Source organism: Dipteris shenzhenensis, chromosome 8, assembly GCF_047967505.1.
Source record: "Dipteris shenzhenensis isolate YYH24624 ecotype China chromosome 8, Dip_SZ_1.0, whole genome shotgun sequence".
In the NCBI taxonomy this organism is placed as follows: Eukaryota; Viridiplantae; Streptophyta; class Polypodiopsida; order Gleicheniales; family Dipteridaceae; genus Dipteris; species Dipteris shenzhenensis.
Genome location: NC_141603.1, coordinates 52,213,607 through 52,276,832, shown reverse-complemented (window position 1 = coordinate 52,276,832; position 63,226 = coordinate 52,213,607). Strand labels below are relative to the sequence as shown.

Genomic DNA, 63,226 nt, shown 5'->3' with positions numbered 1-63,226 from the left:
CATGCAAGAATATCTTCTTTTCCTTTTATGATTTTCTTGTTGGTTGCTTGAGGGAGTCACTATTTATAAACCCTACATATCATGTGCTCATATTGTATGATTAAAAAACACCCCTTTTTTATACAAGTCTAACTTTTTCAAAATTATTTTTTGTGGCACCCCTTTGAAACTATATTTTTGTTAAAACTCTAATTTAAAATTCCCTAGTGTTGAACCCATGTGATAGTCACATTTTTTCAATGTGACCCCCCCCCGGCCGCTAGTCCCCTTCCCAACCTGACAATGGGTAGATTCTTACCCTATTCTTACTTTCCCAAGACAAAGCTCCTGAAATTGTATCCACATGTAGATCTTCTAAAATCTACACTACTCAACATTAGTGTATTTAAGAAAATTGAGATATTTTGTCTTGTTATATTTTTGTCAAACGGTCCCATGTATCTTTCAAGTATTTGCTAGCTAAATGTTCCTCAATGTTTGTGTAGACTATTGGTTCTTTGGATATAATGTTGGTTTTTGAAAGAGAACCTCTAAACCAAATGGCTTCACATTGATCCTGTATATTTTATCTCTTTTGATGATAAGGCAATTGTTGGTTTCTTCTTACTTTATCAAGACAAAGTTGTTGAATCAAGGCTAAAATATTATGCACTTGTAACTATCATCTACACTACTCAACACTGGTGTATCTATGAAAATTGAGATATATTATATTGTCATGTTTTAGTCCATAATTCCTTATATTTTCAAGTATTCGCCAAGGACTCTTTTAACTGGTAAGAGATGAGCCTTTTTGGGATAGGGTAGCTAGTTAACTAACTATGGCTAATTGGCTATGGTCAATGCTTATATGCCATTTGTCGTTCATACAATTGTCTTTGCCATGTGAAGCTGAGATACCATGTTGCAAAGTCTCTCTCTCTCTCTCTCTCTCTCTCTCTCTCTCTCTCTCTCACACACACACACACACACACACAATGATCTCTCTCCCTCCCTCTCTGAATGATCTCCCGCCCCCCCCTCTCTCTCTCTCTCAATGATCTCCCTCCCTCCCTGCCCTTGCTGCTGTGTTATATGTTATTCTCCCTAGGATGGTAGGATCTGCTACCCATGAGCTTCCATGCCATCGCCCCTCTCAAAAGCTGCTACTGCTATTATGCCATAAAGAACCAACTCGCCACAACCCCCATGGGCTCTTGCACCACCGTGCGTCCAGCGGGAAACCCTCTAGGCCCCCCACCCACCTCTTGCATACCATGGGGTTGCTCATAGCAACTGTGCTCCATCCTAGCCTCACCGTGGGTCTGTGCGACCCCCAAAATAAAGGAAGGGCGGTCACTTGACCCTCACCTACCTCAATGAAGACCAAGGACTACCCCCCTACCCACCATTTCTCAGCTACCTCCAACCCATCCTGCTCATACATAGCCGACAAGAAAAGGAATCAAGAAAATTGCATGCAAGAGGTACTCACAGGGAATTCAACTCAACAATGGCTCTCTCTGAAGAAGCCTTGGTACCTAGGATCTGATTGCAAGTAATCACACAACAATGTGAGGGGCAAACTATGTGGAGAACCTTGTAAATGGAGGAAAATTAAGGACAAGAGATACCACAATATGACAGGCACATAACAAGGTTAGGGGAGAATATGTTCTACACTCAAAAGCAATAGAGAATCACAGAAATATATGCTAAAATGCCTACATGAGGTTGCATGGAAAACACAAGGGGGAAGCAAGATTTGGAAGTTGCTATAAAGGCCTACACATCAAGAGGAGTGTCCAAGAGTGGGTTCTCGAAGGTGCTCTCTCACTTCCACAAGATTTTCCTTCTTGTATTGGTCGAGAAGGTGGAGGGTTTGGAAGCGACCAATGTGGCATTGTTGATTGAAAGAGCACATGTAGACAAGGCATTGGCTGAGTTCAAGAAACAAAGCGGGTGCTTGCAAGATGAATGGTGGAAGGAAAAGGGCAAGAAAGAGGAGTGGAAGAAGGAAAGAGCAAGATGGGAATAAGAAAAAAACAGCCTCAAAGACCAAACACAAGCCATGGGAGTTGAAATGCACTAGCTAAGAGATGCACATGGAGCTCCGGAAGGAGAAAATAAAAATAATGGAAGAGCTGAAATCTAAGAACAAAAAACTCAAAAAAGGTTTGGCATCCTTGCAGGCCACCATGCAAGGTAAACACGCCGAATTCACACAAAGTATTACAAAAGAAGATGCTGCAATCCCATAATTGAAAGAAGTAGTCAAGAAAGGCATAGCTGCCCCCAAGAAAGAGATTATTTTAGATGCTTTGGAGGAAGATAAAAGGAGGAGTAGCAAAGCACTAAATGTTTTGGTTCGAGGTCTCATAGTGGGAGACACCCTTATGGCAGACGTACGGGTCTTGTTCACCAAATTGGTGTGAACCTTACATGCGAGACAATTTGGAGAGTGGGCAAACCTAGGCACCTACAAGGCCACTAGTGATTAAGTTTCGGATAGCTATGGACAGGAAGACCTTCATGAGCATGAGGGCAACTGTAAAAGGAACTAGAATTTACTCGGATGATGACCTCACTCTGCTACAATAAGAGCACTGGGGGAGGGAGGGAATGGTACGAGTAATGGCAGCAAGAGAAGGAGGGAAATGGGCTACATATAGAGATGGCAAGGTGATCATGCGAGAGACAGGAGACAAGGAGGAGAAGGAAGATTGGGAATTATGATGGTGTCAAACCCATGGGATGAGCACACACATTGGATTGAACATAGCAATGTGGAATTGTAATGGCATGCTATGGTTTGATCCAAGAGGGTCCTTGGAGACATACAATGACAGGGATATGATCTTCTACACTGAGACACATGAGAGCCCAGAGACTACCCATAGTGATAGGATACACATGGGAGTCAACTCATAGGAGGGAATTGAGGAGAGATAACAGAGTACGTGGCTCTCGGGGGTAGCTATCCTCTTCAAATCACACTTGAGACCACTCATATATGTGGTACACAGAGAGAAGCATGCACAACACATGCGGATACGAGTTTAGTTACTGGATGCCTGATCGATCTTTATTGCAGTGTGCTACTTCCCTTCGGACACGTATTCCTATGCATGTCAGGTCACTAGGGAGGGACACAGTCAATATGAGACAATCCATGACGACACATAGAGTTCTCTAGATAGGGAGACACCCTCCTTCTGGGGGACTTCTTCAATGCATGGAAAGGGGACAAGTAGGCGGGCCTACTAGACTTCGCATATGAGAGAGATCCCCACATAGTCCCAATGCTAGATGCAGCTAAGCGCGGGATACGGAGGCACTCTGCGATGCCCCACATGTGACAGTGTATGGGAGACATCTACTTGAGCTAGGGGGAGTCCATGACTTGATCATCTATGATGGTCTTCAAAGATGGTCATCATCTAGAGGACTCACTTGGGACAAGTACAGTGGACTATCGACTAGGCCTGCTAGCCTTTGTCTCGCAGATACACGACTTCGTTGTGCCCCCCCCCCCCTCGAAGCTGACCACTCATACCTGGACTTTCATATCTCTACTATGCCAACCACAGGGAGACCCCCCTGTGCACCTGAACATGTCCAGATTCAATTTGACTGTGCCCTCAACCTAGTGTATGTGAGCCACTTAGGCAAGGAGCTTCCAACCATGCTTATAGATGACATAGCACCCGTGCCTCAGAGACCCTTGTCTCAATGGTACAAGATGCTGCAATGGAGACGAGAAAGCGCACTTGACAAGGGACCGTGCCTTGGGCTATCTGATGTCATCTGAGGTGCAACGGATCTTCCCACACCATAAGAGGTGAACCTTCCTCACACACAAGATGGATGAGATTGTCAAATCTTTTCAAGGAAGAGACCCGACCATCAGGCACTAAACCAACAAGTGGGACGTGAGGTGAACCCCACAGGTGGGGTTTTCTATCAGAGGGAAGCCACATGTTCCCATCACTAACCCAGGTGTATGGCACACATATGCTTGTTCCCTCTATGATGCCCAGATGCAAACACCATCGGACATGTCCTCTATGCCCAGGCCCACCACTGGTCACTTGTTCACCTCCACACATAATGTACGGGCTGCACTTTGTCGGCTACACAATCAGAGAGCACATCTAGAGGCCCTAGAGGTGTTCTACAAAGAGAGACCTGACATTCAACCTCGGGAAACCAAGGTTATGGTCTTCAACACCTCACATGCAGTGCTCCGTCGACTTAGCTTCACCTATCATGGCGAGCCAGTGGATATAGTGTAGTCCTACACATTTGAGAGCAGTATTCACACGACCCCTTTTCATGATGACCCATGTAGCCTAGGCACGACTCACACGGAGGACAGAGTGCTCTAGCCTGATGAGAGAGATAGTGCTTGACACACTTCCAAGATCCACTGATGAAGGGTTGGCTTTTCGATATGCTAGTGCTGACTGTGCCATATATCCAACACCCTTTTAGGGATGTGATCTATCGATGGCAGAGTGGAGGAGATTTGAGTGGCTATAGGTGACTATGGGGTCTAAGATGATTTGGAGTAAGCCATCAGTTCCAAGTACAAGCAGAGTTCGCCATGACACTACTGTAGGTTGATGCCATCTTCGAGATAGTGACATTCATTCACACAGTCTAGGACTTACCTCAATGGATACTATCAAGGCTGGCATCCATTTGACTAGTAGAGAGCGGAGAAGACACATGGTATGCACGTATATCCACATGGTTTGCCAGGCACAGGATTCAAATGGACAGGCTCCCCCCTTTCAGTACAAAATGGATACACCTCTTGATTCTATCCCACGAGATGAGATTATGTATCATCCAGTAGATCTCCTCCATCTCCACACATCTCAAACTTGGGGGGGAGATCAGGATCTCCCCACCAAGACCTAGTTCTATCGCGACCACCTCCTAAGAGTATTGGAGGAGGGATTCATCCATTAGACCCTAGTATCTCAAGGATAGAGGAGTCTCGCATGCATTTAGGATTGCCGTTGGATAGATGCGTGTTTCACCACATCAGTTGAAGATTGAGGCAGGGAGAGCAGCACGCATACCTAGAGAGTAGTGGATCTGCATGCTATGCACACTGGGAGTGATTGAGACAAAGGAGCCTTTTCTCTGTGCATACCTAGCCTACTATGAGATCCAGGGATGATACCACTGCCTCTACTAGGATGGGAGCGGCTTTGGCCCACTATCACGATTGATCCACTTCCATGACCAGGTCTGCATTGGGCTATGATGTACTTGGGATATGCCGACATAGAGAGACTCTACTACGACAGATCAAAGAGCAATAGGAGGCGACCAGACCACAGGATATTGAGGCTGACCATGCACAGCGACGTGTCAAATTTTTATGCATTTGTGTCAGCTCCATGACACGGCAGAGTGGAGGAGGAGGAGGAGCAAGCTGATATGTGGGCAGTCTGGATTACTCAGAGCGAGACGCAGAGGCCACCCGCGACACAGAGAGACACTCTATTGAGGTCCGACCTATCACAGTTTTCCTCAAAGGAGATTGCCCGAGACGAGGGGCCACTCTAAACATAGCCCAACGGGTTCAGAGATCGAGGAGGCCACACCCCCCTCTACCACCACAACGTGAGATAGTCCGATAGATAGACATTTTCACCTCTCACAAACGAGCCACCACAGTGCCGAGTTTCAGTTTTTGAGTCCCAGCTCTCAGCTTATTTCAGTTAGTATATGTTTTGTACTTGATTTCGCTCGAGCTATTGAGCTCCTTATATCAACATAGGTTTCAACAAGGTTCTTAGTGCACCCTTTGTTCTAGCCCATTGACGCTTATATGTACTTTGCGAGGCCTCCTACAGACATTAATACAACTCTCTCTCTCTCTCTCTCTCTCTCTCTCTCTCTCTCTCTCTCATGCTTGGGGACATCCTATCCATGTTCAGGACCGGAGCAAGACGGACAGGGGTCAGACCACAGAAAGCCGCCAAGCCTCTATCTCTGACCTCATGCCAGTACAATCCCACTCACCATCGGGCCCACCATGCTAACCAAACCTGACATTGGATCGGATTTGATCTGACAATGATTATGATGATGATGATGATGATATTCTGACTATGTAGATGATGCTCGTTTAGTAGCTCCACCCTTCAGCTTGTTGTATCAGGTCTCTCTCAGTCTCATAGACCCATCGGTCTTCCAAAGACTTAATAGACACTCTCTCTCTCTCTCTCTCTCTCTCTCTCTCTCTCGACGCACGCACACACACAGCGAAAACGAGTGTGGGCATGCACAAGAAATGTCGAGGACCATGGAGGTGGACCATTGTTGAGGTGAGCATGAAAGGAACTCACAAAAACACTATGCTGAATGTTCAATGAGGAGGCAGCTTAGGTGAAAACTGATGTGGGGTTATGCACCCAAAATGTGCATGCATCTATTGCGGGTGGGAGAGCTTGGAGTGCATTCCCATTTACTCAAAAACCTTGCCCTCATTATTCGAATTTTCTATTTTGAGCCATTGCCACATAAAAAATCATCACCACTCATATAAGAGCATTTTAGGCGACGTTAAGCACGATTGGAAGAGGCCCTGGAATTGCAGTTCCACAAAAGAGAGTGTGATTGGTTGCAGTGTCTCACAACTGCTAGGGGTGGAAGAGGCATGCAAACACAAGGGAATAGCATCCCCGATTTTGGAGGCGTGGTGGGATATGCCTCGCTTTTCGTTGTTGACGTGTTCGCCGCCGTGGAAATGCGTTGCTGGCACTAAACAACCATGCAAGATGTGCGGGGAACCCAAAGTTTCTACTTTGTGCCACACGCTCTACGTTAGGCCAAGTGGCCAATTCACAAGTGTGCCACGTGGCAAGAATGGCAATAATTGTAAAAAAAAGAGAATTTAGAAGCCTTTTGGTCCTTTCCTTCTTCCCAGTTCTTCTTCTTCTATTGATGATGATGAACACGGGAGCAGGCTGAAGATACCCCGATGGCTTCCCTCCACGACAGTGGAGCGGTGGTTTCAGGTACTGCCGTCGCTTGCAACAGTCACGATTTTCTTCCTCTTTACGTGGGTAATTTAGCTGTCATATTTTTTTACCGATTTTGGGAAAAAGATTCATGGCGACGTCTACTCGTGGCGCTTCGCAGGTAGGTTAGGGACCGAGAGCTTATCGAAGGAGTACTTCACGGATCCCTCCCAGTGGTGGGACAGCCGAAAGAGCAAAGTAAGTGTACGAAGAGTCTGGATTGTACAGGTAAATCTGTCGATCGACTAGTCTTACGAGTCTCTTGTGAATCTTAACAACAGAAAATTCCAAGGTATGTAGAGTTCAAGCATAAGATTACCAAGGAGCGGCTACGGATAGGAGGCTGGTACAATCCAGGTTGGGCTAAAAACATGCCAGAGAAGAAGTCCAAATCATCCCCTCGTCTGGCCCAAGATCGTGGCTTGGTGGAGGAGTGTGGCAAGGCTGGATTAAAGGCCAATGCACAAGAACTGCATGGCTGGGAAACGCACAGAATAGAGGAGGCACTCACGTCTATGGAACAAATGCCCCAGCCGCCTTCATTTCAGAACCTTACATGCATCTTGCATAATTGCAGAACAAAGAAAAATGTAGCGTATACCAAGCGCTTGTACGCCTATCTGTGCAAAAATGGTCTCGAAGATCATAGATCTCTTGGGAACTACCTCGTCCCAATGCTGGTGCAAGCTGGAAGCATGGGCGATGCTCAGCAGGTTTTTAACAAGTTGGTTGATCGGAATGAGTATTCTTGGACGTCCCTCATCTCAGGCTATATTGAATTTGGGGATTCAAAGCATGCCCTCAATCTCTACCAGAAAATGCAAGAGGATTCTGTACACCCTAGCAAGTATACCATTGTTGTCGTACTAAAAGCTTGTGCTAGGCTGAAAGAGGCCGAAAGAGGCCGAGAAGTTCATGCAGAGATAGCCAGAATGGGGCTGGAAAAAGATCTTGTTTCTGGTAACACCTTGGTGGATATGTACGCCAAATGTGGCTCACTTGCAGAAGCACGGGAAGCGTTTGACAAGCTGGCAGTTCGAGACGTGGTCTCGTGGAATGCACTAATTACAGGATATGCCCAGCATGGGCTTGGAGAGGAAACACTCAACTGTATCAAACAGATGCAAGTGGAGGGTCTCTCCCCAACTGCTGTCACGTTTGTTTGCAGCTTGAAAGCTTGTGGTAGCATAAGAGCCATGGACAAGGGCCAAGAAATACACGCCGAGATAGCCAGAAAGGGGCTGGAAAGAGATCTTGTTGTTGGTAGCACCTTGGTGGATATGTACGCCAAATGTGGCTCGCTTGTAGAAGCACGGGAAACATTTAACAAGCTCCCAGTTCGAAATGTAGTCTCGTGGACTGCACTAGTGGCAGGATATGCCGAGCATGGGCTTGGTGAGGAAGCACTCAAGTGTGTTGAACAGATGCAAGTGGAGGGTCTCTCTCCAGATGCTGTCACATTTGTCTGCAGCTTGAAAGCTTGTGGCAGCATAGAAGCGATAGACAAGGGCCGAGAAATGCACGCTGAGATAGCCAGGAAAGGGCTGGAAAGAAATCCTATTGTTGGCAACACCTTGGTGGATATGTATGCCAAATGTGGCTTGCTTGCAGAAGCACAGGAAGCATTTGACAAGCTGCCAGTTCGGGATGAGGTCTCGTGGAATGCATTGATTACAGGATATGCTGACCATGGGCTTGGTGAGGAAGCGCTCAACTGTCTTGAACAGATGCAACTGGAGGGTCTCTCAGTAGAAGCTGTTACATATGTTTGCAGCTTGAAAGCTTGTGGCAACATAGGAGCAATAGACAAGGGCCGAGAAGTGCACATGGAGACAGCCAGGAAGGGACTGGAAAAAGATCTCATTGTTGGCAACAGCTTGGTGGATATGTATGCGAATTGTGGCTCACTTGCAGAAGCACAAGAAGTGTTTGATAAGCTGCCAGTTCGAGACGAGGTCTTGTGGACTGTACTGATTGCAGGATATGCCGAGCATGGTCTTGGTGAGGAAGCACTTAACTGTCTTGAACAAATGCAATTGGGGGGTTTCTCTCCAGATGCTATCACGTTTGTTTGCAGCTTGAAAGCTTGTGGCAGCATAGGAGCGATAGAAAGGGGCCGAGAAATGCATTTGGAGATAGTCAAAAGGGGGCTGGAAAGAGATCTTGCTGTTGGCAATGGCTTGCTGGATATGTATGCCAAATGTGGTTCGCTTGCAGAAGCACGAGAAGCGTTTGACAAGCTGCCGGTTCGTACCGTAGTCTCCTGGACTGCACTTGTGGCGGGATATGCAGACTGTGGGCTGGGTGAGGAAGCACTCAACTGCCTCGAACAGATGCAACTGCAGGGTCTGTCTCCAGATGCTATCACATTTGTTTGCAGCTTGAAAGCTTGTGGCTGCATAGGAGTGATAGACAAGGGCCGAGAAATGCATTCGGAAATAGCCAGAATGGGCCTGGAAACAGATCCACTTGTTGGCAACACTTTGGTGAATATGTATGCTAAATGTGGCTCGATTGCAGAAGCATGGGAAGCATTTGACAAGTTGCGAGTTCGAGCTGAGGTCTCATGGAATGCACTGATTGCAGGATGTGCCGAGCATGGAGAAAGTGAAATGGTTTTCCATATACTAAAGAGGATGAGAGAAGAAGGGATACAGCCAAGTGGGATCACATTCTCTATCATTCTCAGTGTATGCAGTCACACAGGTCTAGTGGATAAAGGCCAGAAGTACTTTGAGGCCATGAGCAGAGACTACGGCGTCACTCCATCTATGGAGCACCACATTGGCATGGTTGATCTCTTTGGTCGTGCAGGCCAACTAGACGAGGCAATAGCGACGTTGAAGAAGATGCCTTTCCATCCTGATCTTGTGGCATGGCATATGGTGTTGGGTGCTTGTCGAAAGTGGGGGAATGTAGAGCTCGGAAGACTGGCGTTTGAACATGCAGTGCAATTGGATGAGAAGGATGCTGCATCCTATGTCTTGATGTCCAACATCTATGCAGATGCTCACTTTGAGGAGGAGTAGAAGGTCTGGGCAATGAAAGTGTAAAAACAAGCATGGAAAAAGCCAGGACAGAGTTGGTGGACTGACAATAGTGAGACTGTCCATTTGTTTTGTTAGGGGATACAAGACATGCCAAAAGCAGAAATATAGCAAACGTGGAAGATCGTTTCCTCAAAATGAAGAAAGGTATGGCCCAGATTTGCATCGGCTGTCACAAGAGATTCATTGATGTAAAGCAAGATGGGTAATGTGGGCACGCTGAGAAGCTGGCTCTAATTGATATATCCAAAGGGGGGGGACACCTATGCGTTGTCAAGAATCTCCATTTTTCTAACCAATAGACTGATATCGAAGAGCAGAAAGCCAATGGACCACTATCAAAGAATCTCCGGGTTTGTAATGACTGTCATGTAACCAATGGGCAGATATTGAAAAGCAGAAGACCATTCTTGTCGGAGATGCAAATGGTGATCCATGTCTTCAATAAAGGAAAGAGGTTCTTGTCGGGACTACAGGTGACCTAGTGCATCCAGTGCCCCTCTTAATGTTTGTGCTAGAACCTTCTAGCATTACTGACCGTGCAACCAAAAAATGGAAGACTCCTCTCTTGGTTACCTGCAACAATTCATTCCCACTCTCCGGGGTCCCACTGAAGATACTTTATGGGACTCGTGCATAGAGCCACAACCTCCATGAACCCGAAATAGAGAGATGAGGGTTCAGATCTATATGCCAAGAGTCCTTGCTCTATTCCACATAGCTTATGATCTTGACAGGCTGAAATGGCGTGCCCAAAAGAATACACTTAGGACCACTTTTCTAGTTTAACTCAACCCAAGCCATAACTTGACTCAAGCTTGGTTAACTTAACCAACTAACTTAATCCAAGCAGCAAATTGAATCCTAGTTATGTGAACCAACTGGTCGAACTAAACCTATATAACCTAACCCAGCCCACCTGACTAACCTAACCTTCTATCGTGACTCTAAACTTGGGAATAGAGGCGATGGACAGTGGGCGACGCCATCGCGGCTATGAATTGGGCAGCTGGATGTGTATGTGCACAGTGGTGGCAGGTATCAAGAACTGGTTGATGGCAGGTCAAGGTTGTGAAGTCTTTGGGGACGGATGCAGCTGCCCAACAATGATGAAGATGTTTTGTGTATTCGTCCTTCGTGAAGTCTTGGGGACAGATGCAGCTGCGGGCATACATTTGGAATGGAGATGTGGTGTGTAGGAGGTTGCTCGTCAATTCGTGTCTACAACACATTCGTGGAGAGGAGGTTGTTCGTCGAGTCCTCCCTCCTTGTTTCAACGTGTTATGCAAAAAAGGGGGTAAGGGCAGATAAGAGAAATGGGCTAGAAGAGCGGAGGGGAGAGAGAGAGAGAGAGAGAGAGAAAGAGAGATGTATTACCGTCTTCGGGAGGCCTTGCGGGCCTATGAGACAAAGTACAATCACATAGATAACTCATACAAGCCACTATGGGCTGAAGCAAGGGCCCGCTAAGGCCCTTTGCTGAATACTATGCTAAACTAAACTCAAAATACAAGAGTCAAAACTAGTATTGAGTCTCAGATTCAAAATAAATAATCCCGTGCCAAGGTAACTCTCTTATGAGTTGCGAAAATGTCTCGTATCTGTGTTTGTCCGGTCATTTCTCTTTGCGACGGCGGAGGGCGTGGTCTCCATGATCTCTGTATCCAGTGGACCATGTCAAGAGTGACGCATCTGGTCAATCGATTCCCTTTGAGTATAGATGTGATGGGTTGAATCTCCATCTTTGCGTGTCCTGGTCCGTCTTTGCATCGTGTGTAGCTCCTATATCTTTGGTCGCATCTCTCCTCATCGTCGTCTCATTCCATTGACCCATGCAGTCCTCATATCATCTATCTCCTCCTCTACTCCACTATGTCCAGGGGCAGACTCAAATCTATAAAAATATGTGACATGGCACAGGGCTCAATCTATCACTGTCTCATGTGTCTCCTCCGCTCTCTGATCAGGGCAACAAAGTTTCTCTATGTTGTGGCATCTCCATCAGATAGCGGCCAATGCAAACCTGGTCCTGGAAGTGAATCAGCTGGAAGAGAGGCCCAAAACTGTGTGCCTCCTGAAATAGTATCGTCCTCGGATCTCATAGTAAATAGGGAAAGTACATAGGAAGTCCTCCTTCGTCTCCACCTCCTCCAACATGCATAGTCTATAGATCTGTTGTTCTCTTGGTGTACTTGTGGCTCTCCTTGCCTCAATCCTCTGTTGATGGGACGAGAGAGAGAGAGAGAGAGAGAGAGAGATTTTTAAAATCTTTGAAAGACTGATGGGTCTATGAGATTGAAAGAAACCTGATACAATAAGCTGAAACGGTGGAGCTACTAAATGGGCATCATCACCCATGCTAAGTGCTCAGTACTAAGCTGTTCTCATCATGAAGGATGGCAAAACCTCAAGAGAAGATAGTCTACCTATTGATTTCTACAAAACTTTTTGGGATTGGGTTGGCCCCAAGCTCCTTGAGTTTTGGCAAGAAAGTATATCTACCTCGTCTCTTCCTGAGCATATGAATAGTGGTATAATTAAACTGATTCCCAAAGAAGGCAGGAAGGATGTGATTAAAGATTGGAGACCTCTCACCATGCTTAACTGCAGCTACAAAATCTTTGCCAAAGCATTGGCCCTCAAGATTTAGTACAAGATGGATAGATGGATCTTGCATGAACAGGAGGGATTTATAAAAGGAAGGCACCTTTTGGAGGCTATTGTCAACATCTGGGAGGGTTGTGAACATGCTAGGGAAGTCGAGACAAGATATTTGCTTTATCAAAGTAGATTTCGATAAAGCCTATGATAGGCTTGGGAATTCTTAACCCAATCTATGAGAGACATGGGACTTGGTCCAAATTTAATTTCTTCTATCAAACTTCTACTTTCAAATGCCTTGGCCAAGGTGTGCATCAATGGTGAGATGTCTTCACCCTTTCCTTTGAAGAGATCTATTAGACAAGGCTACTCCTTTGCCCCCCTACTGTATGCTATCGCCAACTACCACTGATGCTTTGGGCTGGTTGCTCATTGACAAAATGCATGATGGTGTGGTCAAAGGAATTGAATTGCCTTTTGGAAAGCAATTTGCGGACGATAATAATCTCACGCCTAGAAACTCCCAAGTTCTTGTAGCGATGGAGTGTTTGGATACCTTCTATACAACATCAGGTTCTTGACAAGAATCTAGCATTAGGAAAAAAGGGAGCTCATTTAGGTGCCAGATCGCATTTTGCTGCAAATCCCACTTTTCGGCCTTTTTTGGCCGTTTCCGGGCCTCCGGATGTCCGATTCTAGCGTTTCCAGTGCCGTTCTTGGGGTTTTGGGCCGTTCCGGACGCGTCTGCAGTGTCAGAATCACCAAATTTTGCACAGAAAAGTGTTGCTCTTATATGAACATTGAATGTAAAGCATGTGAAAGAATATATTTATTCCTTTTCACACTGACATTTCTCACGCAAGTATCCATATTTTCTTGCTTTTGTAGAGAGAGAAAAGAGAAAATAGTGAATTTCTTACAGGGCCCCAAAATGAGCTCCCTTTTTTCCTAATGTTGTTTTCAAGCTACAAAACTACAAAACAAACTTTAAGGGGTTTTGAGGGGATAGCTGCTCAAATAAAATAGCAGCTCACCTTATGGAATAGCAAGAGGGGCTGTTATATATGTTTGCAGAAGCAATACATTGCTCCAGATGATAACCTTGGAGTTAAGCATACTAATGGAAGCAATACCTATATGCAAAGTGATGGAACAAGTCTACATAACATTGACAATGAAGTAGGCCTGACGGATAAAAGGATAGATAATGAGCCAAGCAATGATGAGCAAATATATGATAGACATCAAGATGGAGATGTTGACCAGCAAGATAAGGATTTGGATGCACTTGATACTTCAGGCATGCAAACTTTGAGGACAAAGTCTCCAAGGAGAGGTCAGTATTGAGCATCGTATGGTCTCCATAAAGGGAGAAAATATAGAAGACCACACAGATAATAGCAAAGGATGCCAAAGTAAACATACACACAATGATGAGGAGCAGCTTGTGCAGCAACAAGATATGCATGACACTTTTAATCCTACAGCTGCATCACAACACCTTGAGTATATGTATAAGTTCAGAATGGTGTCATCATGCTACGTACACACAATGATGAGGAGCAGCTTGTGCAGCAAGAACAAGATATGCATGACACTTTTAATCCTGCAGCTACATCACAACACATTGAGTATACGTAGAAGTTTGGAATGGTGTCGTCATGCTGCATACAACACATGATAAATATTGCTACCATGTATTGGCACTTGCAATCTGATGCACGACAATCTCCTCAATAATCCCAAAACTTGATGCAACACATCCAATGTAGTGGGGGACAATAGACTGTGAATGGTAATCAAAAGAATTCCATTGGGCTGTGCATAAGCTTTTTGCATGCTGCTCAAAGCCCTGCATAAGCTGCCCGAAACCAGAGGCATCCTGCTTAAAGAGCCCTGCATAAGCTGCATAAGCTACCCAAAACAAGAGGCATGCTGTTCAAAGCCCTACATAAGTTGCCCAAAATAATAGGCATATTGCCCCATGTTCCCTCCATAAGCATTTGACAGTCCCATGGTATGTAATAAAGCAATGCTGCTATCCAACTATGGCCGAATGCATGCACATTTGCTGGATGGCTGCGAATTCTTGATGGAGAGGCCTTGAAAAAGGTAGCTGAAAACAGCCTTGTAGGGGCTGGTAAAGATGGGTTGGAAAGGCTTGAAATTCTGGTTTCAATCTGATGAATATGGCTACCCCCAAAATTTCAATTGAGAGGCTCAAGATGATGGCCGAAGACGACTCTTTGAAATGGGGCCCAGGTAGGCTCAAATCAGGGTTGGAATATAACCAAAAACAGCCTTGTAAAGGGGTGATGATGCTTCCTTCAAAGAAAGAGGCGCCTCCAAACTATGAAGACCTAGAACTGTGACTACTCCTTATCTTGTATCCTCACATCTGATTCTTGCCTTTATCACTTTGTTATTTGCCTGCATAATGGTTGCAAATAAAATACTTATTTTCAGTGGTCTTACTGTGCCCATCTATTTTCACTAACTTCAAGAAAGGGGATTTTCTTAGCCGCTCTTTTTCTGCGAATGATCTTGAAAGTTTCTTTGATTGGTCTATCCAATTTGCCTGCCCACCATCTTCTGGTATACATTCTAGCTGGGGAGTATTTTATGTGCTCAAGCCTTGCTAGCTTAGTCTTGATAAAATATGTGCTTGAAGATCCCCGTTGTGTGCTTGGGCCTCCAGTTCATCAAATCTCTCTTTGACAGCATCGAGTCTCTTGCGACGAACCTTATCTCTGAGTTTTCTAGCCTATTTTAAGACTTACTGCATTTCTAGCACATTCCTTAACCCAAACTCTGCAACAGTTGTTTCACCAGTGTATCTGGGGGTAGTCCATAGCTCTTTGACTTTGCATTGAATAGTTCCTAGTTTGAAATGGCTGGGGTCAGCCTTAAACTAGGATGAGGACCTGCTTCTTGAGACAAAGTCACAAGTAACTAGTAGAAGCTTGTGGCCAAATTGCAAGAGTAGTAAAAACAGTGCCTCTGGATTTGGAGGTATTTTGGAGGAGATTATGAGAGAAGTAGGCTCTGTCCAGCCTTGATTCTCTCCTTAATTCTCCTATCTATCTGTTAGGCCATGTTAGGTCCCCTGCACAATTCAAGTCCACCAGTTGAAGAGATTCTTTAAGATCACTTCATGTTTGGAGCTCAGAATCTCTAATCACAACAGAGTTACGGGAAACGGGGAAACGGAAATGGGAAACGGAGACGTTTAGGGATTTTTGAGAGGGGGTGAAACGGGGAAACGCCACATCATCAAGGGGGTTTAGAGTAATGCATACATACATTTAGAGTGCTCTACCTTCAAAAAAAGTGCACAATAAGCTATAGCTCTACCTAATATTGATTGTAACTTTGAACTTTGAAGATTGAAGTTTCATTGTTCAACCAATCACACAATGCAAATTTCAATTATGCAAGGTGGGGTAATTTATAAATCCTATGACAAGTTACAAAATGGAAAAATGATTCATGATTCATGATATTTAAGAAACCAATCATGATTCATAAATGGTAATTCAGCTTTCAAAGCACAAATGTCATAGTAACAAAAAGAAAGCTGAAACCCAAAAAAGGCTACATCGAGGATGATATGATCAAATAATAAGCTCATCCTCATCCTGAGACTCAACCTCTACCTCCTCCTCCTCATCATCATCATTCTCCTCTACTAACAAATCATCATCATCAGGTGAGTGGGCATCATCTAGGCTATGAAATCCAATATATTTGTCATGCATATACGTGTGTCTCATCTTGTTAAGCAAACACAAGTTTGCATTAACAAAGACAAGATCATTGGCCCGTTGCGTTTGCAGACGATTTCTCTTCTTTGTGTGCATATGGGCAAAGCTACTCCACAAACGCTCACAAGAAGAGGAGGTGCAAGCTTGGCTTAGAATGCGGATGGCAAGCTTTTGCAACTCGGGGGAATCAACTCCATAATCCTCCCACCATGTAATAGCCCCAACTCGAAATCTGAAATTCCAAAACTCATAAATTTCAGATTTCTAATTTTGTATTAAATAACAAATTACAAGTTCCTAAAATTTGAAAATTAAAATGAGTTAATATTACCTATCATGCTGTGCATCTGGCCATCCATACATGCCTTCCTTATTGCGATAATTGGCAAGCTGGTCTTTTATCCTCCGCTGTCCATCAGGAGTTGGCATCATCTTCTGAAGAGTGAGGTTCCAACCACGAACAACCTCTGCATCACTCTGTTGTGCACTTGCCTTGTGTTGAAACTCCGGGTCCAACACAAAGGCAGCTGCATGCATGGGAGAGTAATATTGATTCCATCTGCTCACAGCCAACTCTTCCAATTCTCTCAACCTTTGGGGATCCTTTTCTATTTCTCTGATATTCTCAATCATCCGATCCATCCCCTCATACACCTTACCAAGAAAAGGCATATCTCCATCAACTCGGTTAAGCAGCTTCACAATAGGCACACATAGATCAACAATGTGAGATGCATCAGTCCAAAATTCATCACTGCCTATGCACAAGTCATAACAATAAATTCCAAGAGCTTGCCTAGAAGTGGGCCATGCATCCCACTCTGCGCTTGCCACAACTTGTTTCAGTGCAGGTCTCATTTCAAGGAGCCTGCGAAGCATCAAAAAGTTGTATGCAAATCTTATCTCTGCATACTTCAAAAGCTCCTTGTAGGTAAATTTACAGTACAAAGCAAGAGAAAAATTATGTCGTGTGATGAAGTTAACCACCTCTTTTCCATTGTCAATAACATTCTTGACCCAATCCAATTTGTCAATGTCTTTCAATAAATTATTCAAGCAATATGCTACACAAGCACTCCACTGGATATGAGGAGGCAAGTGGCCAAAATACCTGCCCTATTGGGGCTCTGTTGGGGTCAGTGAGACCACATTTGTTCAGGGTTAGGAAAGATACGGGTTTACTTACCATGTTTCTTCTGCCCCTTTTTAGCCCTGGGGTTTGTGCTACTTGCATGAGCAGAAGGACCTTTAGCTATAAATAGCCTCCTCTTACTGTGGGCGGTGACTGTTGGTTTTCCTTTGACAACTATATCTTTATCTACTTGAGGTGGTAGAGGCAGATCTTCCTCAGAGTCATCAAAATCCTCAGTCAACATATCATCACACTTGTTGACTTCCTCTTCCAAATCCTTGGCCCATTCCTCTTCCGGAAGGTTTGCTTCAGGAAGCGGCTCTGACAAAGCCTCGAAGGCATTTTTCATGGGAATATCAAGTGCAAGCTTGGACTCAAGCTAAGCACTTTTGTCTCCTTTCGATTTCATCGGACTACTTGAGCACTCAGGAACTTCCGACTGTTGAGGTACCCACTTCTCCTTAGGAACCTGAGTAGGTTCAGCGTTCACTTTGGGTTTGGTTTTCTTAAAAGGATAATTTTTTACAGTATGATAAGAAAGACCACACAGAAAGAAAGAGTTTGGCAGGTTCTTATATAGAACTTTTTGCTCCTTGATCACTCCACCCCTACAGTTGAGGATCACTATAGTTTTAGGGAGACCTTCTGCTAAATCTAGTTGGGCACACAGCTGCGGGTTCCCTCTAGGATTGATAAATTGCTCTCTTTCAATGCTTACCACCTCTCCTAAGCTGCTGCATAGTGACACGTCTTGGTTACATAGAGAAAACAGTAAGTCAAGCAATTATACCCAAACCGAAAGAACAGTGGACCTAGGATTATCCGGGTTGAAGGATGGAGACCATCTATCAAGATACAGAGGTTGATTATGAGTTGTCCATAGTCCATGATGTAAGACTCGACACAAAATTAGCTCTTTCAAAAAGAAAGATCAAGTACCCTCACTGAAGGAAATGGACATTGGTGACTGTGAGACCTCTACGACTCCAGTTGGTACAAAACCAATTCTCAAGGAAACCAATCGGAGGGCAAGGACCATGCAGGTATCCCACTAGTGCATAAGACTCAAGCCAATTGATAGACTCTTCAAGAAGGCCTTCATCTATCCGGACGAAGACAGTTCTACCTGATCCAAAAGGTGCCCTCTCTCCTGAAAGCCCTGAGCTCGCATCTTCAAATTCTCATGAAGCTTTAGGTATTCGTTCTCCAGTAACTGGGCTATCGATGGTCGGGGTGGTTGCCCCCATGGGGGTTCTTGGAGGACGCATCACCATTTTCTTAGGTCGACTTTGCAGGATTGGTCTGGGACCCATGCTTCTCTTTTTGTACTCCCTCTTGTTCGGAAGCTGCTAGAAAGTTTTATCGTTCTCTGAAGAGCAGAGAAGAAGCCTCTTCTACTTTGTTGAAGAGCCCCCACGTACGAGGAGCCAAATGCTGTAGTTTGTCTAGCATAACCAAAGACCGTGTTCCGAATTGAAAAGCACCACGACCTACTGATGGCTTGCCCAACATGCTTCCACCATGACCTGAGATGCATTCGAAGGTTCTTCCTTGGGAATCAGCAGGGGCTGACCAGATTTCTCTACTTCGGGAGTCTCCGAATGCTGCTAAGGTGGAGCTAGAAGGTTGTCGACTAGTGGGGGAAGGAGGCAAGATTAGAGAGGTCAGGGCCCTTGTAATCCTTTTCAAAAGAAGGTCAAAGAGTGATAAGAGGAGAGGACATTGTCACATCATGAATGAGAAATGAAGGGTTCTCTATTAGTGTCGCATGCAGCAAAGTGGACGTTGAGTGCCACAAAAAGCTCAAAGGAAGAGATCTATACTCAGGTGTGAGAGGAGGGAGAGAGCCTAGATTAGAGGGACACAAGTCACCGTCCTCTATCGCTCCCCCAAATACCCTTTTTTCCATCTATGTCATCGATCGCTACTACCTTTTTAGGGTCATGTCGGATGCCCTCACTTGAGATAATGAATCCCAAGTACTTATGGCGGTTAACATTCACTGAATCTTTTTGGGCTCTACATTAATGAGATCACATACTTTATTGATCACCTAGGATCATTCTGCTGGCTAATTTGATGATACAAATATTGCTATATGCATATGACATCATCCTTGCATCATCTTTAGCGGAGGTATTGTAGAGACATCTGGAGGCCATGCATGTGTTTTGCAAAGAGACCTTATAGTTAACCTTTGTAAGACCAATGTTATGATCTTCAACACCTCATGTGCAGTACTCAAATGCCATAGCTTCATTTATCGAGGTAAGGCAGTGGAAATAGTGAAGTCTTAGATATCCTTGGGGATAGTCTTTATAGGGCAAGTTTTCATGATGACCTATCCAGCTAGGGCATGACTCACATGAGGACAAGGAACCAGCCCGACTAGAGGCAAAATGCCTTTAGGAGCACTTTCAAGATCTACCAATGAAGTGCTAGTTTTTCAATACTCTAGTGAGACTGACCACCATGTATGCAACACCTTTTTCGGGGAGTAATCTGTCGGTGATAGAGTAGAGGAGATTTGAGTGGCTATAGGTGATTATGCAGTCGAGGATGATTCAGAGTAAGCCCTTAGTCCCCCATTAGATAATATAGGTAGATTTTGATTCAGAGTAAGCCCTTAGTCCCCCATTAGATAATATAGGTAGATTTTGATTCAGAGTAAGCCCTTAGTGCCCCATTAGATAATATAGGTAGATTTTGCCACAACACCTCTCCAAGTTGATGCTATTTTTCAGACAATGACATTCCTTCTACAGAGTTGGGGACCTATCCTAGTGGAGATTGTCAAGGATGGCACTAGAGTCATCTAGACAGCTAGCAGATAGCAAGCTTGGTACAATATGGTATGCATGTGTTTCCACATGGTTTGCCAATCGTGGTATTCAGATGGACCAACTTCTCCCCTTTTAATAGATCATGGATGCAACCCAAGTGGATCCCATGAGATGAGATTAACCATATCATATGGTTAGATCTCTTTCAACTCCTTATGTCTTGGATTTGGGGGAGACCAGGATCTCCCCACCAAGATCCAATTCTAACACGACCACTTCTTCAGAGTATCAAAGGATGGACTCATCATCAGCCCGCAATACCTTGAGGACAGAGGAGTTTCACTTGCACTGAGGATTGCCATTGGATAGATGTAGGTCTCATCCCATCAACTGAGTGAGGCAAGGAGAGTTGTAAGCATACCTAGAGAGCAATGGATCTGCAAGTTATGCACATTGGGGGAGATCAAGACAAAGCAACATTTCTTATGTGTCTGTGTGTAACATGCAATGATTATCTGATCGTTTAATTCACAGCAAGACCTTCTTTAAACCTTTAGCGAGGAATGAGCGTTGTTTACCATAGAGAGAGGAAGGAGATGAGGGTAGAGAGAGAGTAGAGTCGACAACCGATTGGGTCCCTGTACCCACTGAGGGCCCCCTCCCCCAATCAGGGGAGAATTTGCTTTATACTTGGAGAACTGAGAAATACAAAGAACACTCTTCAAGAGAGCACGGAACACGCTTCTGAAGAGCTCACTGTGCACACGTATAACAGACCCAAAGACCTGAGAGGCAATGCCGACCAATACCGAGACCTTGATGCTATCCACACTGATGATGTAGGATGCTTCTGCAAGGCAAGGAAGAGGCTTGTGCTGTCTAGCGGAATGCAGGGTTACTGCGTGAGTAAGAGAGTGAAAAGCTAGAAGTGATAGATCCTATGAGAGAACTGAGTGATGACAAAAATATAGAGCTGAGAGTGAGCTGTGTAAACTGTAAAAGAGAGCTGAGAAAGCTGAGGAAACAGTGTCCAAACCTCTCTCCGTTTGCTCGTCCAAACCTCCAACTGTTGTGCTGCGTGGTCACCTTCAGATCAGGCTGAACTGATGGCCAAGGGACTGAGGCTAGAGTAGGGCCAGATCTGAGGATCTCAGGGGCTGCACAAGAGGCTAGAGCAGGGCCAGATCTAAGGATCTCAGGGGCTGCATAGGAGGCTGAAGTGGAGCTGAATGAGAAAACAGGGCAGCCAAGGGGCCCTTTTATAGCGCTGGACTGAGCCAACCCAGCCTGTAAACAGATTGACTCAGTCTGTTTTACAGACTCTGTTTTATAGACTGGCTGGCCTACAACTAGCCTATAAAAAGCCCTCCCTGGCTCATTTGCCAGGGGAGTTTTTGGGCAGCCTTTGCAGGCTGCCTTCCCTGCTTACCTGTCCAGCCTTTGGGGACCCTAAAGGGACTCCTAACCTAGGCTAAGACCTAAACTATAAGATGGAAACACTTAACCTACTATTCTCCAATGGGTACTAGTGAACAAGAACTGACTACTGACTTGACCTAAGGCTGAGAGACTGAACTACGTAGCTTGTGCCTGACTGTCCCTGGACAAGGGCTCACAAAGGGGTCACAGCATATGATAAAATCTCCTATCTGGGAATTATAATACACTTGTCGATGTAGCCACTGTGTCACCTTGCACCCAAGTGCAGGGGTGCATGTGACACTGTGCAACCTAATATGAGATTTGTGGATGATACCATTGCCTTTTTCAAGAGGGGCATGGATTTGGTCCACCGTCATGGCTGATCCATTTCCAAGAGAGGTTTGCAATGGTCTCCATCTGTTTAAGTACGACATAGAGAGACACTATTGTGACATATCAGAGAGTAGCAAGAGGGAATTATGCTGCAAGAGGCTAAGGTAGATCGAGTACAGTGACATGTCACAGACTTTTATGCATTTGAGTTAGTTCCATATGATAGTGGGCTAGAGGAGGAAGATCTAGCTAACATGAGGGTAGTGTGGATTAATAAGGAGAGATGATGTGATGCTTATGAGCAAGGGACCTATAGACCACACACAACACATAGTGACTAGAGCACATATGATCGAGGTCCAGTCCACATCTCAGCCCTCCTTAATGAAAACTGCCAAAGATGTGGTGTCACTCGACATAGCCCATCTACAAAGGTCAAGGAGACCACATCCTTCACCACAAGAGGCAACTCGACAAATGCAAATTTGGGATATCTTTGTAGCCCATTAGAGAGACACCATGACATGCGGTTTCAAATTTTGTGCTCTCAATCTTTTAGTCTTTTAGTTTCTCACTTTTGTTTTTTGATTTAGCTTAGCGTAGCACTCCCTAACGCACCCTTTGCTTCATCCCACATAGGCTTGTATGGGTTTTTCTTTTTATGTACTTTGTCCCACAGTCCTGTGAGGTCTTTCGCGAATGTTAATATATCTTTTGTTCTTTCTTTTTTCTCTTTCTCTTTCCCACCTCTTCCTTTATCTCCTTCCTTGTCTCCCTCCTTCTCTCTCTTCCTCTCTCTCCCTTTTCCCTGTCTCTCCCTTTCCCTCTTCTAGCCCCATTTTCTAATCTTTCCCTACCCCCTTTTCTACATAAATCGTATCCAATGTGTGTAAAGCTTGAACTTGGGAGTCACCATGTGTCTTTGTGCATCTGGATCTCCACATATGTCATGCTACAGCCCTTGACCCCCAGGTCATGAAGCGGGGGAGGGAATAAAAGTCCTCAAAAGTCTAGCAATTCTCTTCCAGATAAACCTCACTTGCTTGTAATCTCATAAATAATGGTAAATGGACTCCTCAATAGAAAGGCAATGAAGCAAATAGGGGCTAACCCCATAGGTTCACTACAATCTCTCCATGAATAGAGTCTCTAAAGAAAAGAGTGATTTTTATATTCCTAAATGTTTTGCAAAGTCTTCCACAAAAGAAATTTTGCAAGTCTATAGAAATTTGACAATTCTCCCAATGACAAGCTTTGGTGGGCTTCCAGCCCCTAAGGGTGAGCTGAAACCTCCTAGCATTGCTAACTATGTGGTAAAAGGAAGGGAGGCCCTTTGCACAATTCCTTACTTTAATCCATTCCCATTCTCGGGGTCCCACTGTAAATACTTTATGAGCACATTAACATGAACCCATGGGAATGTTGTTCAAGTTAGGATATAGATAATAATTTGAAGTCAAGTAATACAACCTAAAACCCTAACATGCTCAAAAGCAACATCCACAAGGATATCCTTACCCCAGGACCTAGATAGCATGCCCTCAGAGTAAACATTAAAAATTGTTGTAGAGCTATGGTGAGGCTTGCCATTTGTAGAACATTAAAATTGAAAAACCAAGGCATCCCCATCTATGTTGGTATATGTGCAATCCCCACTTTCATATGTAACTACCAATGTTCCATAGTGCCCTTTTGTAAGGCCCCCATTATGAGAAGAAGCCATGGTGTGAGCAGTGGACATTGGAAGGATCCTAGTTTTGACATTAGATGAGGTCTCATGGTGACCGTTTGATGGTTAGGAGATGGTAAAAGGATTAACGTACTCCTTGGGGGTTCGGGAGCAACGCCCCCGATCTTGGGGGTTTGGGGGCAATGCCCCCAATGGTGGTTCGGGGGCAACGCCCTCGATGGGGGTATGGGGGCAACACTCCCAACGGTGGGGTCCAAGGCATGATGGGAGTGTGCGGGCAATGCCTCCAATGATGGTATGCCCTCCATTGCATGCACGCGATCATTTGCATGTGAATTTGCCCTCGCATGTGTGATCAATGGTCGGTGGTCAATGGTATTTGGCCGTGGCGAAAGTCAAGAAAACATGTACCACCATCCTCACACTTAGTCACACACTATGCTAAGTCAATATACATATGCCACCGCTAGCCCATCAATGTGGTGGAATTGGTCTAATGCAAAGGGCTATATAAGGAGGCCACTTCTCAAGCCTCAACATCGAATGCCAATACCCCTACCTCCAGTCCTTCTCCATCCAGAGTCTGTCTAGATTGCCATCGAAGCTCTACTGGAGAGCGCACGCATGGATAGCACCATCAGTTATATCTGATACAAAATTTTTATTTAGCTCTATTGTGTCTATCCTCTTGTTATTGTACTATCGTTGTTGTCAAACGATCTCTCTGTTGCATTGTATTTCTACTGTCTACACCTCATTGAAGTCCTATGACCTGAATTGGGATACCTGACCTTGTAAAAGCCCCAAGCCATGTAGAGCTATGGTGAGGCCTGCCATTTGTGAAACCTAATCCAAGTGTAGGGCTTCATCAATCTGCTCTCAATTCGTTTTTCATTTCCTCTAAGGTGACTTACTAAACTGAAGCCTAAAATCATCCAGAAGGTTTGTGTTTTACAAGGATCCATAGATGAAGCAAATCATCTCTCTTATTGGACCACTACATGTAATAAGAAGTACCAAGAGGTCTACCATGATCTCGAGTATGCCATCATGGCACAGGATAGACTACCTATTAATCTCCTCTAAAAAGGATGGATACTCTTCTAAGATTACTCCTAAAGATGCCCCAAGCTTTCGGGATGGCAGCCATAAGAGGGGAGGAAGGAATCCTAAGATGCGCTGATGTAAAAATGCACCTAGTACTTATCCATCCAATCCCCAATTGTGAACGAGAGCAACACTATATGCAATGAATGAAGAAATCTTTCTAAGGCTCCTATCTTGGCAAAAGTCCCCTGGCCACAACCTTACAAAGCAAGGCTATGTGCTACAAAGCTGGATCAATGATATTGAGGTCCCTCTTTGTATTTTGAGATACTAGGAAGAGGAAGTACTTGAATTGTATGAGCTCAAAACAGTGGTCATGTGATGGGGGCCATAATTCCATCTATTTATCGAGACACTTTTCCACTATATGGACCTTTCCTATCCACTTGAAACAAAGTCCATTTTTGAAGGCTTAAAAGTTCTTTTGCATTCACTGGATTGGTTGGATTATTGTTAAACATTCTTTGGGTTTTTTGAAATTTTTTGAGGTACTCATTGTTTAAACAACTCATGCTTGCAAGTCCCTTCCTAGTCGAATCTAGAAAGTGGAATTGAAGACTCTTTTGCTTTCCCATTAAGGCATCATAAATCTGAGCATAACAAATTGTTTCCTTCAAATATTGAGGATCATTTCATTGGACTTCGACCTTCTAGCTAGTCCTCCTTGGGCCCTTTAATGTGTAAATAAGCATGGAGGAAAGAGAGAAAGTAGGGACCCACATTATCTCAAGTTTAAGGTACACCAATACAATTGGTTTCACCTATGTGCTTTTCAAGAGTAGTGATGTATGGTAGCATGGTCTTAATGATGTAGAGAGTTGCAAAAAAGAGGGGAATGGCATGAAATCATGACGTAAGATGAGGAAAGAAATTGCCTTTGGGGAGGATAAGGGAAAGAGTGAAGATGCAAGACATTTGGAGAATTGAAGGAAAAGGGATTTGTGAGTGAGCAAAGAGTGAGTGTGTGTGTGTTTAGATTAAAAATTCCCATCAATAATTGAGCCATACAAGTAATTCCATCAATTGGATAAAAAGTATAAAAAGGAAAACATGTAAGGAAACAAGAAAAAAGTAAAAAGTTAAAAAAATTTTGACACATTAATTGAATAAAAAGTTACAAAAGGAAAACATATAAGGAAAAAATGTTTGAGACATCTATATATACATTTGTAAGACTAGAATTTGAGACATCTAAGTTGAAAAATGCAATAACTAGAGTTTGCAAAAATTTCCACCAAAATAAAGAATTTTAAATAATATTGAGTTTGACAAACACAATATTGAAGAAAGATGTCGAATCCTCAGGTAGTCGAGGTTCCGAGGTAGGTGTTAGAATATCGTAGTTATATCACTTTACCTAGGAATATAGACAACCATATGGGTAGATATGTAATACTTGTTTTCCCTGGCTTATTATCACTTTACCTAGGAATACAGACAACCATATGGATTCTTAGATAATTTTTTAAAAAATGTTTAATTCATAAGTGGAGTACGGAGCGAATGAGTGCATGGGTTGAGAAGGGATTAGAGGAGGTATGGGAGAATTAGTGTGATTGGAGTGTGGAGTGGTTAAAAAGAGAGTGTAAATGGAAGATTTCAAGGAGAGATACATAAAATAATAATTCATAGTTGGGAAAGTATACATGTGTGTGTGTGTGTGTGTGTAAAGAAATATGTGTCTATCTATGTGAGATACATCTACTAATCTTTTTTTTTTTTTTTTTGGTATGTGTGTGTGTGTATTTTGGTATCCCACCCCCAACCTAGAGGGTAAGACCACATGGTGGGGAGTAAGTCCACCATATAGAACTTACTCCCCACCTACTGATAATAAGTGAATAAAAGTGGATTTATACGATAAGTGTCAAAATGAAAAAATGATGCGAATAAACTACTTCTGCAAAATAGATATAATATAAAAATAAGATGGATCATAAAATGACCAGGGATTATCCATGCTAAAGAATTATCCAATGTTGTGAATTAATTGTATGTCACTAGCCCGACCAAAGGCTAGTTGGAAAATCAAACTGTCTTTAGATTAAAAAGTCCTATCAATAATTGAGCCATACAATTAATTCTATCAATTGGATAAAATGTAAAAAAAGAGATGTTTGAGACATACAAGAAAAAAGTAAAAAGTAAAAAATGTTTGACACATCAATTGGATAAAAAGTTAAAAAAGGAAAACATATAAGGAAAAAATATTTCAGACATCTATATATACCTTTGTAAGACTAGAATTTAAGACATCTAAGTTTAAAAATGCAGCAACTGCAGTTTGCAAAACTTTCCACCAAAATTAAGAATTTTTAATAATATTGAGTTTGACAAACACAATATTGAAAAAAGATGTCAAATCCTTAGGCAGTCCAGGTTGCGAGGTCAAGGTCCACTTACCTACCACCATCTAAACAAACTAGGTGTTAGAACATCATAGTTATGTTTAGGTAGACATGTAATGCCTATTTTCCCCGGCTTGTTATCGATTTACCTAGCAATATAGACAACCATATGGATTCTTAGATAAATTAAAAAAAAAAAAAGTCACAAGTGAAGTAAGGACCGAATGAGTGCATGGGTTGAGAAGGGATTAGAGGAGGTATGGGAGGATTAGTATGCTTGGTGTGTGGGGTGGTAAAAAAGAAAGTGTAAATGAGAGATTTCATGGGGGATACCTAAAATAATAATTCAAAGTTGAGAAAGTATACGTGTGTGTGTGTGTATGTGTGTGTGTGTGTGTGAGAGAGAGAGAGAGAGAGAGAGAGAGAAACTTTTATTAACATCTTCAGGACACCTCACAGGCCTATGAGCCAAAGCACAACCAAAAAAGAGTAACTACTACATTTGAGTACAAGAGAGTCAACAGAGTGCACAACATCTCTTGGCAGTGCATAGAGCGTCCGTGAAATTATTATAAAAGCTAAGTATAATAGACAACTAGCTTTCATTTACATCAGTTTGAAAGTGAGTCTTTGGGTCTAATATTAAGTCTCTAATTAACACCTTCTTGTCTCTATAGGTAGCTCATTATCCTTCTATCGTTGAGAGAGAGAGAGAGAGAGAGAGAGAGAGAGAGGTTCCAACAAGGCATTCATGTGTGAATCACCTTGTTTTGGCTAGAGACTAGATGCAAATTGTTTATGGAGGATGTTTGCTACCTATACTCTTGCCCAGTGGTTTCTTTTTAAAAGACCCTACTTGGAAAAGGAGCACCTAATTGGGCCATCCTTTCATCCTCAGCCTTGAGAAATGATAGCCTTAAATGGGAGATCTTTCTCTAAACTTCATGGAGAAAATTAGCCATACACTTGTAAAATGCTTATTTTGATGCATTTCAATTTATTAAATGGTACAACAAACATGATAAATATCTAAATTATATCTTGCCATTTGATTTGATATGCTACTTGACCCCATTGGTATTTGTCAACTAAAAGATATGGGTTGTCAAATTTTGGCAGTTTTTGGTGATAAACAAGATTCGGTTCGACGGAGCGTAGATCGTGACCGTCTGATCCTAACCTTTATGAGCTTACCAGCTAATCTACAGAGACTCCAACTATCCAAGGTTATTCGCGTCGCCTCTCCTTCATGCTGCTATGCAATGTCGCCCCATGTATACTTCAACCTTGCAACAAATCTTGGCCTTAGGATCCTAGCCCATATCTGACGGCTCGTAAAAGGCACCTCCTGTAGCCTTAGATCTGGGATAAAATTCAACGGTGAGTAGTCGCATGAGGCACACACGGAGCTGGTGGGTGCATGAAGAACACGCCACCCAAAAGTTGTGAGCCACATCATCGCCGCCCCTCTGACCCGATTGCCGATTCCGATTGGAAACTGGGGCAACCGACTGCCAGCCTTCGGGTGGCCTCCTCTTGGAGCCATTCCGTACACCTTAGAGTGCATTCCCGCATAAAGACCGGCGGAGACGGGAAAATAGGCTCTCCACCCGGGCAGTTCGGGGTTGCCTGACAGATATGTTTGGCCTTGGCGACTCCATTGGGTGGGTATCCCCTCAAGACGCTCGCACTTTGACGACGCTGATAGAGAAATCCTTGGCACAAGCAACTGCACCCGCACCCGTACCCGTAGGCGGGCACCGCTCAGCCCATAACTTGGCATTCCCACTCAAGTGGCGCCTCGGGGGAATGCACTCTTAATATTTCTTGCCGAATCTCAAATCTGAAGTGGTGCAACAGTTTGCGAGACAGAACTATCAAACTCTGAAATTAAGAAAAGGGATGCATGTGCGAATTTTTGAAGGGGCCCTATTATCTATACGTCAGAATTCGGCTGCTCCATTGAAGAAAGCACCGACAGAATAAATACTACGACAAAACGTGCTGGGATCGTCTGCTTCTTCCTCACTTTGTGCGTCCTTCACAACTGATCATGAAGATATATACATCTCTGTCATACGTCTGACGCAACTGCAGCAGGCCCTATCGTCGCTCAGCTGCATGGCCCGGGGTTTCTTCGTAGCGGAGATCTACACTACGACTGGTTGGCAGATCATCTGCGCAGACAATCAAGCCTTCTGTCTCGGATGGCTTCCCCCGAGGACAGCGGAACGGTGGTGGAGGAACGTTCACGTTCAGGTATCCCGTCCTCTAATGTAGTTTTGCAAGATTTGCACCTCTGTTTACATGGATAATTTAGTCATAAGAGGGCTGCCCATCTTTCTACCGATTGCAAACGAAACTTTTGCTGGCGACACCCACTCCTGGCAAGCGCTTATCGAAGGAGTACTTCACGGATCCCTCCCACTGCAAAGGAAGGGTGCGACGAGTCTGAACTGCATGATTTACACAGGTAAATGTATAGATTGGTCACTCTGACATGTCTCTTGTGATACTTAACAACAGAAACCCCCAAGGCCTTCAGGCCTCAACCAAAAAATTGTCAAGGAGTCGTTATGGTTTGAGGGCTGGTACAATCCAAACATGCTCGAGAAGAAGCCTAAAGCATCCACACGTCAGGCCCAAGACCCTGGCTTGGTGGAGGAAAAGCCCAAGGTATCCATTAATCAGGCCCACGACCAGAGCTTGGGGGAGGAGTGTGGCGAGGCTAGAGCAAAGGTTAATACATCTAAAGCACAAGGAGTGTGCAAGAAGACTCGCTGGGAAACGCTCAGCTTAGAGGAGGCACTCACGTCTATGGAACGGATGGCCCAGCCGCCTTCAGTTCAGAACCTTATATGCATCTTGCATAAGTGCCGAACAAATAAAAAATTAGCCTGTACCAAGCGCTTGTATGCCTATCTGTGCAAAAATGGGCTGGCAGATCATAGATCTCTTGGGAACTACCTCGTCCCAATGTTGGTGCAAGTTGGAAGCATGTGCGATGCTCAGCAAGTTTTTGACAAGCTGGTTGGTCCGAATGAGTATTCTTGGAATTCTCTCATCTGGGGATATATTGAATTTGGGGATTCAAAGCATGCCCTTAACCTCTACCAGAAAATGCAACAGGATTCTGTACACCCTAACCAGTATACCTTTGTGGCTGTATTGAAGGGTTGTGCTAGGCTTAAAGATGCAGAAAGAGGCCGAGAAATACATAGCGAGATAGCCAGAAAGGGGCTGGAAAAAGATCTTGTTGCTGGCAACACCTTGGTGGGTATGTATGCCAAATGTGGTTTGCTTCAAGAAGCAAGGGAAGTGTTTGACAAACTGCCTGTTAGAGATGAGGTCTCGTGGAATGCTTTGATTGCAGGATATTGCCAGCATTGGCTTGTTGAGGAAGCGCTTGATTGTGTTGAACAAATGCAAGTGGAGGGTCTGTCTCCAAACGGTGTCACATTTGTTTGCAGCTTGAAAGCTTGTGGCAGCATAAGAGCCATGGACAAGGGGCGAGAAATACACGCTGAGATAGCTAGAAAGGGGCTGGAAAGAGCTCTTGTTGTTGGTGGCACCTTGGTGGATATGTATGCCAAATGTGGCCTGTTCGTTGAAGCACAGGAAGTGTTTGAGAAGTTGCCCGTTCGAAATGAGGTCTCATGGACTGCACTGATTGCGGGATATGCCCAGCATGGGCTTGGTGAGGAAGCGCTCGACTGCCTCTGGCAGATGCAACTATGGGGTTTCTCTCCAAATGCTGTCACATTTGTTTGCAGCGTTAAAGCTTGTGGCACCGTAGGAGCGATAGGTGAGGGTCGAGAAATACATGCCGAGATAGCCAGAAAGGGGCTGGAGAACGATCTCATTGTTGGCAGCAGCATCGTGGATATGTATGTCAAATGTGGCTCGTTTGCAGAAGCACGGGAAGGATTTGACAAACTTCCAGTTCGAAATATAGTCTCGTGGACTGCACTCATGGCAGGATATGCTGAGCATGGTCTTGGTGAGGAAGCCCTTAACTGTTTTGAACAGATGCAACTGGAGTCTCTCTCTCCTGATGCTGTCACATTTCTTTGCAGCTTGAAAGCTTGTGGCAGCATACGAGCGATAGACAAGGGTCGAGAAATGCACACCGAGATAGCCAGAAAGGGGATGGAAAGGGATCTTGTTGTCGGCAACACCTTGGTGGATATGTATGCCAAGTGTGGCTTGCTTGCAGAAGCACAGGAGGCATTTGACAAGCTGCCAGTTCGAAATGAGGTCTCATGGACTGCATTGATCGCAGGACATGCCGAGCATGGGCTTGGTGAGCAAGCGCTCAACTACCTTGAACAGATGCAAATGGAGGGTCTCTCTCCAAATTCTCTCACATTTGTTTGCAGCTTTAAAGCTTGTGGTAGCATGGGAGCAATAGACAAGGGCCGAGAAATGCATGCTGAGATAGCCAGAAAGGGGCTGGAAAGAGATTTCGTTGTTGGCAACTCCTTGGTGGATGTGTATGCAAGATGTGGCTCGCTTGCAGAAGCACGGGAAGCATTTGACAAGCTGCCAGTTCGTGATGAGGTCTCATGGAATGCACTGATGGCAGGATATGCTGAGCATGGGCTTGGTGAAGAAGCGCTCAACTGTCTTGAATGGATGCAACTGGAGGGTCTCACTCCAGATGCTGTTACATTTGTTTGCAGCATGAAGGCTTGTGCCACCATAGGAGCTATAGACAAGGGGCGAGAAATGCATGTTGAGATAGCCAGGAAGGGGCTGGAAAGAGATCTTGTTATTGGCAACACATTGGTGGATATGTATGCCAAATGTGGCTTGCTTGCAGAAGCACAGAAAGTGTTTGACAAGCTGCCAGTTCAAAATGACGTGTCATGGACTACAATGATTGTAGCATATGCCCAGCGTGGACTTGGCAAGGAAGCGCTCAAGTGTCTTGAACAGATGCAATTAGAGGGTCTCTCTCCAAATGCTGTCACATTTGTTTGCAGCTTGAAAGCCTGTGGCAGCATAGGAGCGATAGACAAGGGCCGAGAAATGCATGCCGAGATACTGAGAAAAGGGTTGGAGAGAGATCTTGTCATCGGCAACACCTTGGTGGATGTGTATGCAAAATGTGGCTCACTTGCTGAAGCATGGGAAGCATTTGACAAGCTGCCAGTTCGAGACGAGGTCTCATGGAATGTGCTGATGGCAGGATATGCCCAGCATGGGCTTGGACAGGAAGCAGTCAACTGCCTCGAGCAGATGCAACTGGAGGGTCTCTCTCCAAATTCCGTCACATTTGTTTGCAGCTTGAAAGCCTGTGGCAGCATTGGAGCAATAGACGAGGGTCGAGAAATGCACACTGAGATAGCCAGAAAGGGGTTGGAAAGAGATCTTGTTGTTAACAACACCTTGGTGGATATGTATGCCAATTGTGGCTTGCTTGCAGAAGCACGGGAAGCTTTTAACAAGCTTCTAATTCGAGACAAAGTCTCATGGAATGCCCTGATCACAGGATGTGCTGAGCAAGGTCTTGCTGAGGAAGCGCTCGAGTGTCTGGAACAGATGCAACTGGAGGGTCTCTTTCCAGATGGTGTCACATTTGCTTGCAGCTTGAAAGCTTGTGGCAGCATAGGAGTGATAGACAAAGGCCGAGAGATTCATGCTGACATAGCCAGAAAGGGGTTGGAAAGTGATCTTGTTATTGGCAACACGTTGGTGGATATGTATGCCAAATGTGGCTCACTTGCAGAAGCACGGGAAGCGTTTGACAACCTGCCAGTTCGAGATGAGGTCTCATGGAATGTACGACTCGCAGGATATGCGCAGCATGGAGAAAGCGAAATGGTTTTCAATATGCTTGAGAGAATGAGAGGGGAAGGGATAAAACCTAATGGGGTCACATTCTCTATTGTTCTTACCGTATGCACTCACACGGGTCTAGTGGATAAGGGCCAGAATTACTTTGAGGCCATGAGCAAAGACTACGGCATCACTCCAACTATTGAGCACTACATTGGCATGGTTGATCTCTTTGGCCGTGCAGGCCAATTAGACAAGGCAGTAGTGATGGTGAGGAAGATGCCTTTTCATCCTGACCTATTGGCATGGCATATAGTATTGGGTGCTTGTCAAAAGTGGGGTAATGTGGAGCTAGGAAGACTTGCCTTTGAACATGTAGTTCAATTGGATGAAAAGGATGCTGCATCTTATGTCTTGATGTCCAACCTCTATGCAGATGCTCGGCAATGAGAGTGAAAAAAAGCATGGAAGAAGTCAGGGAAGAGTTGGTGGACTGACAATAGGGCACTCGTTTTTTGTAGGAGTTACAAGACATTCCCAAAGCAAAAATCTACATGCCAAATTAAAAGATCTTTCCATCAAAATGGAGGAGGAAGGGGATTGCATTGGGTGTCATGAGACATATCCATTGTATCACACTCCTATTCTCTTAACTAGCCTGTTCTGCCTGATCACGGGAGTAGCACCCTGATTCTCCTCCCAGCCTATTCTGCCAAGACATCAAAGCGAGACAGAGATCTGCATTTAAATTCACGTGAATCAGTTTCTTCTCTTCTCTCTCTAGCCTTAGCAAACCCCAAATCCCTAGATAGATCTAGATGCCACATGCCATCCATATAGGGCCTTCCTAATCTTTTCTTACTATCACACTCCTATTCTCTTAACTAGCCTGTTCTGCCTGATCACGGGAGTAGCACCCTGATTCTCCTCCCAGCCTATTCTGCCAAGACATCAAAGCGAGACAGAGATCTGCATTTAAATTCACATGAATCAGTTTCTTCTCTTCTCTCTCTAGCCTTAGCAAACCCCAAATCCCTAGATAGATCTAGATGCCACATGTCATCCATATAGGGCCTTCCTAATGCAATATTTCACCCCTCTCTTGGGATGCATTTAATTCCTTGCCCCTAGGCACAATCTTAGCACTAGGCCCTTGGTCTCAGATCTATCTAGTCTGGTGCTATCAGCCCTCACCTAGGACCTTGACATTAAATCCCTCCCGATCATTTACACGAAGCGTAAACACATATATTACAGAGATAGATCCTATAAGGGAAATGTCGACTGATTCTTCCGAGGTCATGCTACCTCGGCTAGAGCGTAACATTCCTTCCCTCTTCAGACATCAGCGTCCTCGATGATAAAGTCTGGGAACACTCTCCGCAACTGATATACGGATTCCCAGGTAGCTTCGGATAGAGGCTGACCATGCCATGCAACCAACACCGTGGGTATCTTCCGATTTCGTATTTGCATTGTTCCTCGGTCCAGGATTCTTGTTGGTTTGCGTCTTGCAATATCCTCTATCTCTTGAAACAAAACCACACCTTCGATTAGTGAGTCACCAGTATGTAAAAATTTCTTTAAACGTGAAACATGAAAAACCGGGTGCACCTTACACCCCTGTGGCAATTCTAATTTATAGGCTACACTGCCTATTCTCTTTAGAATTAACCACGGCCCACAGTATCGAGGTGATAACTTAGCACACTCTCCTGAAGTCAACGACTTCGAGTGCGAAGGAATTCTGAGAAAAACTTTTTCTCCTTCTTCAAATACTCTTATAGACCGATTTTCATCCGCATACACCTTGGCTCTATCCATAGCCTGGCGGATGTTAGCTCTCGCAAGTGCTAGCATCTCCCGCATCTGAACTACAAAGTTCGCGGCACTAGGCACTTTCTGAGGTACTCCAACTATAGTTGGATTGGCTGGTCTATAACCATAGTTCAGCTCAAACGGACTGAACCCAGTAGATGAATGTTTCCTATCATTGTAGGCAAACTCCAACAATGGCAACCACTTGTCCCATGTATGTTGCCTCAATGACACATATGCCCTCAGCATATCTTCTAAAGTTTGGTTGACTCTCTCCGTCTGACCATCCGTCTCAGGATGATCCCCACTACTCATTCCTAACTCAGTCCTCAGTGTCTCGAATACCGCTGTCCAGAAATGACCGGTAAATCTGACATCTCGGTCTGACACTATGGATCTAGGCAATCCATGCAGACGAAATATATGTCTAATGAACAAATCCGCCACTTGCGGGGCACTAACAGACTCTCTAGTCGGAATGAAGTGAGCCATCTTGGTTAGGCGATCAACCACCACAAGGATAGAATTATACCCTCCTTGTGTTGCAGGTAGCCCTACAATAAAATCCATGGAAATGCTCTCCCACTTACTTAGTGGTATTTCCAAGGGCTGTAAAAGTCCGGGTGGCTTCACCTGCTCGGCCTTACTTACCTGACACGAGAAACACCGTGTCACATATTCATGAATATGCTTTTTCATCTTTGGCCAAAAGAAATCTCGCTTCACGAGATCATGTCTTCTCGACTCCTGGATGTCCCGCACACGGGCTATCATGGCATTGTCGAATGACTCTCTGCCTGAGATCATTCTGACCAGGTACTACAACCTTGCCATTTCTAACTAGCATACCATCCCTTATGGTATATCTTGCATAAGTTTGGCCTTTTCTGGATGCCAGGTCATCCTTTTCACTTTCCCCGGGTTTTAACACATGAGCCTTAGGCCATAAGCTCTGGACAAACTCGTCCACTTTTTGAGTTTCTCTGATCTCGGTCATTAGAGCACTCTCTAATACCGTGAAACTCATAATGACCAAACCTGCTTCTAAAAGCGGTTTTATGCACATCCTCGGCTCTAATCCGGATCTGATGATAGCCGCACTTAAGATCTATCTTGCTGAAAATCACGGCTCCATGTAATGCATCTAGCAAATCATCAATCCGAGCCATCGGATACCTGTGCTTAACAGTGATATTATTCAATGCTCTGTAATCTATACAGAGGCGAAACGTATCATCCTTTTTTCTCTTTAATATCACTGGCAAAGCAAAAGGTGAGAAACTTGGTTGAATCTGCCCCAACTTGAGGTATTCTTCCAGTTGCCTACGCACCTCCGCTTCTTCAGTAAAACTCATTCTATAGGGAGGTCTATTTACAGGTTCCGCCCCCGGGATCAGTTCAATCTTATGCTGAACTTTCCGCTCTGGAGGTAACCCATAAGGTAGTTCATCCCTAAAACATTCAGAGAACTCCTCTGTTATAAGATTAGCCAGCTTGGCCATCTCACCACTTTGCGTAACATCAGTGCTAGTCGAAGAATCATTCACCGACTCTACCGACGCTGTGTAAAGTTACAAAAACTCTACTTGAGCCTTTCTGATTTCCATCACGGAAACCAACGGTCCCTGAAGTATATCTCTTTCACCTTGCAAGACATAAAGCACATCATTCATCTTGAATTGATATACGTGCTTTTTCCAATCAATGGCTGGATTCTTCCTAGAATGCCACGCCATTCCCAGGGCTATATCCGCATGAGCAAGCTTGGTTATTTCAAAATCAAGCTTCCCAGCATAGTCATGAATCCGAAGCTCTAACTGGGTAACCCTTTGGTCCCATACTTCAGTTGAACTTCCATCGGCCATCCTGACTGTATACGCATAGTCAGATGGACTTGTCTTTAATTTCAGCCTCTTCACGAGCTTGGAGTTAATCACATTGTGAGTTGACGCAGAGTCAAACAACACAATGACATCATGACTGGCCACCTGCCCTTTCATTTTGATTAACTCCGTATCATTGAAGGCTGTATACCCCGTTGCTGCGGGCTTAGATAGGATGTTATCAGGTGCACTCGTCACTAACTTAGTAACAGACACACAGAACAAACAAGGTACTAACCTCTGAGAAGATCCCGCTAGCTGAATCTGCATCTCTTCCGCTCTGGGACTTCCCTGCATCTCCACGTCGCACTCTGAGATCACCATCTCAGCCATCCGACGATCTTTATAACGTGGACAATCTCTCCACTGATGAGGTTGAAGGCAACCAAAGCATAAGCCTTCTCTCCTCGCTTTTTCCCGCTGTTCTGGGTTCAAGGGAGATTTAGACCAAGCCCGGGCTGCCATTGGAGTTACTTTCCTCTTCACTCCAATGGTGGTACTTGGTTTAGGAGTTTCAGCCGGTCTCGCCTGCTTGGCTTGACCACTCGGCTGCGAACCACTCCCTCTACTAGCCCACTTCTTCTTAAACCCAGATTTCTTTGGATACCCATACTGGGTTCCGACCTGTGCAAACCCACTTGGCTCTGGCATCCTCGTAGTTCAGGGCTATAGCTATTGCATCATCCAGCGTGTTCGCGTACTTAGCCCGAACTTCCATTTTTATTCGATCATTCAATCCAAATATGAAATCTTTCACTTGGATTGATTGAGGCAGGGGTTCGTCAACCTTCATTACACTCTCTCGAAACTTATCAGTGTATTCTGCCACTGATAAATTTCTCTGACGAAGGCTCCTTTATTGATCCCAAGCTCGGGATGCTTCGTCAGGAGGTAAGAAGTGTTTCCTGAACTCTCTTTTAAACCCCTCCCAGGTAGTGGATGCTATGCCATCTTTTTGTTGTTTAATCCACCACCGATCCGCAGCCTCACTAAATATATGGGTGGCCTCGCGGATCTTTTTGATGTCATTTCTGATCTCACAAATGGCGAACGCCTCGTCCCATTTGTGTAACCAGGTCTCAATGACATCGGAGCTACGGTCGTTCATGCGACCAGAATACTTTTCCGGTCTGTAATTGGCAATATTTGGCACTTTAGCCTTCCTAGGCTCGACCGTATGGACACTAGACTCCAGTTCCATTGGAGCCTTTCCCTTCTCTTCTCGAGAAGGTCTGGCAGACATACTCTGTAACGCTCTCCTAAGTTCAGATTGTCCTGCGTTGGCTTGTAATTGCTGCGCTAACAACTGTTGCAAGGCATCCTCCAGCAATGCAATCCTGCCAGATAAAGTGTGAGCTACTGGGCGCGATGCCTGCTGGGTTGGCCGGACTCCTGATTCACCAGGGTCCCTCCTGGAAGCTCCTTCTTCTGCTTCCATTTAGTTCAGTAGGTGTTTTGTTTTGGGGCTTGTTTAAAAATAATAATAATAATAAATAAATAAATAACACCCCTAGAACCCTGTAATCACAAGCTGACACAATCCAATGTGCTAACCCTCTGAACACAATTCCCTATACTAGGGAATACCTGCAATCTGACATGCACACTAACTACGCATTTGACACAGGCATATATCCAAATCCCGCTTTTCCCTATACTAGGGAAATTCCTGCAGATTAACTCAGACTTAACCACACAGGCATAACCCGTCCTTACTGCCACGCTGAAACCTCATGCGTGCTGTCCTTTCTATGGAAGTAGCGCGTCACCCAGCTAATTAAGGAAGAAAAAAAACAACACAAAGCTAAGGGAGATCAAAGAAAGCTCCCTGGTCAAGTCCTGCGCCTCTGTGTCCAATCGGTGTCTCCGGATCCTGCAGCCTCTGCGTACTGCCTGCTCATGACTAATAAGACTTCTCTGGTGTCGCGTATCCTTCAGATTGTGCTGTCCACGCCAACCTACGGACTGTTTATTACAGACGCAGAAATGTGAAAATGAGCGTCGATCAAATTCTCCGTTAGACCCACGAAACTCCTTCGACAACCGCTCGTATCACTGTCGTAGCTCCCCAAGTGTCCGTCGTCACGGCACCCCCGTTGTGGTTTCGCTGCAGTCGCCCTATACTATCCGTTAAAGGCACGTATAAACCTTTCGTTGAGGTAATCCAGCGCCCCGCCGATTCGTAGGCCCATCAAAACATTACGGGAACCCCACGTCATCTCGCAGGTTACTGGCTCCGTGCACGCTGCCCGTCGACTGGCGCTCCACCAAAGTTTCGTCGCAGCCTTACCGTCGTCACCCTCGGTTGATTCGTCACCAGCGCTCCACCTTCTTTAGCCTTCCTAATCTTTTCTTCGTGGACGCTCCCGCTACGCTCTTCCAAGGTCACGTCTCCCCTTGGACTTTCCGCTCTACGACAGCTACGTAAACCGGTGTTCGTCCCTTCTCTAATTCCAAGCCTTGCGCTCTGATACCAACTATCACACTCCTATTCTCTTAACTAGCCTGTTCTGCCTGATCACGGGAGTAGCACCCTGATTCTCCTCCCAGCCTATTCTGCCAAGACATCAAAGCGAGACAGAGATCTGCATTTAAATTCACGTGAATCAGTTTCTTCTCTTCTCTCTCTAGCCTTAGCAAACCCCAAATCCCTAGATAGATCTAGATGCCACATGTCATCCATATAGGGCCTTCCTAATGCAATATTTCACCCCTCTCTTGGGATGCATTTAATTCCTTGCCCCTAGGCACAATCTTAGCACTAGGCCCTTGGTCTCAGATCTATCTAGTCTGGTGCTATCAGCCCTCACCTAGGACCTTGACATTAAATCCCTCCCGATCATTTACATGAAGCGCAAACACATATATTACAGAGATAGATCCTATAAGGGAAATGTCGACTGATTCTTCCGAGGTCATGCTACCTCGGCTAGAGCGTAACACATTGATGCAAAGCAAGAGGGGTTATGTGGGCACGGCTAGAAATAGCCCTAGGGGGATAGCCAAACATGTTGTCGACTTTCGTGCTTTGTAATCTCCATCCTCTGGCCAGTGCACTATAATCATCTCCATCAGCTCTTCTCCCTTGTGAGCTCCTTTCTTTCTTGAGCACTCCTCTTTCAAACATGGTAATGTATACTTTCAGCTTGCAAGGAGTTACTACCCAGAGAGGGCTGTCCCACCCAATTGAGATGTGAAAGAATTCACTTCCAATCTACAAGCATTCGACTCACAAAAGGACATCCCTTAGTTTTACCATTAATATGCCAAAATAGGAAGTCCCATTGCGTCGGAATCCAATGGCCAAAGACATTAGAGGTAAGATGGGAAAGCAGGTGTCTCATCATGGCAGTCCATGGCTAATCACTTTGGACAATCTGAAGCATCATTTTCCCCTTGTGAGCTAAAAGATGCAAGTGAATGTTCAAAATATTGAGACCACCATGCAACTTTGGGATACAAAGGTAATCCATAGATAAGAGCTTGAGAGCTTTGAGGTGATGATGAGTTTTCCAAAGAGCTCTATAATGGTAGACATGGGAGGAAATGTCCCGCTGAGTAAACATCATCAAAGGTAGATAAAACTGTGTATATGCAACCAAGATGGATTCAGAGGCCAAGAGGCTAGTTTCCAGTATTCCAATTTCTTCTTGAGCTTTTCAAGCACCCAATCTAGTTGTTGCCTACGAGTGATTTTACATCCCAATGGGTAAACCGGATGACGCACAAGCTGCAATGGTACAACAATTTCCCTTGGCCATAGCAAATGATGCCAATCTTTCATGTGCAAAGCAAGAAGGTTAGATTTCTGAAAATTTACATGTAGGCCAACAGCCAAGGCAAATAGAGAATAATGCACGATAAGTCTCTTTTTTCGTTTTGCAGGGTGAAAAAGGAGTCATCTGCATAAGCCTGGGCAATGGAGGTCTTGTTGCCATGAATCTATAAGCCATGCAATTTTCAGAAGCCACAAGGTGATCCATGTACATGAGCATTGGATTAGTGGCAATTGCATTAAGCAATGCACTGAGAGGGCAGCCTTGATGCAATCGAATGAGACAAAACTCATTCATCCGTAATGTCACGCCTGTAGCCTTACTATCATGATACATCCAATAAATAGTGTTTGGGTTTTTGGACCAAATCCCAAAGATTGCATGGTTTGTGAGATGAAGTCCCATTGTACCATATCAAAAGCTTTAGTAATATCCACCTGTCAAAGAATGACATCTTGCCCCGTGTATTTGGCATATTCTATGCTGACATATGCATTGGAAATATTGTCTGTAATGTGTCCATGGGGGATAAACCCATATCGAGCAAGATGTAGCTATGAATGCAAAGAATCCTTGATACGGTTGACTATCATTTTGGGAACCAACTTGTAGATGACAGGCATGAGAGTAATGGGTCTCGAGTCTACAAAAGTCTCAATAAAGGCTTTTTAGGAAATAGTTTGATAGCCCTTTTTTCCAACAATCTGGTATAGAGAATATGAGGGATTCCAGGACCTTTTACAGGTTGAAAAACATCCCGATTATCTTGGTTGGTCTGGTCAATGGTTAGCGTTGACCAAGTTGTTCAAAAGTAGCATGGGCCAAAAAGTCAACGAGTTGGATTTCTAACCAAGAATTCACCTCTATTTTTTGAACTGTTTGTGGTATGCTGCTTTTGCAAGGCTGAATAATGTTGCTATCCAAATCTACATGTGGCTCCAAATTTGTAGGAGTCTTATTTGCATGGCCTAAATCTACATGTGGCTGAAGTTGTTTTGCTTTTGGGCTGTATTCTCAATCCTATGTGTCGTGATACGCCCGGTTTTCCTTTGGAGTCAAAGCCTTGGCTTTTTGCTCCATCTTTGTTGTACCCAGTATTGACTTTGTTTATGAACTACTCAAGTTGCCCATGTTCTTCCTCATCATCATTCAGCAACAAGTTTCCACGAGTTTGGTTATTCAATCTCGCCATCCATTCTTCTCTTTGATATCTTTGTTGTCAAGGAGTTCTCTTATCCTCTTGCCACATCCCCAACCGTTCTGAATGGTGATGGTGTTGTATCAAGTATTGTGGTCGGAAGTGGTTTCCTGCGGTTGTTGATCTTCCTCGTCGGGTCGGTGCTGGTCCACTTCGTCTTGGGCCTCTTCTTCATAAGGCCCCTCTATGTTTGAGAAGAGCATGGGTTTCACAATGTTATACTAGTGCTTGGTTCCCATGTCTTCCGGTCGCTCCTATTCGAGAGGTTGTTGTTGCATGTTTGTTGTGCCATGCTATGATGTGGAGGAATGTGATGTGGGGTTTGTGCCTATGTTGGTCCCCGTGGTAGTAGAGCTGGACTTGTGCCAGGTGCTATGTCGCGATGTGAGGGCGGTGGTGGTTATGGGCTAGAAGAGAAAATGTTCCAAGCCGCATCCATATCATCAAGTTGCACCTTGGTAGGGTATGCTACATGATTATTTTCAAACTGAATTATGCCAATTTGAATCATGTTCTGAAGGGCGTGGATTATATTATTGTACAGGACAATGATGCCGGTAGGGGGATATCTTTCACTGGCTGCCTAAATAGGTGATGGAGTATAAACCCAACATCATGTCTACCATACCCTTGCATCCATTCAAGACTTCTTCAGAGGATCCTTGGATTGCAGGTTTGGTCTTCTAAGGATGAGGGCTCGACAAGCTCTAGGAGAGGCGTAGCCATGGTAAAGTCTATGGAGTCCTGCAACACTCTTATCCATGCCATGAAGTTATATACAACGGGGTGGTAAAAGAGTGTGAGGATGACCAACATCCAAGACTATGTCCTCATGGAAGTATGCCATAGTGATGATTCGATGGGCTTGGGTTGTGGTGTGGCAAAAAGCCTCTTCAAGGTCGTGCAACATAGGAGTGTAAAGTTTATCATGTGGGGGAATGGCAGCGATAGCTAGTGTGCAAGAAATAGGTGAAGGTGTCGTGGATGGTGTGTGAGGTAAAACAAAGGGTGGAGGCATGGGACGACGCTTCCAGCAACCTCTCATGGATCAGACTTGGTTCTTCCCGTGGAGGAGTTGACCCTTGAGTTGCATGCAGGTCCACCTATAGTGTAAGAATTTGATGCTCACTTTGCTAGGTGGCTACATGCAGCTAGGCAATCACTACTGTATGTTGTCGTACTTGAAGTTCCAATGCTCTTTTTTGCTCCACAACTTGGGCATGCTGTTGTTGGTCCAGCGTGGCCTATCTCTACAAAGCCTCGAAGTCAGCCTGGAGGGTATCTATGTAGGATCACTATGTAGCCAGGGCATCTTGGGTGTGTTGCAACTCTAGTTTCCATTTCTTTCCGACCTCAACTGCTTGGAGTCCGCTGGCCTCTACCATTCGATGCTCCGCTTTCTCATTTTGGAGAGCCGCTTTTGTCTACTGGAGCATTGTGTGGGTCTGTAATAAGTTAAAGTTGTGTCGCAGGAAAATCTCTTGTAGACATTGTAGAATATTTTTGGCGGCTACTGTTCCGCCCGTGATGGAGTCCATGAAAGCCATCTCCTTGCTCACAGCGTGATTGTCTTCCATCAACATTTTTTTGTACCCCTTTGGTGAAGCATAGCGCTGGAGATGTAGAACTCCATTGCCTATTGATAGACATTCGGGAGGAACGGAGGTTGGAGAGGCTGTTGGCATGGAGTAGATGTAGGCAAACAAGGCAGGTTGGGCTCTTGTGACACTTGTGTGAGATTGGTTATGCCTTTTGCCTCGCCAATGGGCCTCTTTAATCTATGCTCTCAGTGCAGACGCCCAACAATATCCACAGCCTTCTTCTCTTCTTCCTCTACCTGGAGCCATTTGATTTCTTCTTATTGTTGGAGAAGGTCCTGGCATTGTTTTTCAGTTGCTTCCCTTTGTCTTTTAGTGTCCTCTTCCTCCTGGAGTTTGCGGGCGACCTCTTCGTCCTGCTACCTTTTTGCAGCTGCTTCTTCCTGTGCCTTCTGGCTTTGCTCTTCCCTTCTTCTCTTTGGCGATGGCTTTGTCGGTGTGGATTTGGTCCAGGGAGCTGCAAGTAGACCAATGTCTATGTTTGCATCACCATAACCTTTTGGAATTGGATCATTGATAGGTGATGTATGATGGGCATAAGGAACATTGGTTGCTGATCTTCTTGCCATGCATGCATATATTACTGATTTTGGTGTATAAGAAGTTAGCCCAATTCATGGGTTTGGGCTTGTGGAGGCGAGCTAGGAAATTTAGAAGCACCACATTGTGATCCTCTGTCAGTTGGACTTGCACTAGTAATGTAATGGTGCAAGCTACCCAAGCCAATGCTGCGTCCTTGATAATGTATTTTGGAATTGTACTCAGCGACGGTGGCCAATGCTGCTCCACGGCCCGCAACTTGGAAATGATAAGGGGCATGCTGGGAGATTGAAGGTGCGCTAAACTGTCTCTACCATGAACCGGTAATAATGATAGTCGTCGTCTCAGTATGTAGCCAGCTTGTGGTGCGCGTTGCTTTTGATTGTATTGGTCTACGAATTAGACTGCTTGGCGAGGATTGAGGTGGCATGGAAAGCATCTTGCTATCGACTGAAGTCCCATTTTTCGGAGGCAAGGCACCACTTTTGGGTGCTGGAGCGCTTGGTAAGATGGGGCATTGTGAGAGTTGTTGGTCTTTGGCATTGCATTTGAATTGCAAGTGGATCACTACTCCCTGTAGCCGTTCCATCCAGTCTTGCCCGAGAGGTGAAAATTGCGTGACTTGGCCTATATGCTCTGAAAAAATCTAGATGTTGGCAGCGTCAAGGATGTGGTGCTTGCGAATGGTATGAGTGGTCGAGTACGATACTGAGGACTCAGGCTCGTGGGTAGCTTGCTGAGAAGATTGCTCCTACTCCATTTGGTCGGGTAGCGATACGAAGGTTGTACGTGAAAATGAAGGGGTTGTAGAGTGGGGGACATCAGTTGTTGATACTTTGCCGGTGAGTTCATCGGCGAAAAAGAGGTCGTGGGCTCTAATGGACTGTGAGGAGGTGGTGGACATGTAGCATGATGGCGGACACGAGGGATTTTGAGGGCTTTTGAAGGTTGTGGAAATTTTGGCAGAGTTTTGGTACGAGAGCAAGTGAGGTCCTACAGAATGAGGCTTGCTGTTTATATAGGGGACCTAATAAAGTAGTGGGTTAGCTTTAGCAATATTGCAGTGACTGGAATTAATAAAGTAGTGATTGGCATTAGTAAAGCAACGATTCACATTAGCAAGGGAGATAGCAGCAACTCAGCATTAATAACGCAGTGTGTGAACGTTATTATAGCAGTGCGGTTAGCTTTATTAAAGCAACGATTGGCATTAGTGGGACGGCGTGTTGTTGCGTTAGAGGTGGGGGTGTAATCAGTAAAGCAGCGCGTGGTGTTAATATGGCAATGAACGACTGGCTTTATTTTTAACGCAATAGGTGTGGAGTCATTGCGGTATTAATATAGTAGCGACTGAGTCAGTCGTCACGTTACCAGTCTCACTGCATTATTTTTATAGCAACGACTCAATTTGGGGGGGGCCTGTTGTTGACAAATTTGACTGCCTGGCTGACTTCTCTGGACTTCACCTAAGTGTGTGCCAGTGCATGTTAACCACCAAAAAAATAAGTCGTCCATACGAGTAAAGCCAAGCCTGCACATAGAGCCGAGCAAAAGGGGGCTGGCTTATCACTCGGTCATCTTACATTGCCATCATTTTCTATACTGCTTCATAGCCTGGGACCCATGGAGCCATTTCCTCTCAACCCGCTGCTCACTAAGGATGAGTATCAAAATCACACTGTCACGGAAAGTTAGTGGTAAGTGTTGAGAGGAAAAATGGTCTACGTAGTGCAGTCTTGAACTATCTGGCCAACCTTGGATTCCCCCCCCAGGTGACCAGGTTTTTTGAAGAATAGATGGCCAACCTCCGTAGGGCGGCAGAAGGTGACCTGGCTGTTGAGTGTAAGTCTCTGATGCAGGAGCAACTCGAGGGAAAAAGGGAAGTTCACAAGGAGCTAGTTTAGGCACACTGTCAGTTGTAACAGGTGCATACCAATCTTCAAACTGATTACAACAATTTGCAGTGTGAGGTTGAATGCCTGAAGGACCTCACAAACAAGTCTCAGGCAATATTGTATCCATTGCCCCACAAAAAGTATAAAAATGCAACACACCATGTGCAAGCTGCAACAACAACTCTCAAAGAACAAAGAGGAGCAAGCAGCTCAAGCCTGAGTCGAGAAACTGGAGTAGGAGAATGTGTGCCCAAGGTAGTTGCAGAAAGGAAGGCTTTAAGGGAGGAGAACACATAATGACAAGCCAAGGTGGATGGGTTTCAGCAACTGCAACAACTCATTCGTATCCTCTAGGTGCCCGATGGACATCCCAGCAACCTGCCTGGCCACCACCAGAAAATGATGAAGCTGATGAACAAATTGGTGGGCTCAAGCAGTCTGTTCCAATTGAGTAGGCAGGTAACTCAGTCCAACATTCTTCGGTCGGGGGAGGTACCTCACAGACAAAGGGGCAAGAATCGGTTACAGCCCAAACTTTACTGATGCTGTACTCAAGTCAGGTAACACGTACCAAGCAGGCGATACAAACGGGACTGCAGTTTTGATCAGTGCAGCTCCAAGTTTTGGCAAAGGTGGTCAGATAAGGACGTACACATGGAACAGATAGAAGATGCCAAACTGATTTTACCGGTTGCTGTGGCTACCCCAGAAGTTTTGCGGCGTGTTTTGGGTAGGGAGGAGATGCCCATCCATTACAAGGTTTATCAACAACCAGAATCAGATGAAGTATTTACTACACCCTCTATGCACCAAGAAATTTTGGACACTGTATAGCCTATTGTATCAGTATATGATGATAACACAATTTGGGATTTTAGTTGTTTTGTGGAGGAGCAAGGACACAACATATTCAAGACCAAGCATAGGTTAATTCTCGCCCGAGTATAGCAGTTGCCTAAGCATATTATGGCTGAGTTACCTGTCTACTACGGCAAGCTTTTATAGGAACTTGAGCAACTAATTGAGAGTCATGTAGTAGCAGCTCGGTCTATGCACAATAACATACATGATTTATGTAAGGATCCGAGGATCAAGTGGCAGGAGCGAGTCAGCCAGGTGAAATGGTATCATACCAATTTTGAAACGTTGGGTACCGACATCCCATCTAACAACCCAGTTGCCAAAGCCTAGACCCTAGACTAGCTTGCTGACCCCGAGCACCCACCGGTGGACATCAGTAGTGTCTATCCTTGGCCACCTAGGGCTGAGCATTTTGAGCCACCACGTTCCCCTCCTCAACCACCACCTATAGATGAAGCCAGGCCATCTCGACAACCCGTTCGTCCTCGACCTCCCATCCGATGAAGGCGCCGATGACCCCGCAGGTTCAATCCTTGAGCATGCGCCTTTGAGCAATGTCTCATCCCTACTAGTCCATGAGGACATGAGCAATGATAGCCGAGGCGAGATGTTAGCCTTGAGTTACGATAATAATGGTATGAGGTCACCGAGCATCGACCTCAATTAAGAGCAAGAAGCGGTGGAGGTAGTTGAGCACCCGTTTCGTAGAAAGAAGTGCAATTGATTAACCTATAGGCGTGTAGAGGTTGGCGCACTGAGCGCATACTCAAATAGAAAGAAAATCTTTAAGTAGAAATCAAGTTTTTACACATGGGGAAGAGAAGGAGAGAGAGTAGTGTGCCAGGTTCTCTTCCTTTGACCTGAGTTGATAGGTTAGGGAGTGTTCATTGCAAGCCGAGGCACCTTGGTTGTATCAAGCTAGTTTGATCCAATGATACTGAATAGCTATGAATTCTATTCTATTGAACTCTTGTTATGTCTTGCTGTCTAAGTGTGAAGTACATGATAACTCTATGTTTTCCCGTTATCATACGGCTCTCCTCCGTTAGCTAACCCTAACCTCCGAGTGTTTATTTGTTGTCATTTGTTCTGCACCCGAGCACACTCACTTTAGGACTGCAAGAGTCAGCATCTTCATTGAGCACAGCACTGAGTTAGGTAATAGAACAAGCACTTCAAGTTAGCCGGGTGAGTGACCAAGCCGTCAACACACTGTTTTAAATCTCCAAAAAACATCTTCTACTGTAGAAAGAATCGAAATCAAGGCCCCATCTCTAAAAAATTTATAACCTACCACTAGACTAGTCAAGTCTTTCTAGATTAGATATACATATAAACCCATAATTCCATTTCCAAATGTAATTATCTTGAAGTATACTACTATTTGGGAAGTTGTACAAAGGAGAAATGATTCATTTTTGACATGGTTTGCTTTATATAAATGCCTTTTTTGCATGCAATTGATTTGTAAGACCGATGTCTTGGTAGAGAAGATTGGTAACTTTAATATCTTTTGTAGACGTTTTCGATCAAGACAAAAAAAAAGAGGTAAGGGTGGTCTATTCCTTAATGCCATTTCAAAACGTGATGACCTATTTTGCAAAGATTTCATCTTGTTAGATTGTGTCGTTTTAGCAGTGTTTTTTTCAAAAACAGAAATGTTAGAAAGTCAGGTGCTGATTTGGGTTTGGGGGAAAAAGTTCGATGACCATGGTATTCAATTTTGTTTAGGATGGCTAGGTGTGCCAACATAGATGAAGGCTGCTAGGAGTTGAGCGATCCAATGCCACCATGGGTGCCACCCACAGAGGATGGAGAGACAAGATTGCTTGCCCACATCCAGCCCACGGCCCATATTCATTCAATGCACCATGGGCAAGCATGGGTGGCTCTGGTCTCTAAACACCCTAAGTGTAGGAAAGGTGCATGGCTGTGAAGGATCCCTGGGGGAGCAAGCGACCAAGAGAGTAGTGGATTGTGGGGACTCCATCACCTCCCTCTCCCTCCACACAGGGGTGGCAATATGTTGGCTGCCCTCGCCATCCAAGCAGTCTTGCTACGTTGGTTAAGTTACTTGATTGCCTTGGCTTAGTTACTTTAGTTAGTTTTGTATGTGATTAGGCCTAGATTAATCAAAGTTTAACTAATGCAAATTCTGAACTTTTAGCATGTGATCTTTGTTTGCCAAAAACAAAAATCTTGGCTTTGGTAGCAAGATATGAATTTTCAAAGAAACAATACCCATTTGATTTTCAAAGAAACAGTACCCCATGTTAATAGTCAAAGACCTATATAGCCGGCAAGGTTGGATAGGAACGAAAGTAACAATGAAGTGATGCCCTCCTATGTAACTAGTAGAATTCAGTTCAAAGTTGAATTAAGACCTTAATACCAAAAGAGATAGAGTAGGGAAAGTGGGCGAGGTCCACTTTCCCTCTCAGAAAATGGCTTGCGAGCTCCCACTGCACGCCATTTTTTGAGGGGGAAAGTGGTCCTTGGCTCGGGGGCTCCCCCTGCGAGCCACTTTCCCAACAGTCAAAGGCTTGGGGAGGGGGGTTACATGGTGAATGTGTGATTCTTAGGGATACGTAGATCGAGGCAAGTTTATTCGCACAGATACAATCGAGGATGCAATTACGATTAAGGAGATTTTTGGATCTAACGGTCCAGATCCATCTTCCGGACCCCTTGCCTTTGACAAACATGAAGAGAATAAAGATAGAGGTATTGATCACACTGGGAGATGTACAAGTGATGTTGGTCGATGGAAATAGAGGAGGTTATCGTAAATGTGGAAGTTACTTGAGGGGGAGGGGGAGTGGCCTATTATGGCTTGTATCTTCTGGTCTGAGGTCTGAAGTTGCTTAATCTCAATTAAAGTGGGTAAAGGTGGTTTGTGACCTAGAATAAGCAATGACGCTACAGGAGAAAGAGAGATGGTTGAATCTATGGAAGAAGGGCTATGTATCTACTATGAAAGAATGCCTAGAATAAGCAATGATGCTACAAGAGGAATAGATGGTTGAATCTTGAAAGAAGGACTACGTATCTACTATGAAAGGACTATGTATCAAAGTTGATTGAGAATGCAGTCTACAAAGTGCATCGACTGCCTTGTTTTTGTTACGTGGCTAATAGGAGATTGTAATTCTAAGCACCAACACCCCCATGTTTCAATCTTCCATGCAAATGCTTCCTTGACATCAGACTCATCAAAGCTAAATGATCAGTTTGGATTTCAAAATGGGAGTCATGTACATAGGCATGAAATTTTTGTAAATAAGCTCGTCTTTTTTGTTCTATGAATTTATGTAATTCTCCTTAATTCATCAGAATACATTTTGCAATGCAATCGTTGTCCCTAAGTCATCTCAAAGGATCTAATTAAGAACTCCATGCTCCATTCCAATCCTACTAATAAGCAATGTATATCATGTGTCCTAAACATGACATACTAAACACTATTCATATCAAGATGATAAATATGTCATGTATGCCCTTATTAAGAAGATTAAACATGAAGTTGTATTAAACACTATTCATAGCAAGAAGATAAAATTTTCATGTGTGCCCTTATTTTGAGGGAGTTGGCTTTGCAAGATACAATTTGACGATCCTTGTTTGGACTCATTCAAATTCATTGATGTGTTTGGCCTTGGCTTTTCTATGATTTCCTCCTTTAGCGTTCTTACAAGATCTCCTGCTGTTATTCAACTTTGGAGGTTTAATTTTTGGGAGCTCGACTGCCATTAGGGCATGTAGAATGGTAAGTCATTATCAAAGATTTGATCTTCAATTTCAGCATTCTCAGTCTTAGTTTCAAGGTCCAAAGGAAAATCTAAGTCATCATTGGTATGGGTACCTTCTTCGGGTTCATTATTCCATTCAAGGTCAGCCATAAAGAATGGCACCTCTAGATCGATTGGTTTTTCATGTGTGAGTGGAGGATCTACTTGTAGCACCTTAGTATCTATATGTGAAAGATGGGGTCTAATGAATGGCAGTTGTCGATAGTTACCAATGTTTGTATCCAGTTATTGACATTGCTTTGTGAATCGCCTGCTATGGCATGCTGTTGTAGGGGAGTTGATTTGCTTGAGATTATCGTTGAAGATGTGTCATTCAATGCTTTAGGCACAATTGGTTTTATAGCTCCTATTCCCATATTCACCCTGACTGTGGTGTCACGATTCTGGATTGTCAGTCTATCAGTTCCTCAGTCATGGAGGTCTGATGCATCTCGTAACCAAGGACGTCCCAGTAAGATTTGATAGGATTTTTTTGAGAGATCTAAGATTCTGAATTGAAGAAAAAAGCAGACTCCTGCGACCTTTGTGGACACGCCATTTACTATTCCTAGAGGCTCGAGAGGTGCTGTGGATGAGCTCGGTTGCTCATTGCTTGGCGGAGGTGGAGGCACTTGTGATTTCTTTTTAAGAATTCGTCTAGGTTGGATCGGAATGTTAGGGTCCTTGGCGGCCTCTTTCTGCTGGCGTGTAATTACATTCACAGGTTCTGATATTATGCTTGCCGGCCCCATACTTTGATGGTCCATCCCAATGATGCCAATTGGGATGTCAGGCTTAACCTCTGTTTGTTGTGGGACCTTATTTTTCATGGGACAATCCATACAGGCATGTCCTATGCCACAATCTCTACAGAGTGGTTGAAAAGTAGCGGGGCTACCACGATGAGGGCACTCTACGATCCGGTGATTTTCTCCACAACTGTAGCACTTGATTAGTACTTGATATGTGTTGGGATGCACTTGATTTGCATAAATTGGTATTAGACCCTCTGCACCTTCTACATAGTACACTGGGTACTCTGCTTCATACTCGAATGGCGAGTCTACTTCCTCAGCTTGTAGTTGATGTATTGGAACTGCCTGAGGAGTTGGATGTGGTGCTCTTGGATATGGTTGTGGATTCAGATTCCTGAGTAGTTATCGGACTTGTGTTCGAACGAGAATAGGATTTAGCCTCGGAGTTGGGGGCGCTTGTGCAAGTGCTGGTTACCTGTACAGTTACCTGTACACTGGCATGGGTGCTGGTTGGTATTGTTGAGGTTGAGGCGGGTTGTTGCGCATATGTTGAAGATGCAACTATTTTCATCATGGCCGCCGACGATGCAGATACGGCACTAGAACCTTGGCGGTGGATTTGCTTGTGCAGTGATCCTAGCTCTGAGGACCAGACACTCATTTGCTGTATGATTAGCCATGCAATGTGGACACTAGACATTTTCTCGCCGTGGATAAGTTTGAGTTGGCGGCTGAGACAAGTGAAGCTTTTGTTCCATAGCTTACATCATGTCTTCTTTCAGCTTCATGGCCATGGCCTCTAGGGGATCTTCATTTGATGTTTCGACAGTGGACTTGGATTTACCCTTTTTAGAGCGCTTATCCCATGCACTGGATCTACCATCATCACTGCTAGTGTTAGAGTCTATCATGCCATCCTCGATGTCAATGGCTGCCGCATGAGCAACACTGAACGTTTCATAAGCAGCTGCTAATCTTTTCCATATCCTTTTGGATTTTCTTTCTTAGTCTTGCAATGAACCAGGCTGTGAGGTACTTTGCATCAGGGCGTGGGTCACATTTGGCAGTTAATCTTTTCATCTTGTCCAAGTACATGTGTACATCTTCTCGACGGCCTTGTTCGATCTTGCTTAGTTGGAGAGCGGGATCATCTTGTAGCCTCTCTGTTTGAAAGTGCCTTTTGAATTCTATTTGAAGTAGGTCCCATGTGGCTTACTCTTCCACTAGAAGGTTTAGGTACCATTCAGACGCTTCATCAATTAAGGCCATGGAAAACCAAGCCACCTTGGTTTCATGGGATTGATCTCCACCTGCTCAGCATGCGGCATCAAATGTTGGAGGAATTTGGTTGAATCTCCCTTACCATTATATTTGGGAAGTTCTAGTTTTTCTAAAGGATGCCTGCCTTGATTGTTATTATTTCTGTGATTAAAGAAATTGTTAGTCTCTGCATCGAGGTCGATATCCCCATCATCGTCTCACGACGGCGTCCAACCATGTTGTGGCATGGAGGAGTTAAATGGATTTCTTGAATTTCAAGGGGGGAATCAGGATAGAGGATTGTTGGAGGCGATGGTTGCAGCGGAGTTGTATGCGAGTTTGGCGAGCGTTGGAGTCGGAGCGTAGCTATATGCGATGGTTGCAGTGGACTTGTATGCGGATTTGGCAAGCATTGGCCGGAGGGTAGCTGCATGCAGATTGGGCAAGAGTTGCAAAGGGTGTCTCTGCCGTAAGTGCGGGTGTTGATGTAGTTTTGTTTGGAGGGTTAGAGTGGTGTTAGTGTTGTAAGGACCATCGTGTTAATAATGTGCCTAAGATTGTCCCATGTGTGTAGGCAAATGTACCGGTGTAGACGGATCGTCAATCCAAGGTCACGACATAAAGATATGAGCGAATTTATGCGAAAAGAGACCCACATGGGGTACGAATGAGCGAGTGCTAGGGATGCCAAAATGGTGTGGAATGGGCTAGAAAAATTCCTCGTAGCATGATGTTTTTGTGTGTGAAATTTCGGTTCAAATGGGGTCCAGTTTGGGTCCCAAACGGATGAGTTACGAGGGGTTAAAGAAGGGAAAAAATGGACCTTTTTTGTGTGAGGGGGGCCTTGGTCTTAAGGTTTGGTGTGAATGGACGTTAAGTCTAACTGAGGGGTAGTAACTGACCCAGCTCAATTGACCTAATTGGCCCAATTAGTCTAACTAACCTAAATATCTAGTTAGATGCCTAACAATTAGTCTAAGCTAACCTAGTTATGGTTTAAACTAACTGCATCTAACTAAACTAACCATAGTTAGTTGAACTAACTGTAGTATAATTAAGCTAACCTAACTATCTAGTTAGTGTAACTAACTAATAGTTAAACTAACCTAACTGCCAGTAACTAACCTAAAGTTAGACTAGCTAACCTAGGTTAAATCTAACCTAGCCTAAGTTAAAACTAACCCAGGTTAATACTAACCTAATTATAGTTAGTTGCATGGTTAGGTTAAGTTAGGGTTTTTAAAAAAAGAAATTTAATAAATAACTTAGGGGGGGGCGTCGCGCGGCAGTTGATGGGAGGGTGGTGGTGGCTGGAGGGGATTAGGGAGAAAGGTATGGAGGAGGGAGGGTGGAGAGGGGGTTGCAAGAGGTGGGAGCGGAGGAGGTGGACGTGGGTGGAGGAGGCGGAGGAGGTGGACGCGGGTGGAGGAGGTGTGGAGAGGAGGGGCGGGTGTTATTGCTGTGGCAAGCGACTCCGTCGCTAGCAGTTGGCTACATCGCCCTTGGCAGGCACTGTGCAAGCGGGTGACCTTGCCTTTAAGGCAAGGCTTATAGGCCCTTACTAAGGGCTTAGCCTTTAGGAATTAGTTAGGCGTTTTAGGAGGGTAGGGAGTGGAGCGGCTGACGAGGGGGGGGTAGAGAGAGAGAAAAGAGGGGATTAGAGAGAGAGAAAGAGAGAGAGAGAGAAGGAAGAGAGAAGAGAGAGAGAGGGGTAGAGAGAGAAAGAGAGAGAGGGGTAGAAAGAGAGAGAGAGAGAGAGAGAGACAGAGAATAGGGAGTTTGGATAGAGAGAGAGAGAGAGAGAGAGAATAGGGAGGTGGGGTAGAGAGAGAGAGAGGGGAGGTAGAGAGAGAGAGAAAGAGAGAGGGGGAGGAGGGGGGGAAATGGAGGGGGGGAAAGGGGACGGTGGAATGGAGGGGGGAGAGGGGGCGTGGGGGGTGGAGAGGGGGGGTTGTGTGTGTGGAATGGAGAGGAGGGGGGGCGAAGGGGAGGGGAATGGGGTGTGTGTGTGGAATGGAGAGGGGGGGGGGAAGGGGGGGTGGTGAAGGGGGTGAGGGAGTGGTGGAGGGGGTAGTGGAGAGGGGATTAGTGGAGATGGAGGGGGGGGCAGAGGGATGGTGAAGGAGATGGAAAAAGGGGGGGGGGAGGGGGGATGGAGGGGATGGTGGAGGAGATGAAAAAAAGGAGGGGGGGGTGGGAGGAGATGGAAGGGGGGGAAGGGAGGGGGTGGAGGAGATGGAAGGGGAGGGGGTGGTGGAGATGGAGGGGGGGGTGGTGGGTGGTGGAGGAGATGGAAAAAAGGGGGCGGGGGTAGAGGAGATGGAAGGGAGGGAGGGAGGGGGTAGAGGAGATGGAAGGGGAGGGGGTGGTGGAGATGGAGGGGGGGGTGAAGGACATGGAAGGGGGAGGGTGGAGAGGGAGGGGGGGGGGGTGGGGGTGGAGGTGGAGGGGGGAATGGTGGAGGGGGAGGGGGAAAAAAGAAAAAATGAACAAAAATTTGATGAACAAAAAACTTTGATGGAAATCCAAAGGGAGGAAAAGATGGTCACCTAAACGCTCTCCAAGTCTTTCTCGATGTAACGGGATTATTGAGGATGAATGGACGGTGGGTGGATGGCTAGGTTATCACTGTGAGATGGGCTCGAAGTAACTTACCATGTGAGGATGGGAGTAGGACAGTGGTTGTTATTGAGGACGAATGGACGATGGGTGGATGGCTAGGTTATCACTGCAAGATGGGCTCGAAGTAACTCCGTGTGAGGATGGGAGTAGGGTGGTGGTTGATGGAGAGGAAGGAGTGTCTTGCATAGGGCTCAATATGGGGAAGAGGATGGAGGCAAGATGTGAAAAATGAAGTATGAGAGGGATGGGTGCACTTTTATAGGGAAGGAGGGGGAGCTGTAGATTTAGTCAAACACATGTGCACCTTTGAATTTGTCCACGTTTGAGTAGTCAAATACATGTGTAGCTTTGAATTTGTCCATGTTTAACTAGGGAGGTGATTTCAATTTTTCTTTTATGTTATGGCATTCAGAACCTTTAATCATTGATTGCCCATAACTTTTGGTAGTTGTGTAAGAATGTGCTTTTGTAAAAAGGAGAAATGTTCAGAATTTCAAGCTCTACATTTTGACAACCATCACATGGTTTGATTTATTCCTTAAGGTGCTGTTTTTCCAGAAAACATGCATTTTCATAAACCGGTAACGAAGAGTTTCAGCTAGGAATTTTTTTTTAAAAAAAAATTGAGTTGAAAAAATTTTAGCTCTCCTAGCTCTTGAGTGATATGTTCATGAAAGTTCGAAGTAGTTTGTTTTTTACACATACTTGCGTATGTTTACTCATTACTTGAGATGCTAGTCTCCACGGCAGTGGCACTAAATGTTAGCTCTTTCCCACGGCTTTCGCAGGAAGAGTAGGGTAATCTCAGTATGCAGGGTTTCAAGGCTTTCTGTCACCTACCGATATATCAGGGTTGTCGTTTGTAGTATACATGTAGCTTAGGACCTCGAGTCGTATTTCGATGAGAGACGTAGGCTTAAGTGTGGTAAGCAAACATAGTGCATGCATGTGTAAAAGGAACGTGTATCATCATGATTGAGGTAATGAAGGCTTTTGCCTTCATTGGGGATTGTAGGGTTTAGGAGGAGTTTAAGGGTTAGAAGGAGGTTCCAAGGTTTAGAAGGAGGTTCTAGGTTTAGAAGGAGGTTCCAGAGTTTAGAAGAAGGTTCCAAGGTTTAGAAGAAGTTCTAGGGTTAGAAGGAGGATCCAAGGTTCAGGGTAGAGTACATGGTGGGAGAACTCATCTCCCTCGTAAATCATGGAGGTTAAGGCTTGAGAAACTAAGGGTTTAGGAGGAGTTTAAGGGTTAGAAGGAGGTTCCAAGGTTTAGAAGGAGGTTCCAGGTTTAGAAGGAGGTTCCAAGATTTAGAAGGAGGTCCTAGTGTTTAGAAGGAGGTTTAGAAGAAGTTCCAGGGTTAGAAGAAGGATCCAAGGTTCAGGGTGGAGTACATGGTGGAGAACTCGTCTCCCTTGTAGATCATGGAGGTTAAGGGTTGAGAAACTAAGGGTTTAGGGGGAGCATAGGAGTGGGAGAGAAAGAAGGTGTAAGAGCATGGGGGGAAAGAAGAGAGAGGAGGGAGGAGGAGAGGGAGGAGGAGGGAAGAGGAGAAAGAAGGAGGAGGGAGGAGGAGAAGGAGAAGGGAGGAGGAGAAGGAAGGAGGAGAGGGAGAGGATGGGTTGCAAGATTGGAGGAGAGGGGAGGAGGAGTTGTAAGGTTAGGACATGCTTTTGGACGTGGAGTGCAAGGAAGCATGGACACTTGAGACAATTGCTTGGAATACCAAAGTAGAACTCAACACAATGTCCCAAAGAGTGTGGGCTTCATTCCATTATGGGGTATTTATACAAGTTGGAGAGCTTCTCTCTCTGCATGTAGGAATTGTAAGACATTCTCTCTCTACATGTAGAACTTGCATATAGAAGTTGCATGTAGGAGTTGCAAGTTGCATGTAGGAGTTGCATGTTGCATGTAGGAGTTGTATGTAGAACTTGCATGTAGGAGTTGCATGTAGAACTCGCATGTAGATTAGGAGTTACATGTAGAGCTCGCATGTAGAATAGGAGTTACATGTAGAATAGGAGTTGCATGTAGACCACGCATGTAGGAGTTGCATGTAAAACTCACATGTAGGAGTCATATGTAGAACTTGCATATAGAACATGCAAGTTAGATTTCTAAGATAGATTTCTAAGAGGGATTATTCCCACGGAATTATTTCTAGCCTTATGCAAGTACGAGCGTATGTAGAACTTGCATGTAGGAGTTGCATGTAGAACTTGCATGTAGAACACACATGTAGGAGTTTCATGTAAAACTCGCATGTAGGAGTCGTATGTAGAACTTGCATGAACATGCAAGTTGGATTTCTAAGAGGGATTATTCCCATGGGATTATTTCTAGCCTTATGCAAGTACAAGCGGAGCTTTGTCGCTACTCTACACACACATTCTATACTACCTAAGTCCAGGTTGGCATAGAGACAATAGAGAGATCTGCTTATCGTATTGCTCAAAAATCCCTTTGAGGGTAGATGCCATCAGATACATTGCAACTCCAGCGGGTTGAGATGACAATTGGGAATTGCCATCCACATAATTTTTCAGGTTGATTTACACGCTCTTGAAGATCATCCTTGAGAAAGATACATCTTGTCCTTTCAGTTGCTCTACTACTGCTTGAACCTGCCAAAACTTCATGATTCCTCTCGTATTAGGAAAGAAGTGAATGGTCTTCTTCAGCACATCTTGGAGGTCTGTTGGCAAGCTAGAAAAGCTTGACTCCACCATCTTTACTAACTTGAGCGTTGGGGTATACATCTAGAATTTCATGTCTCTTCTACTGCTTATTGAAAAAGTGTACTTGCAAACTACCTCCATAAATTCCTAGAGCATTTTCAATCACACTTTCATTGATGGTAATCTTCTGACCTTGACAAACTAGTTGCCCCTTCTTCACGTTCACCTCCTGTACCAACCTGGTGAAGTTTTGGAGAGTATCCAAATTTGTCTTTTGAAGAGCGATAGAGGAGCTCCCATATGTCACGATTTCAATATCAGAGGAGGAGGAACTCTCGCATTGTGCTGTAGAGGGGGAGGAAAGATTGTGTGAGGAGCTCCCAGACTGTGCAGGATCCATTATGAGAGGGGATAGAAGTTGCAGGAAGTGTGCAAGAGAGATAGAAATGGTCGAGAGGGATAGAAGATGAAACAGTGAAGGAAATGGAATAGTGGAGGCTTGAGTTTGTAGTCCAATTGCAAGGGAGAAAGAAATGGTCGAGAGGGATAGAAGATGAAACATGGAATATTGGAGGCTTCAATTTGCAGTCCGATTGCAAGGGATAACGAAAAGGTCGAGAGGGATAAAAGATAAAACGGTTAAGGGAATGGAATAGCGATTTGTAGCCCGGACCACACTGTTAAGGTAAGAGCCACCGCGGTGGTTGTAGCCCAACTACACTGTCAAGGTGAGAGCCACAGCGATGGTTGGCTCGAATTTTGATTAATTCAAGGCGGTAGTGCTGACTTGCATCTAAGATTCCCAACCACGGTTGTGGTAGTGGCTAAGACCCATCGGACTGGCCGTTAATTACTAGCCACCACAGTGGCCCACAATTACTCACCTTCCAGTTACGTGCCACCAAGCTTTCATGCATGATTACTACAAGTGCAGTAAATTACCAATCATCGGGCTTACATGCTCATGAGAGTACTAGAGTGCATGGTAATGAGGAATTAGAGGTGATTAGGCTTCATGATTTACTTTTGTGAGAATTAGAGGTGATTAGGCTTCATGATTTACTTTATAATATATAAGATCCGTGGCATTTGGCATTTTACTATGTTGCTCTCATCCGCCCCTGCTTTGCTACTTTACTCCACACCCCTCCAGCTCTTTTTCACCCCTATTCTACTTTCCTCCATGCTCCCTCCTCCAACTCTCGTCACTCATCTGCTCCCCTGCTCATCTACTACTCAACCACTCATCTTCACCATATGTACTACCACCTCCCTCGATGCTCTATGATCCCAATGTTATCTGCCTTCTTATATAAGTTGATTGCTTTTGCACTCACCTGGAGTAGAAATGCTAGCACTAGTGGAGACCCTTCGTTTTCACAGTCGATTCTCCCCACATCTGCATGTCACCACATTAGATGACATGCTCACAGAGGCCTCTTTATGGCTGTGCCATATGGGTTCCCCATAGATGTTGAAGAAGACCTCAATATCTTGAGTAGAGTACTGTCGACTTGTTGGGAGGGCCGTAATCGGAGTCTTGCCAATGTGCATGGTCTTCGGCCTCTCCATCGTATCCTTCTTTGGCTCCCTAAAAATTTTTAATACAGCAAGCTAGACTGGCAGAAAACTGAGTTGTACAAATTCCCTCTTGCTCATACAAGGTCTCAGCAATAAGGAAATTTAATCTTTTGGCCTCTAAGGCTCGCAATGATCTTTTGGCTCACTAGATGTAATGTTTTAGTCTCTAAGGCTCTCATTGCTGAGTTTTTATTACATTTATGTAATCTCTTTTTGTTCAATTTGAGGCTCTTAGTATGCACTATTGTTAACTTTTATATTTGAATGGTTATGGTCGCTAGTTGTAATCTTTTGGCCTTTAAGACTCTCAGCAATTGCCGAGTTTTAATAAATGTAAGATTCTCTCTTTAATTTTTGCTCGGTGTAAGTTGTTAATTTTTATATAACCTGTTATTGGATGTAGATATACATTATAATCTCTTTTGCTTAATTTTCACTCGATAAATTGTACTTTTTTCCTCATTTATATTTACTGCACAACAAGGATTAAAATACCAAGAAGGACTACAATTTCTTTAGTTTATGACCAAAATAGCATTAAAATAACTCCAACGACCCACCGTTGTGGTTGCATGAAGATACATCTAAAAAAATATAATTAAACTTTCAAAAAATGCAATTTACTATATGGTCCTTGAGGGGTTCCCTCTTCGAGCAAGAGCCATATCGACATGCATTATACAATTTTCAAGATGCCAGTAGACAGAAATGGCATGTTGATATGGCCCAAAGGGAACCCCTCAAGGGCCATATCGTCAATTGCATTTTGTTTGGTTGCACAACTGAGTACATTTTTCTTGGTACACAAATATATAACTCTAAGAATCAGCGTGGTGGCTGTCATAGATCTCCTTCTATTTGCTAGCACACTGGTCATCATAGACCTCCTCCTATAATACGTAAAAATAGGTAACGGAGCTATAAGTCCAAGAACTAGCACGGTGGTCTCTCAAAGACAACCTTGAATTTTAGGCGATGATAGGTCGTCAAGCCAGAGATTGTGCTAAGGTAATGCTTAGAATGATAGATTGCGTCTCATTATTATGCCAAAAACTAGCGTGGTGGTCCCTCCAAGCCAACCTATGATTTGCATGGGCTGCAGGCAAAGATGCGACAAAAGGCCCCACGAGGGTACGTCTTTTCTCTGAGCGTCTTGGTCTGAGCACATTTTTCTGAGCATGGCCTATATTGTGATTTCGTAGACAATTTTATCATAACATCACACACCATTTAGTTATAAAACTACCCCAAGAAGATACTATATACATGTCTACCCCACAAAGATGCCGCTAACATCACACACCCTTTAGTGATAAAACTACCCTACAAAGATGCTATATACATTTAATTACATTTCTTTCCAATAGTATTTAGGGCTTATAAGATCGCTTTATTCACAAAACTACTTTTCATGTCTACTTCATTTTAACACCATCCACCTATATCATCCATCATTCATACTATCATGATAGATAGCAATTTATCGATGAAATGATTGCAAGTCACATGGTGAAGAATTTAGGGTGCAAATTCGCATGCATCTATGCCGAAACATTTATTAGTTGCATCAAGGAGATACTTTAAGATTCAATTCACCATGATGATCATTTGTACACAACTCATAGTTTTGACATGCAAACCTTAACTAAGATATGACATGATTGTCACATCTCTAGCAAGTAGAAAAAGTTTTATGAAACCAACATGCTCAAAATTGAATATGTGATATTGAGATTAATATTCATGGGTACTCACATGATGTACTAATAGTTCTTCAATATGATTACTACATCTTTAGCAAATGAAATAGGTGCAAGACACCACAAAAGTTATGCATGTTCAATACTAGGGCATCACAAGCAAAATGAATTGCTTGAAGGGAAAAACTCATGTCAAATCACTAGACTCAATCTTCTTTACTGATGTCATCCACATAGATATTATGATGATGCCTTCTCTCTTTGATGGGGGCATTGAATGCAATGTCATTACATATCATCTCAGCCATAGCACCTGCATAAGAAGGCAAAAAGCTAAAATAGATCAATTGATATCAATGCCTCATTGATAATAATATTCTCCAACAAATAGGTTTAAAAAGATAAAAGACGAGAGTAATATACTTACTAGTCATCTGGAAGATTAACAACCATTTCCACATCTTCGGAATCATTTAGAGTCCCATAGTTGCTTAACACATTTCCCTTTCCTTTCTGTCCATCCAAAAATGGTTGCAATATAGAATTGCAAATGTCAGGATCATTCTCAATAGATAAGCATTCTCTCCCAGAATGCATGCATGCTTTTTGCATAGAACCATTCCCAGCACCTAAGTCCACCACATGTCCATAAATTGGACACAACAACTCCACGAAGTACAACATCATGCATGGAGCCTTCTCCAATGCACCTCTCCATGGAATACTCTCTTCATGTTTTATAGTCTGCTCACTTGTTGGTAAATAATGATGAAACAAACTACTTCCAAAAGTAATGCCCAATTTGGTACCAACCACGGAAGCATTTCCAGGATTACAAACACAAGACATACCAGCCCGATGAAGAAGGCATAAAGCCACAACATCCACCTAAAGACAAGAAAATAATTAAACTTATGCTTAGTATAAGCCATTTCATTATACAAGAGCATAAGTTCTTTCAACAGGTCATTGTAAGACAATTGTCTCACCTTATGATCAATACCACCAACTTTGATTGTACAATATGCATCCAAGCATTGCATGTACATTCGACATGTAAACTCCAATCTACTGATCCTAGCATAACGCTCAACCAAATGGAGAACATGAGGAGCACACATAACTAGGATCCAGCCAGAATCAGAATCTGAAACAACTGTGGCCGCTACTAGCAAGGAGTAGCGTACATGGTCCTCTGTTAATAAATTCCAAGATGGAGATGTGGAATCCTCTACTCCAAGAGCTTCTAGCTGTGTAGGCAGATCAAGAATGACAAAATCTGTAGCCCAAGCAACACTCTTACCATTTCTTGTTTTTCTTTCACCTCCAAGACCCACAAAGTATTCCTTCATGTCTATATAGGCTTGTGTGAAGTTTGAGACAGACAATTGCTTCCCAAACATAGCACCAAACCTTGCAATGTGAAGCATCACATGTGCCACTCCGATTCAAAGTTAGAGAGGTCAATGGAATGTACAAAAAGCGGATAGACCTATCTTTCCATTTATATCCTTTCAAAATGGGTGTAGACTGCAGTATCTGCACATCTGTATCCACACCACATATGTAAAGACACAAAGTGATAACAACATATGTTAGACAAACAAATAACAGCTTGAAAAAAGACCAAGAGAGCTTACCATTATTAGTACAAGGATTTTTTGGTGGCCTACTACCCTTCTTTAGTTCCATACTTGAATCTTTGTCCTTTTTAGTCATCTTCTTAAGTGTTTTTTGAATCTCAATGACTGCATCATCCTCGTGGACTGAATTTGAGCTTGATGAACCCATCTCTTCCTTTTTATGCTGTGTGTATAGCTCTACCTCCTCCTCGATGCAACATCCTTTTTTCATATCGAGCCACCACGGGCAGTTCTTTCTCTCCCACTCAGAGAGCACTTGCTTCCCTTCTTTTTCTATCATGTTTGGAGAGTACATACAGAATTTTAAGTCCTAAATTTTTGTCCATACTCGACATATGGGCAACAATTTTTCAATCTTACCAACTGCTTTTAAGGATTGCAAGAATCTGCATACAGTCCAATAGACCCCTTTCATCGACGAAATAGTCTTTTGATGAAAGGGGTCTATGGGCCTCTATCTTTCATAAATAATTGATGAAAGATAGAGTCCAATAGACCCCTTTCATTAATGAAACAGTCTTTTGGCATATTTTTAACATCATAATTTATATTCAAAAGGTTAGAGATGTGCTAACCAACCATTTCTTGTTCACCACAATTAT

General features: G+C 44.3%; 2 pseudogenes across 1 annotated transcript; one reads left to right on the top strand and one right to left on the bottom strand.

Annotated features, from left to right (window-relative positions):
• Positions 1-6,943: 6,943 nt before the first annotated feature.
• On the top strand, positions 6,944-33,721 carry LOC147899663 (pentatricopeptide repeat-containing protein At3g09040, mitochondrial-like; annotated as a pseudogene). Its single transcript, XR_015541380.1, has 4 exons — positions 6,944-7,019; positions 7,144-7,220; positions 7,304-9,583; positions 30,598-33,721. The product of XR_015541380.1 is annotated as a pentatricopeptide repeat-containing protein At3g09040, mitochondrial-like (transcript).
• Positions 33,722-61,407: 27,686 nt separating this feature from the next.
• LOC147899662 (uncharacterized) lies at positions 61,408-62,919 on the bottom strand (annotated as a pseudogene).
• Between the last annotated feature and the right edge of the window lie 307 nt (positions 62,920-63,226).